The 72089-nt window shown below is 38.7% G+C and overlaps 1 pseudogene; it reads right to left on the reverse strand.

The window, feature by feature from the left end:
- Nucleotides 1-19248: 19248 nt before the first annotated feature.
- On the reverse strand, nucleotides 19249-56500 carry LOC18444842 (isoeugenol synthase 1-like; annotated as a pseudogene).
- Between the last annotated feature and the right edge of the window lie 15589 nt (nucleotides 56501-72089).

A 72089-nucleotide genomic window follows, 5' to 3' on the forward strand; every position in this document is an offset into this window, starting at 1 on the left:
AGATTTAATTGAATTAAAAGACATTCTAAAAATGGATGCAAAATGACTTTTTTGCCTCTACCTAACAATACATCAAATTTCAAAACAGTCCATGCTGCAGCCCTAGAACATGCATGATCTTCCATGGTTGATCCGGCGTTGCCCTAGTGCTCGTTTGATAAAAAGTTGTTTGCTTTCTTGTAGGGCTCATCATGGCGATCAATTTGATACCAACTTCGAGCCACGGATCGTTTTTAAGCCACGATCATGTGACTTGAAATTCGTACAAATCTTGAAAACTTCGGATCGATAATGTGCTCATATCTTGATTTTTCTTTGTGATATCTTCTCTGTATTGCACTGAGCATGCCTTCCCAATCGCGTGGCAACAAACACAATTCGATTTCGTGCCTAGACAAAGATTTTGCAGTCTTGGGTTTTTGGCCAGAATCTAAAATTCGACGGTCGAAATTTATAACAACTTTATCAGCTTTGCCCATAAAATCCGACCGTTCATCACACACGAAGTTTGGACCAATGGCATCTCTAGACCTTACGCAAGTGATGGAACTGGTCTCGTATCAATCCGATGAGCGAGTGCCGTGATATGGACTCTCGAGCGGGACGTGTCGCTGCTGAATCTCCTGCAAATTCCTTCACGAATCATCGACTTCTCTCTAGCTTTCGCCTACTCGGGCATCGTCACGGGGCATGCCATATATTAAAACTCTCGTCTTGATAAGACGAACATGCTCACAAAATTTGAGCATGATTTGACTCGGGTCGAGTGAGATATGGCTCTCGAAAATCACTGACAAAGACTATAAAAATAGTCACCATTAATGGTGATTTGGTCCAAGGAGGGCACATAGGAATAGTGTGCGGCTTACCCTCTTCGGTCTTTTATCCATAACTTTGTCTTGGAGCACCCGATTAAGTCAAAAGTTGATCTATAGGGGTTTTCGACCTTGCCAGATCCAATGACGGTGGTCCCATAACAATTTGCTAGTTACGGGATCCGTTTTAGGGTGCTAGAGACTAATTTTCCGAAATTGTTTCTTTATATGCACTATTTTAGACATGTTGGATTGCGACGAAACTTGGTAGGTGGCCTTTTGAAGTCTTTATGAACATTTCCACAAGCTTTATGACAATTTTGAGATTGTCGAGAATTCCACTGTAATTCAGGCTTTATTGACCGACTTCTCGTTTTATTTCACATCGGGGACCTAAAGTGCTGAAAAATGTCTTCAAACAGCTTGCCCCGCTAAATGTTATGCTTTGAGAGAAGCGAGAAGGACAACATTCGATAAATTTCCTTTGGCTTTATTACTTTTTTCTTCTTAGCCATAGGACCACGTGAACGCCGATAAGATCCACACAATGCTGTAACTAGGATGCTCAGACGTTTGATGCAATGTACAAGTCCATCAATGGAGACTTTAGGGGAAGAAGAGACTTTTTTGAGGGATCTTGTCGATGTCCTCACCCTCAAAGGACTATTTGTGATTCTGACTGTTGAGGATTTTGTATGGACATCTTTTGTCAGGATCAAACTCGTTTGGCGGTCGAATGCCATGCTGAAGGGCATTTTTCCCATTTGGTCCAGGTTTCTTTATTTTGTTATTTGTTCTGGATGGTAAGTTGAAGGGCCCTTGGTTGGCGTCCATCTGCGTAATGCATCAGATTGTCCTCGATGGGCAGGGTACCTTAGTTTATTGAGGTGACTGGCTTTGGGTATAACCCCTGCCTACTCTTAGCAGTTTCAACAATCAGAATACCTCTCTTCTTTGTCTAAGGCATCCCCTGAGGGCCCAATCATGTTGCTACATAACAAGTCCAAGGTCTGACTGACTTGGCTTTCATGGGGCGGCTTCAGCATCTTGAAGTGCGTTAGTGACCTCATGAGAATGGTGCTCTTCTTCATGAGACTTGTCTTGCCTTCTTGGCGAGTCTTCTATCCTTCGAGTCCCTTTTGTAAATGGACTCAAGCTGTCAGAATCATGCTTAATACTCATATTTTTGGGTCCTGGTATTGTGACACTAAGGATTTTTCTCTTTATAATGTGGGCTGAAGCCTCCTGTTGAGGCGAGTGCTGCATCAACCTGTTCATTGGTCTAAGCGCTCTTTGTGGGTTTTTACTTGGACTTGGGAAGCGGCGCCGTAGAGACGGTTTTCACCAACTTCCTTTTATTCGAGGCTCTTTCACCCATGACCTTTCAGCCATATCCACCCTTATTCTTCCATATTTACTCATAATGCCCTTTTCGGATTTTCACCGTGCTCGGGTTTTTATTTACGGAACTCTTTTACTCATGGTTTCATGACCATACCCGTCCGTCATTTTTACTCATGGAGTTCCTTTGTTCAGGTATACACCATGCTCGTTATTCTCTCTTTTTTTGTGAAGGCATGTTTAAGGTCATGCCTTCGGGACCTGTGCGAAGCTTTTTAACATCATGCGGCCAGGACATACATTATAGTTTTAAGGTCATACAATTAGACTCTGGTGGGGATAGATGGCAGTCTGTGGAGGCCACGGAGTGAGTATGGTGGTGGTTTGACTCACTTTGGGGAGATGGCATGAGTGCTGCCTACGAAAGATGGATGATGTATGGATGTAAGATGGAAAGTGGCGACCTACTAGCTGATGATGAGTATGGATGGTGGGATCTGAGACTCATTGGGGAGTGATGAATAGTAATGAAAAAAGATAGATTTTCTGAGGGGTGATGAAGGTGATGTGCGCACACGGACGGGTCGGTTAGAGAAGACGTGTGTGAAGGCACATGCAAAGGATGTGTGCCCGTGGACCGTGGTTAAGGTCATGCCTTCGGGACCTGTTCAAAGAAGTTTATCGTCATGCAGTCAGGACATGCACTATATTTTAGGGCCAGGTAGCTTGGACTGTGGTTATGCAGTTTAGAGTCATGCAGCTAGGGCCATACAGTTTAAGGTCGTGCAACTAGACCTTCACTACAGTTTAAAGTCCCATGGTATTAAGCCTTTTAATGTCATGCGACTAGGAAGTGCATTATAGTTTAAGGTCATACAGCTGGACCATGGCTGTGCAGTTTAGAGTCATGCAGCTAGGACCATGCAGTTTAAGGTCGTGCAACTAGACCTCCACTACAGTTTAAGGTCATATAGTTTGGACTATGCAGTTTAAGGTCGTGCATCTAGACCATTGTGTGGGTTGCCATATAGGTGAAGCTTCATGGTGAATAGAAGTATGGATGACAATCCGGCTCCCTGGGGATGCACAAGGAGAGGGCTTAGATGAAGATGGTGACCCAACGAGAGATGGAAAACAGAAGCAGACTTCACTAGGGATCAGAGGAGTGCATAAGGAGAGGGCTTAGATGAAGATGGTGACCCAACGAGGAATGGAAAAAAGAAGCAGAATTCACTGGGGATCAAGGGGGGTAGGTGTGACTCCCTGGGGATGAAGGGCAGTGGTATGCACATAACCCCACTGGGGATGACAGTCCGGAGCACAGGTGTAATCCCACTGAGGATAGTGGTAGAATACGCTCGGCGGTAATGGGGTCTAGCATAAGGGCACACATGACAAGAAGTGGGGTGGCAGTTAAGGCATGATGGAGACTTAAAAGAGCTACGAATGGTGTATTCCAGCTGAGGGAAATGGGAGCCAGATGGTGAAAGGCCCTATTACACCTCTTTAATAGATAGCTTTGTAGAGGTGGTCGCATGCCTTGACGGTTGCATGCTCTACTTCGAAGCCTTACAACTGGAATTGTAATACACCTCTTTAATAAATGGCTTTGTAGAGACGATCACATGCCTTTGATGGTTGCATGCTCTGCTTCGAAGCCTCACAGTCGGAACTATGGTACACCTCTTTATGATATAGCTTTGGTAGAGGCAGTCGCACGCTTTGGAATCTCACAGTTAGAACTGCGGTACGTCTCTTTATCGATGAGGCGGTTATATGCTTTTGCTTTGAAGCCTCACAGTCGGAACTGTGGTACACCTCTTTTGAATATGGCCTTATAGAGGTGGTAGCATGCCTTGATGGTTGCATGCTCTGCTTCGAAGCCTCACAGTTGGAACTGTGGTATACCTCTTTGATATATGGCTTTGTAGAGGTGGTTGCATGCTCTGCTTTGAAGCCTCAGAGCTAGAACTGTGGTACACCTCATTAAAATATGGCTTTGTAGAGGCGATCACATGCCTTGACGTTTGCATGCTCTGCTTCAAAGCCTCACAATAGGAACTGTATTACACCTCTTTATACTATGGCTTTGTAGAGGTGGTCGCATGCCTTGAAGGTTGCATGCTTTGCTTCGAAGCCTCGCAGATGGAACTGTGGTACACCTCTTTACACTATGGCTTTGTAGAGGTGATCGCATGCCTTGACAATTGCAGGCTCTGCTTCTAAGCCTTACAGTCGGAACTATGGTACAACCCTTTAATATATGGCTTTGTAGAGGTGGTCGCATGCCTTGACAGTTGCATGCTCTGCTTCGAAGCCTTACAGCTGGAACTGTGGTACACCTCTTTAATATATGGTTTTGTAGAGGTGGTCGCCTGCCTTGACAGTTGCATGCTCTACTTCGAAGCCTCACAGCTGTAACTGTGGTACACCTTTTTAATAGATGGCTTTGTAGAGGTGGTCGCATGGCTTCGAAGCCTCACAGTTGGAACTGTGGTACACCTCTTTAGGGAGTACACCTTGAAGGGGTGGTGTCCTTTCACCGAGGGGCTTGCGAAGAAGGATGTAGTAGAGGATGTGTAGGAGAGTGTCGTGCGGTAACCCCATGGAGACATTTAGGAACATGAAGCAGTTTATAGTTGTGCGAATGGACTATATGTCGTGCAGTTTAACGTCTTGCTACTTGGACGTTCGATATTTTTATTCGTGATGACCCGTTGGGGAGAATCAATAGGCCTGTCATTTGAGAGTGAGTGCCCCAAAGGGTTTCACCACACCGCCTTTATTTTGACAATCTTGTCCATAGTATCCTTGTGGGTTTTCACTATGCCTGACTCTTTTCTTTTTGACATATTTTGCCCATGGTGGCCTTTGGGGGTGCACACCATGTCCGTCATTCAATTTTTTTTTTTGTCATTTTTACCCATGACACCCTTGCGGGTTTTCGTCATGTCCGTCTTCTTCTCTTTTTTTTTCTTTTTGGAGTGTGTTTAAGGTCATGCCACTGTGACCATCAATTTGACGTGTTTTAAGGTCATCCATAAAAACCTGAGGGCATGCTTAAGGTCTTGCCATCATATAGCTTGGACCGTGTGTGGCACTGGATCACATGTAGAATCAGGTCGCAAGTTCAATTTTCCCATGTCTATGAAGTTCTTGATGATGTCCTTGGCGTCACAGCACTCCTCAGTGCTATGACCAAGTCTCCATGATATTGGCAGTAATTGGGCTTGCTTTCCCTTCCAAGTTCCCTCGATCTTTTCGGCACGGGTAGCTCGATCATCCCCTCTAATAGAAGAGTTTCAAGCAGCTTGAGGATCATACACTTGTCAAAGGAGTAATCCTCATACTGGCCTTGGCTTGAGGAGTGCAAGGTATTTGTTATGTCAGCTGATAATTGATCATCGTCTTTGACTGATGCGAAGGGTCCAGATCTACTTTCGTGGTGCTTGAGCAAACCTTCAATTTGAACTGCCTTGTCTACCATCTTGGCGAATGTAGTAGGCCATGATGAAGTGACATAATGAACCAATTCTGGGTGCATCCCGTCTATGTAGTACTCTATCTCTTGCGGCTCATCTATTGGTGTTGCGCCACCTTTCGATGTACTCGATCACTGGCTCGTGTGACTCTTGCTTCACCTCAAAGAGTTCAAAGAGTTGCACTTTCTTTTCTATGTCCCAGAAGTGCTTAAGGAACTCTTCCTCCATTTGTGCCCATGATGAGATTGACCTTGGTAGTAACCAAAAGTACCATTTGAATGCTGCTCCTATAAGGGTTCTCACAAATTGCCGAAGCAATAGGTGCTCATTGTTCGCTGTATTGCCACTGGCTGCAATGAAATGGGCTATGTGTTGTTGCGATGAGCCAGTACCATCAAACTTGGGGAAGTCGAGTCTTTGATAGCCCGGTGGAAATAGAGTTTGGTCAACATACATTGAGCAAGGCTTTTGATAGCAATTCCGCTCTTCCATCACTGGGATATTGTACTTTTTCAATGCTTCGGCTACCATGCCCTTCACTAGTTCTCCATTCCCAACCTGAGTCGGTGAGGAAGAGACTGGTAATGACAGAGGCAAGGGTGGGTGTGGCTTTTCTTTTGATGGTGCTGTTTCGATGATCAGGCAAGGTGCTTGAGAGACGGTAAAGAGGGCTTGGTGCCTCGAGGGGGTACGAGACACCAATACCTCTTGGCGCAAAGTTTCCATTGTTTCATCTTTTGACCTCATCTCAGCTTGTAATCGCCTTAATGTGGCCTTGAGTTGCGAAATCTCGTCTCCATAGGATTTTAGTTACTTCATCGATCACTATAGCTTCAACAGCTGCCATACTTGAGGACTCTTCTTCTATTTGCCCATTACATGCCTCAAAGCTACAATCTTGGATTTGACTGCTGCTGCTTCAACAACATCATTGGTGAGGGTCATTGGGCCTTCCCTCAGGCCTACTTCATTTTCCAAGGCTTGGGTACATCTAATGAGAATGTGAAACTCTCATAAGACGATGGGGTCACATCATCATCATTGAGGGAGCATTTTTCAAGATATCGGAAGAACATGAGATCGTCCTCATAAGGAGCCACGACACTTTCAAGACATGAAGCCCATATGTGGTCAGCCTCATAAAGAATCATGAAGTCTTCAGGAGCTAGTGGTGCTATTTCAATGGGGTGGTCAGCGAAGGGAATGTTGACCATATCATCCTCTATTAGGGAATGATTTTCCTTGAATGAGAGTGATGAGCTCCCGTCAGAGGTAGGAGTCATTGGGTGGATGAGGATGAGGGATGTCACCCCATCATAATTGTGCTCTTCATCACCTAACGGGAATGTAAAACCCTCATAGGATGAGGCCTTACTGTCATCGTCAAGGGCGCACATGCAGTACGCATGACATGGGGGAAGCATGCAGCTGGCGTTGTGGGGAATCATGGTGCCTTCAGGGCATGAAGGAGCCATTTCAGTGGGGTTACCAGCAGGGGGAGTACAACTCATCCCATCCAGTACTGGGTAGTAGCTTTCCTCAAATGAGAGTGACGAACTCTCATATAAGAATATCTGGATGAGAGAGGGTGAGGGAGGCCACATCATTAGAACCATCCAGAGGAGACGGGATTCCATCACTTCTCCGAGATTCTAAGGGGAATCCCGATGAAGGCCGGGAGGAGAACTATGGTAAAGTCCCATTCTTGTTTATAAGATAGATATCAACAATGAGCTTTTCAGCCCTTTGAAGCAGCTCAACAGTATCGGTTCTCTTTTCAGTTTCATCTCGGGGATATAGGATGTTGAGGCAGACTTTAGGAGGAGCTGGTGGACAATTTTCTTGCATCATGGGAGGAAGACCATTCCCTTCATAATTCGAACTTTCCACCACCAAGGGATCATGGGCAACGCCCTCGGTGGGTTCAGCTTCCGTCTCATTTAAGTCACCGGGACTACCCCGTAGCGGTGCCTTCCGTCTCATCAGGAGTCTAAGGGAAACTGATTCGGGTCGAGCTACCCCGAGTTTAGTTTGCTCGAAGAAGGCTTTGCTCTCTGTGGCCCGACTTGAGAGGGGCTCGGGAGTTTGATCAGGTGATGGCTCGACTAGCTTTGGATTGATGGGGTCACTAGGGTCAGATTGGCTCTTTGCCCTGTCTGGAGGCTTGCCTTCACCCAAAGTCAAGCTTGGATCTCCATAGATAACTGACTTCATCATGCCCCGATCAATCCTTTTAGTGTTCACCTCATGCCATGCTTTTCCAGCATCATCCGCATCAAGGGGGGAATGAGAAGGGTAAAAGGGCTCACATCTTTGAGAAAAATTCACTTTTTCTTCTTTACCCCCTGAGTTGGGCTTTCAGTGTCTTGGTCTCCTGGCCCCATTTTCGAGCTTGAACATGATTTCCCTTCTTCATGGTTAGGTAGAACTGTCGTCAGTGAAGTCGAACTATTCCTCCAATCCATGGGATTGCCCTTGGGACTGGGTGGAGTCCTAGATCAGTGCGTGTGTGTGCACAGTGCAAAGGTATGCTAAGGGCGGGTGGCGAGATTGGCGCGTGTGCACCCGTTGAAGGACTCAGGGTGACTTGGTGTCAACCCAAGGGCGAGTAGCGTGTTCGACCTTAAGAGGCCAAGTGTTGTGAGCATGTGTGTGTGATTGGATGGTCGTGTGACCATCCATCACATAGTGAGTGGACATGTGCTGGGAGGGGGTACTAGGATGTTCCCCCTCGTGTGCTCGGGTAGACATGGCAACAAGGCTACCCCGAGCGATGCAGTGCATATGCAAGGGGTGTGCAGGGCTGGGTCCAAGAAGAGTCGAACCCTGACAGTGTCCCGAGGTAACCTAATGGTTGCCCCAAGTCGTGCGATGTGCATGCGAAGGAGGCGCAGGGCTTGGTTCATGAAGATCCAAACCCTGACAATGTCTTGAGATAGCCTGAGGGTTGCCCCGAGTGGTAGTTAGAATGGATGGTCCACTAGCTTTGGTGATGAGGTGGTGGCTTCAGAGCCGCCTCCTCCTGGTGTCGAGCATCCTGTTACAAGGGCCCGCAGTGATAGAGAATGGGGGGTAGCTTCGCGGCGATCCGCAGGAGCAACGACAGTTGAACCGCCAATCACAGGAGAGGGAGGGGCGGCTTTTGAGCTGCCCCAAGCAATGGGACGGGCAAGTGACTCGCTGATAGCAGGGTGCATGTTGTATGTGGTGGCATGTGTGCCACCAATGCAGGGTGTGCTGGCAGAGGGTCCACCATTGCACGGAGTTAGGGTGCGAGGGACTTTTAGGTCCATCCTCACCTCTTTCCAGGTGATGACCTGGGAGCGCGACACAAGGTTGATGCTCAAGAGAAAGTTCGGGAACGAGGTTCGTGGAACCTGTTCTCAATGAAGACTCATGAGTGCGAGGATTATGAAACCCCCGACTAGTATGAAGGGGTTATGCAACCCCAAAGACAGGCGTGTGTATAGTGTGCAGGAATAAAAGGAAAGGAAGGTCAAACAAGAACAATCCAACGATGGGGTAGCATGTCCCCAGTAGAGTCGTCAAGCTGGTTAGGTGCCTTAATCTCGCCCTCTGGGTCGGGTTGACCTGGTGTCGTGGTTCCAAGTTCGAGATGGACCCAGGGTCTAAGATCGCTCTCTCGAGAACCACGTAAAGAATACGTGGGCAGGAGTACCAACCGGTGAAAGAGGAATTAGGGTCGTAAGGCGGAACTTACCTCACATGGGTCCGTGACACACTCGGCCTGCCTCGCATGGGCGCCTTCTTAGATCACGTTGGAAAGGCCCCCTGGCCTATGACCGGTTTGGAATTGCCTCCCTTGACCTGTTTCTCCTTTCATGCAAACACATATACACATTAAAAGTATATACGAGTGGCGCATAGGTCCCCACCTTGTTATAGGGCGAGCGCACATGTGTGAGTACTTAAGGAAGAAATGAAAAATAATACACTAGAATCCTTGTCAATTCGATAGCCTCATGGCATCTTCTTGATAAGGGACTCTCGATACATATTTTACCATAAAGAATGAGAGAATCAAAGAGATAAGAGAAGAAGTTTGACAGGGCGGTTAGGCTGGTACAGTGGCAAGACCAATATGGTGGCTAATTTTACGTGGTAACAAGACGGGCACGGTAACGCAGATCGACACGACAGCAATACTACTCGACGACAGAACCAACACCGACTAGCCAGGCACAATGGCTAGTCTAACGTAGCAGCAAGACGGGCACGGTAACTCAGACCGGCACGGCGGCAATACTGCTTGACGACATAACTGACATGATGACTAGTCTGGCACAACGACTAATCTGACGTGCCAGCAAGATGGGCATGGTAACTCAGACCGGCACGGCGGCAATACTGCTCGACGACAAGATTGGCACGACGGCTCAAGGCTCAGTCTGCCCTCTAGTCAAACAAGCGACGAAGACTAGCTCGACTCTCGCTAGGTCTTCCAAAAGAGACGAAAGTGAAAATAAAAGTGATGGTGAAATAAGGATGATAAAAATATAAAAAAATAAGAGAGATGAATTAAAATAAAATAAGATTAGAAGATGAAACGAAATAAAAATAAAATGAATAAATTAAGATAAAATGAAGTAAAGGAAAATAAAATTAAAGGGAAAAAAGAAAATGAAATAAAATGAGATGGGGTAAATAAAATAAAAGAGGTAAATGAAATAATGTAAAATAAATAATTAAAATAAAATAGGATGAGATAATGGGAGTAATATAAAAGGGGTAAATAAAATACAGGAGGTCATGGAAATAAAATAAAAGAAGTAATAAAAACAAAATAGAAAGAAATGAAATAAAATAAAGTCAAGGGAAAGATAGAACTAAATTAAAATGAGATAAATCAAAGGAGGTAAAAGGAATGAAATAGGGTAAAATAAACAGAAGTAAAATAATGAAGTAAAATAATAGAGTAAAAGAGGATGAAGGAAGATAGGGTAAAAGAAATTGGTTGAGGGACAGTGAGGGCTTGTTGTTGGGTTTAAATGGAAGAAGGTAAAGTGTTATTATATAAATAAATAAATAAAAAACAACTGGCGATTTGGTTAAGAGAGAAAATGAGTTGATTATTGGGGTTTTTGTTGAGGGGGTGGGGGGTTAAACGAAACATGAGGAAATATGGGATCCAGGGAATGAAACGAAAGAAGCGAAAGGAACTGAAATGGGACTAAAAGAAGATGAGACAGTGAAATGGGTGCGATGGCAGTGGGTGCAGTGGGTTCTAGAGAGAGAGAGAGGGATGTCGCAGTGAGAGAAGAACACGAGAGAGCAGAGGGCAGCAGCACGAAAGAAAGTGCTGGTCTTTGGTTTTTCATAGAGAGAGAAAGAGCAGTGAAAGGATAGAAGAGAAGAACAGTGAGGAGGTGGCGATGATGAGAGAGAAGTGGAGGCAAGGAAGGAAGAGGGTAAGGTTTTGGCTCGAGCTACCATCTGGCGGAGAGAGAAAAGACGTGAGAGGAGGATGGGAGCAAGAGTGGCGAAAATGGCAGCTGTGCTGTCGCCTGTTTTAGGTGAATGAAAAGGGAAAATAGGGGAGGTCAGATTGCAAGCGACGGAGCATGAGAGGCTTGATTACAAGCGGAGACTGAGACTGAGCGAGGAGAGCAGGTAGGTGGTTGTAGTTGGGACCTGGTTGTAGGTAGGAAAGAAAGAAGTGGTCGAGAATGGAGAAAAGGGGACAACAAGACGGCGGAAATGGAAGTGAAAGATGGTGGCGGAGGGTGGAGCAGCAAAGGTTGCGAAGGAGGAGTGGGCGAGAGAAGAGAGGGTGGCGTGTGAAGCTGAGGAAGGTTGATTGCAGGTGGGTGAAAGGAGAGAGTGGCCGTGGTTGGCGGGGAAAAAGAGAGGAACAGAGAAGGAAGGAGGTGCGATTGAGAAAGGCAGAGGTTGCTGAGGAGCAGGGATCGGGAAAAGGGGTGTTGGCTCAGGGCGCCACCTGGTTCTGATGGTAAGGGGAGTTGGTCGTTGGTTGCTGAGCGGAAGTGGGTTGAGGCTGGGTTGCAAATGGCGATGGGTAGAGGTTGGGTTGCAAACAACGATAGGTAGAGGTTGGGCTGCAAACCGCGGTGGGGAGAGGTTGGGTTTCACAGGCGGCAGTAATTTGGGAATTCACGCGCTTAGAGAGGAATCGTTAGGGAGGAAAGGTTTTGGGGAATGGTGGTCGCGCGGGATCACGGATCGTGACGGGGGAGGAAAAGGAGCGTGAGGGTGCACAAAGGGGGTGATGTGAAGGTATACAGAAAAAGAAGAGAAAGGGAGGTGGACATGAGGGAAGAGGAAGTGGACCTGAGGGATAGGTGGATTTGAGGGACCACTAGGAAACAAAAGAGAAAGGTGGTCATGAGGGACCACAAAGAGGGAAGGAGAGAAAAAGAGAGAGAAAGAGACAAATATGGACAACGGATGGGGTTCTGCCGTATATATGAAAGAGGAGAGAGAAAGAGAAAGCAAGAGAGAGGAGAGAGAAAGAGTAGAGAAGAGAGAGAAAGAGAGAGAAAGAGAAGAGAGAGAAAGAGAGAAAGAGAAGAGAGAGAGAGAGAAAGCGATTTACTTTAAGCCCAAGGGTACCGACTTTAATTTTTTTCTCTCATTCCTCTCTCTCTCAAAACGTGATGCAACAATGAAAAAAGGAGGAAATTTTATTAAGAAAGAGGAGGTCCTTTGTACAATGATATCACCTGATATATATAGACTTTTACTCAAACATGGGTGGATTGATCAAAATCTACCCTAATTACTGATAATTAAGACTTAATTGAAGTAAAAGAAATTCCAAAAATGGGTACAAAATGACTATTTTGCTCCTGCATAACAATACATGAAATTTCAAAACAGCCCATTCTGCTGCCCTAGAACATGCGTGATCTTCTATGGATGATTCAAGGTTACTCCGATGCTCGTTTGACAAAAAGATGATTGCTTTATTGTAGGACTCGTCATGACGATCGATTTGATACCAACTTCGAGCCACGTGCTTTTAAGCCACGATCATATGACTTGAAATTCGTGCGAATCTTCAAAACTTCAGATCGATAGTGTGCACATGTCTTGATGCTTCTTCCTGATTTCTTCATTGTATTGCACTGAACATGCCGTCACGATCACGTGGCAACAAACGCAGCTCGATTTTGTGCCCGAATGAAAATTTTGCAATCTTGGGTTTTTGGCAGGAATCTGAATTCTTGCAGCCGAAATTTATAGCAATTTTATTGGCTTCGCGCATGAAATCCGACCGTTCATCACATACGGGGTTAGGACCAATCGTAGCCCTGGACCTTATGCACGTGATGGAAATGGTCTCATGTCAATCCGATACGCGAGTGCGGTGATATGGCCCTGGAGCGGGATGTGTCGCTACTGGATTTCTTGTAATTTCCTTCACGAATCATGGACTTCTCTCTCCAACTTTTCTCTTTGCCCGAGCGTCGTCATGAGGCGTGCCACATATCAAAACGCTCGTCTTGACGAGACAAACATGCTCACAAAATTTGAGCGTGACCCAATTTGGGACGAGTGAGATATGACTCTCGAAAGTCACTGCCCGAGACAGTAAAACCAATCACCATTAATGGTGATTTGGTGCAGGGAGGGCGCACGGAAATAGTGTACGGCCTACCCCTTTTCGGTCTTTTACCCATAACTTTGTCCTGGAGCACTCGATTAAGCCGAAACGTGACCATTAGGTTTTCAACTGTACTGGATCCAATGACAATGGTCCTACAGCAATTTGACGCACCGAAAATAAAGTTCTAGTTATGAGGTCTATTTCAGGGTGCTAGAGACTGATTTTTCCGAAATTGTCTCTTTTGCACTACCTTAGACATGTCTGATTATGACGAAACTTGGTAGGTGACCTTTTGAAGTCCTTATGAAAATTTTCACTTGTTCTGGGGCAATTCTGAGACTGTCGAGAATGCCACTGTAATTCAGGCTTTATTGTCCAGCTTCTCTTTTTATTCCACATTGGGGACCCAAGGTGCTGAAAAATGTATTCAAACACCAAGATACATCACGATCTCATGAGAAAAGCAAGGAAATTAGTTATTTTGATCCGTCACGACCAGACTACAATACAACACTGACATGTCTGAGTATTTTCAACACTATTTCCTAATGATGAATCTTTTCACCATGAAATTTTTTGAATTGATAAAGGACTCATATACGAACACAATGGTTCAAATCTCACTCCAAATGGATCAGAGACGAGGGAGATAGGACCTGTCGAAGTGGACTGATTTATGTTGCAGATTGCAACAACATTTATCAAAATTGCAAGTGCAAACTCTATCACCACTGGGAATATAGACCTTAAGAGTATGATACTTTTGTAGAGGAGTCTAAGACACATTGCCATAAAATGGGGTTCAAGATTCTCTATTTATTGGGAGAAATTATGCAGCAGTAGCAAAGCCTTTGCAATATTTTTATGGATGTTGTTATGGAGCTTGCTACTCTCACATGATAGGTTCATAAAATGCAACATTTATATGACTAATAGGGAATTTAGATAGGAATCTAATGGTCTGGGTCCCATGAGAAAACTCATTATATATTGGGAGAAATCTCAAAATTAGTAACCAAAGATTCTACTTGTCTGGCAGATGGTGTATAAGGGGTATGGCTGCCCATGAATATGGATGAGGTGTTAAGCCATCTCCAAATGACCTAAAACTTTGGAATGATGGATATAATGCCTTGAATATAGTGTCTTAAGCGTTTTAGATCAATTTCCAAAATATGGCGTTTGGGGTCATCAATCAAATCATAGCGTGGCCGCCGACAGTGTTGTGCTAAATGATGTCTAATTTGTATGATTCTTGGATCGGAAGCATATGAAACCTCATTGAGCATATATGTATAAACACACCTCAATGCGATATCATTTGATGATGTTTCCTTATTATCATAATCTCAAACACCCATTCTTTGGTAGACAACGGATTTGACGGCGTATTGTATCATATCCAAACTCATCCAATATCTTGTGGAAAGGCATATTGAGGCCTTGAGGATACATGTCCCAGATTTTGTCTCAAATTGAGATGGCCAGACAGTCTTTTCTTACCAGTTGTCAGTCAAAATGCGTATGTTTGACTGACGATTGGTTCGAAGGCATATCATATTGTATCCAAACTCTTACAATATTATATAGAAAGGCATATTGGGGCCTCATGGATATATGACCCAGAGCTTGCCTCCAATTGAGATGGCTTGGTAGTATTTTCTATCATTTGGTCGTTAGCCAATGTATATAAATTGACCGATGGCAAAGGCTCCTAAGGCATATAAGGACCTTTATTCCTAGATTCACCAACACCAATTATTATGCTTGGAGCATGCCTTGCAAATATATTCCAAGAACCATATCCATTAGTCATATATTGCGCCTTAAGCCGAAAGGTATAAGCTTGACGTTCGTTAAATACTCATTTTCTTCATAGCGTATTCAAGTTTGTATTCAAGAAGCCCCTGGAATTCATTTGTAGATTTCTTTAGGTGTATTAAATTTTGTATTTTGACTAAAAACACACCCAACAGGCATATCTTCAAACCTACCTAATTAATGGCAGAGTCCCTAGAGGAGAGGATCAATGAGCCCTCAAATAGAGAAAACATACTTCTGATCCTTGTACGAGCAAAGCAAAGTAGACCCAAGATCCACCAAAAGATTCCCAGACCTCCTCGACATAGAACTTGCCAGCCTATTTAAATAGAATCCAAGCATCAATTTCTATCTTGGAGCTTCTTGCCAAATCTCCAATACATTAGCTTCAGATCGAGAGGATCCTTCCAAGAGTCATATCCCCTTGGACACCACTATGAAACAATTAAGAGGGATGATATGTTAGCTCACCGCACCAACTCTCAATACCTTTACTGATGATAAGCTACCTTCAAAGTACGATAGCTTCCACACTCAACCCCTCCATATCATCATCCATATGAATTGTTTTGAGATACATTGAGTTCTAATTGATAATGAGGCATCTCTTAGCATGTGTCCTTTAAATACTATAGAAAGGTTGCGAGTAAAACCCGAGGCTCTTGAACTCTCTCAAATCAATATAACTGCTTATGACGAAATAGAGTGCCAAGCCAAAGGGATTCTCCACCCGACTCTCCAAATAGGACCTTCATCCATGGTGGTGAGGTTTTATATTGCCGAAATCAATGCATCATTCAACATGCTTATAGGGAGGCCTCGCCTCCATGAAAATCTGGTGGTGGTATCGACTCTTAACCAATGCTTAAGTCTCAACAACATCAGGCACAATAAAGTTATGCGTTGATCACCCTCCTGGTACTGTTACGAGAAGTGCCACTCATGTCCTTTGACTAGGCTGAATGAACCATGTTACGCATTAGTGTTTGGGCTCCTTCTTTGGATGCTTTTGAAAACTCTACATTATTTGATACACTCGTTGAGTGTTGTCTGCAGTATAGGATTGGTTCCCCCACCGCATGGCACCAGCTCATCACTCGAGGCTTATGTCATGGAAAAGGCTTGGCCCAAAAAAAAACCAGTATCGCTTTGTGTTTAGAGGCATTCCAAACTTTGATTCCCTTGATGCCCTCCATCGTCTGAGCTACAAAGTGGTTTTAATAAAATTAAGATTTGGGAAACACATATTTATTTATTTGTTTGCCATGAGTTCTTGGTTTGGGATGAGATATAAATGTGAAAATATTGTTTCTATTCATTTACAAACTTGATTTACAGTGGTGAATTTATACATGAAAGTACAGTTAATGGTTTCTATAACTGTTCACAGTTTCTATAACTGTTCACAGTTTCTATAACTGTTCACACTGCAATAGGCACATATGGTAAGGAAATTGTGCTTGCGAGATAATCTTGTTGAAAATAGTGGCAATCAACTTCTATATGTTTCTTGCGCTCATGGAATTCTAGATTTTTAGAAATATGAATGACACTCTTATTATCACAATAAAGTGGAGTAGGAGTGGAGATAGGGATACCCATGTCTGTGAGCAGCCAACGTAGCCAAACAATCTCTGTGGTAATCTGTGTCATAGTCTGGTATTCAGCTTCCGTAGTTGATTGATCAATTCGTTTCTATTTCTTGCTTTTCTAAGAGATAAGAGAATCACCAAGAAAAATACAGAATCCTGTGGTAGATTTGTAATCACTTGGATTTCCTACAAAATTTGAGTATGTATATGCCCGAAACTCAAGTGAGGTATAAGAGGAGAAGAATAAGGCTTGGTGAATGATACGTAAAGCAGCAGTGAGATGTACAGAATGCGGAGCACTAAAAAACTGATTAACCATATGTACTGTATAAGTAATATCGGGGCATGAAATGGTTAGATATATCAGTTTCCCAACCAGTTCCCTATAAAAGGTTGGGTTAGGAAGAGCTTCACCATCGGTAGCTTGAAATTTGGCATTGACCTCAAGAGTGGTATCAACTTTTTTTGTATCATTCTGGAGTCGAGCTTGAGAAAAAATTTCTAAAGCATATTTTTGTTGTGACAACAAATAGCCATGAGGAGAATAAACAACTTCGAGTTCAAAGAAATACTGCAAGAAAACCAAATCTTTCATTTCAAAGGAGCTATTAAGCCTTAGCTTAATTTTATGAATTGTGACCATATCATTACCAGAGATAATCATGTTGTCGACATATAGTAACAAGGGAACCCGTCCTGCAGAAGTTTTAGACACAAAGAGTGTTGGATCACGATGACTTTGTCGAAATCCAATTGAAAGAACTTCATTACGAAATTTTTCAAACCAAGCACGAGGTGCTTGTTTGAGTCCATATAAAGCCCGTCGAAGTTTACACACCCGGTTGTGAGGATCCACAACGCCAGGAGGTAACTTCATATATACGTCTGTATCAAGACCACCATTGAAAAAAACATTTTTTACATCCAATTGATAGAGAGGCCATTGATGAACAAAAGCCACTGAGATCAATATACAAAATGTAGTAATATGAGCAACTGGAGCAAAATTTTATGCAAAGTCAATACCATATTGCTGATTGTAACATTTTGCCATTAGTAGGGCTTTGTAGCGTTCCAGACTGCCATCTGCATTGGTTTTAATTTTATACACCTATCAACAACCTACAAAAGTTTTTCTAGAGAGCTACAAGGTCCCCAGCATGCATACGCTCGAGAGCATTCAACTCATTAATCATTGCTTGTTGCCACTCAAGTTGACTTGCAGCTTCTTTATAAGTTCAAGGTTCTGAAAAAGAGTGAACAGAGGCAAGGAAAGCTTGGTGTTGAGGTAAGAAGGTTTCATAGTCAGCAAGGCGGGAAGGTGGAACAAATACCCGGGTGCTCCGTCTAAGAGTAAGGAGCGGCAAAGGATCAGTAGGTACAGAGGTTTGATCAGGACTGTTAGCATGAGATGGTTGAGTTTCTTCTTGGACTTCAGAAGGAGCAACACGAGTGGAATGACCAGAGGAATGAAAAACAGAATCAGAGACGGGGAACAATAAAATATTGTTTCTATTCATTTACAAATTTGATTTACAATGGTGAATTTATACATGAAACTACAGTTAATGGTTTCTATAGCTGTTCATAATAAATACTCATTTTTAAGGAAGTATCTCATAAGTCTTGAGACATATTTTTTGCACTCACAAACAAATGCACAAATATTTATGGGGAGTGACTAGTTACACAGTGTCATAAAGGAATCAGTTGCACATTCACATTGTTTGATACACACGAGTCCAATGCCATCAAAAAGGAGAAAACAAAAGCCAACAGAGTTCCTTACAAAGTGTTTGTGAGAATGCCATTCATCCAAGGGCCGCCCTTTTAATTTATAGAGGGCTAATAGCTAAAATGTCAATGAGATAGGCAATGGGAGAATAGTTGTCTCGACTCCAAGTCATCCTCTTCCATTTCCAAGTTGGACTGATCTATGACAAAGAATAGTGCAGGATGGCTGTCGCCACATTCTCAGGATGAGGAAGGGCTAAACCCATATACACTCTAATTAGTGAAGCATAGCAAAATAAAAAATAAAAATATATATATAAATAAATAAGAATGAATAAATCTAATATGCAAATATTGCAAAGAACCATCATGTAAACTGTACGTTATGCACGACAAATTTGTGCTAAAAAAATTTAAAATAAAGGATGAAAAAATGAGTTTATTTCCTCATCACAAGAAAGAAGATGTCTTTATACAACAGAGCAAAATAAAGCCCAACACTCGAGAAAGAAGATGTATTTATACAAGAGAGGAAAATAAAGCCCAACACTCAATTCTAGAAGAAACCCAGACCTCCACATATATACAGTTCCCTTTCCCTGTAACATTAAAACAATATAATTTAATAACAGGAAACTAAATCTCTCCAACTTTTCGAACTACTTGGGTTCCAAGTAATTAGTAATCCTTCCCAAATATATACCATGCTTAACCCCTCTGTAAATCATATCAGACTCCAACTATCCTACACTAAAATTAAGAATTGGGGATTGTTTGTTTGCATCGAAATACACTACTTACTTATTTGTTTGCCATGAGAAGTTGGTTTGGGATGAGATGTAAATGTTTTCCTTCTTTCTCCTTTTTTTTTTTTTTTTTTTGGGAGTAACTCATAAATCTCTTGAGATCCATTTTTCACAAACAAGCGAACAAATGTACAAATACATGTGGGAGTGACCAGTTACACATTCACAGTGTTGACTAGTTATGAAAAGTATCATGACGAACCAAGTTGCACATTCACATTGTTTGGTACACACAAGGACAATGGCATCAAACAGGAGAAATCAAAAGCCAACAAGAGTCCCTTACAAAGTTTTTATGAGAATGCCAATCATCCAAGGGCTGCCCTTTTAATTTTTTGTGGGTTAACAGCTAAGATATCAATAAGATAGGCAAAGGGAGTGTAGTTGTAGTCCGGGTAAAGACGTGACAGCTCCAAGTCATCCTCTTCCAATTCGAAGTTGGACTGACCTGCAACAAAGAAATAGTGCAGGATGGCCGGTGCCACATTCTCAGGATGGGGAAGAGCTGCACCATGTCAACTCTAACTTAAAAATCAAAATATTAATAAATAAATGAATAGAAACGAATATACGTATGTTGACAAGAGCCATCTTGTAAACTATATGTGATGCCGGATAAATTTCTGCTCAAAACTTTAAAATAAAGAAGGAGAAAAGGGAGCTTGTTTATTTCTTCATCACAAGAAAGAAAATCTCTTTATACAAGAGAGAGAATAAAACTCGAAAGGAAATAAAATAAAATAAATAAATAAAGAAACCTCTCACAAATCCTTCCTTAACAACCTAACCCCAAACTAAGCCCATGGGTGCAGCCCTTTCTTTTCCCAACCGATTCTCTTTCTGCATGTATCAGCATCAATTCCCCATCAATATGGTTTGTTCCAAACCTCAATATTAGAACTAATAGTAGAAGAGAGCACAAAGCATGTCACATTATATGATTTTCGTTTTGTTTTTAATGTTAACGCATGGCACATCGTATCATGGAAAGTATAGTCAGTGGATTGGAGATAGAGATCAAAGTTAAAACATGATGCCAAATGCATGATGCAGCTCATCTTCACATGCAAAATCATATGTGAACCTGTGGATCCAACCATTTCACATTGTGACTTGAATTTGCTCCACTAGTCCATTCAAAGAAATGTATGATGCAATGTATCATAGTTGGCATCCTATTTATCATTCTTCGTGTTTAAGATAATTATTTGGAGTATAATACATGGGATTGTCAGCAAAGAGCTGGCCTATTTATCTTTTCTACATGGAGGTTACAGTCATTTATGTCTCTTAAATTTCAAAAATGGGTGGTCATGAGAGTGTCATTGAATAGACACAAAGTTCTAAAAAAATAATTCTCGGACTTTCTAAAAACTAGTAGTAAAGGTTTTGGGCTTGCTTCAGATACTCTCAAAAAGTTTAATTATTTCCTCCTCTGAGATGTTGTTTTTCCTTAGGCTTTTTCCACATCTTTTCTCCCACAAAGAGATCAAATGAAGTTGAGAAACGATGTTCTTGGGTGGTTTGCAGATGACAAGGTCGTTGAGTGTGTGGATGTCATCAACTGCCCGTATTGTGAACGCGGCAATGTCTTCCTCAAATTTCAGCACAGCTGCAAGTGCGAGAAATATAAAACTAAAAATCAGGTCTTGTATAACCATTCTTTTATTAATTTTGACCTTGCAAAAGCTTCCATGAAAAGGTATGTGCGTCAAAAGAATGTATTTTTGTTATTTGCTTTAAGCCACTTAAGTGGCCCAAATTAGCAAATTTAGGAATTTTTAACAAACATTTTAGGTAAAGTAACAAAAACGCCCCTTGACACAACTTTTCTTACAATCTCCTCCAAATCAATTTTTTTATTGCAACTTTTATCCCAAAACTAACTTTTACAACAAATACCCCTAAAGTAAAAAAGTCAAAAACAATTGGACCAAAATGACGCCCTCCTTGGTCGTTGAATGCAGTCAATCCGCCACTTGTAAATGGAGTCCAGCAGATTGTTGTTGTAGTCCGGCAGATTGTTGTTGTGGTTTAGCAGATTGTTGCTGCAGTTCGACAGTTATGATGCCTCGGTCTGGCAATTGCAAATGCGGTCTGACAGATTGTTGCTGCTGCCAGCATAAGTTGCATGCAGTCTGGCATATTGTTACTACGGTCCAGCAATTAATGTAGCACGGGTTCTATTCCGGCAGTAATATTTTCCGGACCATCTTGGGTGATTGAGCATCTATGGAAATGTGGTACCTTCATGTACATGCAAGGGTATTTTCTTCCTCCAAACTATGACTCTTTTACTTGGGGGATATTTGCTATAAAAGATAGTTTTGGAGTAAAAGGTGCGATAAAGAAGTTGGTTGGGGGGAGGTTGTAAAGAAAGTTGAGTCAATGGGGTCTTTTGTAATTTCTCAACTTTTTAAGGAAGTACCTTTATGAAATGAAACTTAAAAAGTAAAGTAAAATGGTTTGATAGGGCTACAACCCTATCAAAACAAGTAAAGCCTCGCCTCATAACTCATAAAAACATTGCAATTCAAGCATTAAAAGACCTTTACATCAATCATCTTGGGTTGAACATTATGGTTGTGAAAAAAAAAAAGAATTTCAAGCTCTAAAAATAGTATATATTGTAACAACTTATCTAGATCGTACATTTCGCCCTAAAAATAAATCTTCATGTTTCCGTTGCCAAAGTTTCGAATTTCATTGTCGATGTTCAAAACCGATTTTAGAGCCATCATGGAGATTTCCATTGCCGAAGTGCTTTCCAGACAAGGATTTGAGGTGAGGCTTTATTTTATGGATGCATACAATGAGACCACTTACATTTTGTACAAGGTAGTTACAATTATCTTGACCAGTGAATGTGAAACTGGGTAGCTGCATTTATTCAATTGACCAAGCACAAAGTTCAAAAGCAATTTTCTCGAACTTTGTGTCATACCCAAGCCATCAAATTTCGTATCGGATGGTTATAAATAATTGTGACCTTCTTGTACAATAGGTAAACGACCTCATTGTATGCAATCTCTTATTTTATTTTTATAAAGCCTAGGCCTTATAGAAACTTAATCCAAACGTAAATTTTGCAACGTTAAATGTGATCTTTTGAGCACTTTAATGATTTGATACCATTAATGAAGTTTTTCCAAAACGTTGTTGGATTTAATGCTATCCAAAATCACCTACCTAAGAAAATATCATATTATGTGGGATGGAGATTGATATTGATAAGTTTTTTAAAGGAAATAAAAATCCAAAAAGATTAAGACTCTTGGATACATCTCTTAATTTTTTAGATATATGTAACATCTATAAAAAGTTTCTTATTTGGTGTTTAAGACTCTTGGATATATCTCTTGGTTTTTTAGATATATGTAATATCTATAGGAAGTTCCTTATTTTGTGTAGATTCCTAACCTTATATATATGGAATGAAAGGGGAAAAAATATATGTGCCCTATTTGGATCACCATAAGGGAAAGGTGGTTTCTTTTAAAGAGAGAGGCATGAGCCTCATGTGTATGAGAGGTAAGGCCTTCTTGAGCTTCCTATGAAGAGAAACATTACGATGATGTCTCTTGTAGACTCCTGTAGTTTGAGAGACTGGTTTCATATAGAGAAGCGGTTCTCATTGAGGGTTTGGGTGGTTTCCCTTTTTAGTTAAAGATAAAGTCAGTTTCTCGTTACTCTCACGTCTCTATCTGGTGTTATCGACAATGATTGTCAGAAGTAAAGAGAAGGAAGCACGACATGTGGGGTCGTTGGAAGAGTGTCTTAAAAGGGTTTGCTCGACTGGGTTTTGTCGAGGCTTAGAGAGGCAATTCTATGTCCCAAAATTTATAATATAACTGGTATAGTGGATTTCAGTTTGTCGTGCCAGTGGATGTAGCCCATTCTGGTGTGAAACACATAATTTGTATTCTTATGGTATGTGTTTCATGCTTTGTTTCATGCACGTTATTTGTTAAACTATCAGCCCATTGGGCTTAGAGATTTCATGCACAACAAGTAGTATTAGAGCCTGGTTTGGCGTTGTCGGTATAACGGTAAAAGGTTTCGAATTCAAGGTTTGAAGTGGAGAAATTTGATGAAAAATACCATTTTAAATAAGAATGATGAAAAAATTTATTTGACAAAAGATGATGAATTTGTAAAGCTCTCAAATAGATGTTGGCATGGTGAGTAGGTGATTTTAATATTAAGGTGGAGATTATTTGATTTAGTGCTATCCAAAATCACCCACATAAGCAAATCCCATATTATATAAGATTGAGATTGATATTGATAAGTTTTCTAAAGGAAATAGAAATATAAAAAGAATAGGACTCTTGGATATATTTTTTGGCTTTTTAGATATATGTAACATCTATAGGAAGTTTTCTATTTAGTGTGGATTCCTATCTTTATATATATGAAATGAATGAAGAAAGAATATATGTGCCTTATTTGGATCACCGTGTGGGAAGCATAGGGCTCCTGTGCATGGGAAGCAAGGCCTCCTTGAGCTTCTTATAGAGAGTAACATTGTGATGGTGCCTCTTCTACATCCATGCAGATGGAACGACTGGTTTCTTGTAAATAAGTGGTTCCCATTGAGATTTTGGGTGGTTTCCTTTTTTAGTTAGAGAGAAAGTCAGTTTCTCGTTACTCTCGTGTGTTTATGTGGTGTTGTTGGTAATGTTTGTCAGAAGTAAAGAGACAGAAGAACGACATGTGGTGTCAGTTGGGAGAGTGGCTTAAAAGTGTTTGCTCGACTGTGTTTTATCGAGGGTTAGAGAGGTAACTCTATTTGCCCAAATCTATGGTATAACTTTTATTGTTATATTGGTTTTCAGTTTGTCGTGCCCATAGATATTGCCTTTTGGTATGAGCTACGTAAATCTTTGTGTTCATGTGATATGTATTTCAGGTTTTATTTCTCGTACTTTATTTGAGACAAAATCAACCCGTTGCGTTTAGAGCTTCGACGCACAACAAACATTTCCTCGAGATATGAGCTTCTGAGCACTTCAACATTATCGAGCAAGTGTGTTTGAAACTATCAACAACTCTTAAGAACTAGGAATAAGGCGTGGATAAGAGGGAAAATAGCAAACGGTGGGGTAAAATTAACTTACACGCACAATTTAATTAGGGATACCGTATTTTCTGCCATTGTTGTATGCTATATATGTTGCCCGTGGCATATATAGCTCATTGTATTGTGCACCATTGTTGTATGGTATATGTTACCCTTTCGTGGTAAACATAGCTCATTCATCAGCTTATACCATAAACCAGTGGTGAATAATACTTTTCTCATTTATTTAGGCTCTATTTGCTTAGGGTTTAAAAGGGAACAACAAACAAATAGTTGTCAAATATCAGGGCCAAAAGTACCTCAACGTGATCGACCATCATCTCTTTACACAAAATCTAGAAAAAATGGGTGCATAACCTGTCTGTAGAAAATCTAGACCTTTATGTAGTAAATATAAACAGTCTTAATGCATATATTCTTTAAAAAAAAATCCACTAAAAAGAAATTATAAACTAATGCAATTTTGTATCCTAAAAATGAAGTCAAACACAAATAAGAAGCGGCTTAAAGCAATTAAGCTTGATGATTCCCAGTTCCTATATGTTGAATGAATCACACGAAAGGTAGGAAGGGCTTTCTCAAACTATGTCTGAAATTCACCATTAGCGTTTTTTTTGTTTTTTTTTGTTTTTGTGTTGTGTATAGCCCCCACTTTTGGTGGTGGGGGTTGGTTTGGAAGTGTTCTTTAAACATTAATCAGTTTTGCTATTGCCCTAGTGAATAGGATGGGCAATAGGAAGTGACCCTTCGCTTGGTCGTCCCCATAGATGGTAGTGTAATCCTTTTGTTGCCTAGGATTTAGCAAGTAATCTGCAAAGTATGCACCAAAGCCGTTCCCAGCCACAATTGTGTGTGAAATTCCAGCCTCTTTGATAACCCTTCTAATTTTCTTCTTGTTATCGATTATGTTTTGGAATGGAGGCAAACTATTTGCCCTGTCCGATTCAACGCCAAACTCAGAAGGGAAAAACCTCTGCACATTGTTTTCAAAATATATTTTAGAGTGCAAATAGATAAACAGTCCAAAGTATATTTGCAGTCTTGCATACACACACATATGGGAAAATTATCAAAATTCTCATGTGCGATTAACTTTTTAACATTCTACCCCTCTTCTCTAGTTTAATTTCAAAATACCCATAGAAAGAAACATGATCATAAGTTAGAATTGTGTCAAAAGTGTAAAATATTAAATAATACATCTTCCATGATGTGTATGTATTTGTGTGTGTGTGCGTGATGTATATATATCTGTGTATGTGAACACCACACACACTCGTGTATATATATAGAGAGAGAGCTCTTCACCAAAAAAAACTTTATTGGAGATTTTAGTTAGATGCTGCGACTTGTATTTTGGGTGGGAATAATATATATATATATATATATATATATATATATATATATATATATATATATATATATATATATATATATATATATATATATATATCGGAAAAAGTTTATATAAAGTTGCAACCTTAAAATGTAGAATTATAGATGCACCTTAAAAATCCATGGGAAAAAGTTGTTTTAATATTGAAGAACCCTCTAATTGATCATCTCAATATGGAAAAAAAAAAAAAAAAAAATTGGGTCCTAGAAATAGTGCATCACATTGTCAAGACCATCCATTTTCAAGATTTTCATATGTTTATAGATGTACTTGATTTTAACCATTTTTGCAGTTTAAAATTTTATAATTAGATATGACAATAGATTTTGAGATCATCCTAAGGAAGTTTTATCCCAAAATTACATGTTATGATAAAATTTCGAGGTGTGCCTTAATTGGATAGTTTAAGGTTACAACCTTATTGAAAACCACACTCATATATATATATATATATATATATATATATATATATATATATATATATATATATATATATATATATATATATATATATATATATATATATGGAAAAAGTTTATATTAGGATGTTACCTTATAATGTAGAACTATGGATGCCCCTCAAAAATCCATCAGAAAATGTAGTTTTAATGTTGAAATCACAGATAAGATAAGCTTGATGCACCAACAAAGTGGTTCACTTATGATACAGATAATATAAGCTTGATACATTAATAAAGATAAACTTGTTGCACTAACAAAGTGGTTCACTTATGATACAGATAAGATAAGCTTGATATACCAACAAAGTGGTTCACTTCTGCTCAAACCAATACACACCAATAGTCAATCAATCACTCCAGCTTATAAGCACTCAGGCTTACAAACACTCAAATATTCCGATTGTTTTCGGATGCTCTTCTCCCTTCTGCCCTTCTTCTTTATAGATGAGAAGTAATTGGATTTCAAAGCCTTTCAAATCCATACAGACATCTTTTGGAAAAGTAAGATTCCCTAAGTGGTGGAAAATGTGCCACGTATTTTGCGACAGTGAAAAGTTTTGTCGGTAGCAATAATTTGTCAGTGGCACATGTCCTGCGTAGGTTTGGAGTCGTACCGTCCTTGCTACACTCTGTTAGTTATTTTGAGGAAAATCAATTCCTGCACAGTCATCACCATTGAACGGACTATAATCCTCGGTTTCTTCTTCTTCTTTTGTTGATGTGGACATTTGATCAACAGTTCTTCTAGCCAATAGGACATTTGATCAACAGTTCTTCTAGCCAATATGAGCTTTCTTTTAAGCTCTTCCTTTGATAATTTAGGATTCTTTTGTTGTATTATTGCAACGTATTTTGTTATATCCATATTAGAATTTAGCAAGGAGGATGGTATCATTTTCATATAAATCTTTTCTGAATCCAAGGATTTATTTTTATAGTTGTCCTACCATTTTACGGATATTTATCGACGTAATTTTGGAATATAATCCCATATGTCTGTATTATCTTCTGAAAGCTGATATGTCCATTTAAGAATCCAAAGGACCTGATATAAGGCCATGAAGTATAAATGGTGGTCTCTTTTAGACAATGTTTATTGTAGTCGGAGAACTTTCTCTGTGATATCTGCATTTTTGAAGGAAGTATCTGGTTGCATGATCCCCATAAAAGGAACCAACTTTTTAACCAGTTAGGGAATTCAACTAGTTCAGTTATTTTAACCTGTATGTACCAACTATGTGAAGCTTTGGTATTTTGATATGCAAATACTTCATTCCATGCTTTTATAGATTCGAAATAATGATAGGCTTTAGTTTTAAATCCTCTGGTACTTAACATCCTTGGTTTTAAATGATCCAGTCCCAATCTCTATAGGAGATGACTTTATGAATTTGGAATTTTGAGTACGCAATTTCAGGGTCATTATTTCTATAGTGGTGTACTATAGTCACAAATCCAGTTTTCATGACTATAGTTTCATACCATTCTCTACATTTTTCTCTCAAATTGGGATGAAGGTGATTTCGTAGTATATTGCTGCTATCTCAGTAGGGTCTTTTGCCTTGTAATCCTTCTCAACAATTATAAGTGGTATATAAGTTGTTTCAAGGAAAGGGGATTGTTGGGGAGATATATCAATCTCTTGTACTTGCTTTTTTATTAAAGCATTTGGAGTTGATGGTGTAGCCAGGCCTTTTCCTGGACTGAGAACTATATTTATTGGATGATTTGGTGAAGTCAGGCCTTTACACAGACTAAAAACTATATCCATTGGGTGATTTTACCTTTTCCTGCCCTCTTTGTAAAAATTCTCGGGTCAGAAAGTCAAGAAGATGGTTATTTTAACCATTAATGTGTTCTATTGTAAATTCAAACGATGAAAGAATACCTTGTCATCGAGCAAATATATATTTTGAGATAAGATTTTTTACATCTTTTTCAACGATATCTCTGGCTGCCTTACAATCAGTATGAATAAGAAAGTTTTGATTTAGTAGGTCACTTTTAAATTTAATTATCCAATGAACAATGGCCAGAATTTCTTTTTTAATAGTAGAATAGTTTTGTTGAGTTGGGTTTCAGGTTTTGGAACTATAACGAACTAATTGTTCTTGCTCATGGAGTTTTTGTTTGAGTATGCCTCATAGTCCTTGTTTTGAGGCATCGGTTTCAATAATTTTAAACGCTGTAGGATTAGATAAAGCCAGACAAGGTTGTTCGTTTGCTTTCAATTTTAGTTTTCTGATTGCCTTGGTATTCTCATCCGTCCAATCAGGAGGGTTCTTTTTTAACCGTTGAAACAAAGGTGTAGCGTCTAAAGCAAGGTCTTTATAAAAATCAGAGATATAATTTATGCAGCCAAGAAACCGCTGAAGTTCGGTTTTGTCCTTAATGATATTTGGGAATTTTGACGCAAATTCAACTGCCCTATCACTAGGAATTATCCTCCCTTGATAAATATTATGTCCCTATCACTAGGAATTATCCTCCCTTGATAAATATTATGTCCAAGAAACCTTATTTTTGGTTGAAAAAGATATATCTTTTGGGCTGATACAACTAACCCAGCATTTTTAATAGCTTTAAAAAATGTGTTTAGATGTTTCCAATGTTGATCAATGGTTTCAGAAAAAACAAGAACGTCATCGATATATATAATTATGAATTTTGTATAAGGATTGAATATGTCGTTCATGATGTTTTGAAATTCAGAAGGTACATTTTTCAAACCAAAAGGCATAACGTTCCATTTATAATGCCCGAAGCGAACATTGAAGGTTGGTTTATACATGTCCTTTTTAATTATTAGGATTTGCCAATATCCAGATTTTAAGTCAAATTTTGAAAATATGCAGGCATTAACCAATCTATCTAAGTTGTCTCTTTTAATTGAAATTGGATATCGAATCCATCTTAGTGCTTTATTTAATGGTTTATAATTTATAACCAATCTAAAGGCTCCTCTTTCAATTTCAGAAGCCTTCTTAACATAAAAGGCTGAACAGCTCGAAGGTGATGAACTTTTTCTGATAAGTTTTTTATCAAGCAATTCTTATATTTCAGTTTTACAAATTTCAAGGATCGTACTGTTCATTTGAATATGCCTTGTTTTTGTAGGAATCTCTTGCTCCTCAAAACCTGGTTCATAAGGAAGTTCAACTATATGTTGTTTCGTATTCCAAAAAGCGTTAAGGACATCAGAGCATATTTCTTTTTCGAGAATAGTTTTGAAACTACTAATTTTATTTTGTATTTCAGGAGATAATAATTTTTCCTCGATGGTTTTATACTTGATTTCCTCTTTTAGATAAACAAGGAATTTTTGGTTGGTAGAGATTTTATTTTTAATTCTATTTATTTCATGAACTCTGGGCTTATCTATGAACGTAAATTTTATCTCATGTCCGTCAATGTTGACCTCATTACAAGTATCATCAATTTTGATAGGATAAAACATATTTAGGAAAAGAGTTCCAAGAATAACCGGTTGACTTAATCCTTTAACCATGATAAAAGTAAACTTGAAGCATTCTCCGTTATTACAAACTGCTGCATCAGATAGTTTATAGTTTATTAACATCTTACTTCCATCAGTGGTGTTTAAAACCTATGTAGTTTTTACTAAAGTATTTTGTAGGGACTAAGCCCTCATTTATACAGTTTAAGTCTGCTCCGGAATCAATAAGAGCAGTGGTTTGAAAATTATATTCTTTTTGAACTACTATTTTAATGATAGTAAACCATCGTTGAGTTATGACTTTGTCTAATAGGTTAACATATTTATATTTTTCAATTTTGATTTTCCCAACATATTACAATTGTTTGAAGTTTCAAAGTCATCATATTTTAGAACTTTAGGAAGAGTATCTTCTACCTCTGGTGGTAGAAGATCATAGTGATAATCATTCATTATGTTACTGAACACTTCTTCAGTATTTTCCTCATAAATACCTTCCTTTTTAAAAGTGGTAGTTCTCATTTCCAAGATTTGAACCCTAGTTTTCAAAGATATCAGTTTATTGCGAACTTCATTTATCTCATGCTTTAACTCAGGAATTGAAGATTCTCTAATAGTTTGAGTTTTGTTTTGAACTCTTTTAAGGATGTCGTGGAAACTGTATTCTTCTCTTGTTGGAACGAGAGAAGGTCTAAGAGTAGTGGGTCTAGAAGGATCTTTTGCCATATCGATGTATTGAATCAAGGCTTCTCTTTTAGCCTCTGGGTCACTAATTTTATCAATCAGGTCAATGATTAAATTTTCCTCTTTTGTAAGAGTATTTATGTTTAAACCATTCATATCAATGATAGCCTTGAAGAAATTACATTGGCAATCATTTTCAGGATTATCATCACAATCAGAATCAGAGTCAGAGTTAGTGAGGATCAAATCCTCATCATTTATTTATCCAATTATCATTTTTTCATTAGAGTTAGAATAACTATCATAAACATCTCTTTTTATTAATAGAATAACAAATAATTATTTTTTGATATTTGGGTCAATTTCGAGTGCATTGATTTTCTTTTTAACTCTCCATTTATTTCTATAAAGACTTACCTTTTCGCAATTATAGCAAATTGGTATCTTTCTTTTTCCACTTTGCTTGAAAGAGTGATCTTGTAAAAAAATTTTAGGAAATGTATTTTTTCTTTCATGCGAACGTTTAAATCTTGATTTTCGTAAATTCTTATATTTTTCTTTGTGAGTGGGTTTATAAGTGGGTGAAGTATTATACCCAAATTGTTCACAAAAGTCTCCTAGTTCTTTCTTCCCTATCATTCGCTATTTTTCTAATTGCCTTCGAAGTTTCAGATCTGTGCATAAAGCAAGACATTCAGTGCAGATTTCCGCTGATAATTCTCCAAGTGTATAAAGGAAGTAGAGAATAATTCCACCATGTTTATTTTTTAGTTGTGTTTTAACCTTTTCCGTAAAAAGATGTTGAAGTCCGGCTATAAATTTTTCCTTCCAAGGATCAGCCTTACTATCTTTTCTAGATAATAATCCAGAGTAGAAAGCATTTGTATACCATTTAAAGTGAGAGAGAGTTGGATAATGTAAATTTGAAAGCAGATCTTCAGATCTAGTATATAAGAGGGACGTACTTCCAACGAAGTGAAGGGTGATAGTGTAGATTAGTGTATTAACTGCTTCTCCTTTGTTAACTATATTTTCTTGAACCTGTTCAGGTCCAGTTTCAATTTTAATAAGCCATTGCTTAATAGCATTTAGGATTTGATCTTTTACAGTTTCATCCATATGAAAATCCTACCATCCTCTAAGCCATCCTGTAAAGTTGCATATGATAGCTTTGGCAATTTCATGATTTTTATTCCTACTTGCTTTACAAGCAGTGGCATACATTGTCATGTGTTTCATAAGGTCAAAGATCTTATTTTCAGACATGTCATCCATATTCCAATTTATAATTGACCTTCCTGAATAGGACACAAAAGTAGCATTAAGATCTTCTTCTATTTGGAGATCAATAGGAGTGGGTCTAAGATAATACATTCTAGTTTGTGCGACTGGCCTAGTCTTCCTCCCATAATCTATTTTGTTGAGATCTAAGCTTTCAGTCTTAAAAGCATTTTCTATTTCAGATATTTCTTGGTTTGTATAATTCTGATCTTTTTGGAGGACTTGTAGTTCACCGATCACTAATTTCCTCTTATCATTAATATTCAGTTTTGCAAGTCTTTTGACTAATACATCAACCAATTCTTTATTATCTTTTTTTTTCTTGATTCCTTGTATGCTGAAGTTTCCTGTATCAATACTTGGTGGTGGCATGAGTAAGATTGCCTCCTTAACCTTCTCTTCTTTCTTTACTTGCCGTATAGATTTCAAATTATTCAAGACACTTTCAATTCTAGTAGTTTTCTTTCCTATAGTTTGTAAGAAGAGATTCATATAATTATTCGGTTCTATAATGTGTGGTATTCTTTCTAATTTAGCCATTTGATTTTAAAACTCTTTAGGCCCCAACTTAAAAGGCGAAGCTTTTATTTCAAGTTTTTCTCCTCTAAATTGTAAACTCATTTCAGGGGGATAGATAGATTCTATTGTTTCACCTATGATTGTGTGAAAGGTTTGAAAAGAATTTTGAGTTATATTTATTTTAAACTCCGGAAGTTTAATTCCTTCTTTTCTACGGATTTACTTAAGCCATTTGAAGAATTTCACATTTTTTCTATATTGTATCATAAATTTATTAAAAAATTTATGAAAAACACCCCTTAATTCTTCTTTAAATTATTGGAAAATCCATTCCTTTATTTGTCTATTTTTGTCAGAGATGAACTCTATTTTAATCCATTCTTTATCAATGACAAACTCGTCTAGATTTTGGATTGTAAGAAAGTCAAAGTCCAATTCCAATAGGGTTGGCACTTCTGGTTCAGTTTGGGAAGAACTAGGAGTGTCAACTTTATATACTGGATGTTGGACTTGATTTGAAGCCTTTCTAAATCCTTCAAGGACTACTCTCTCATTATGAGCTTTCTCGTAACCAGATTGAGGAATAGAGGAGGTTGAGGTTCTAGATGGAATCCTAGGAAGTGTATTGGAAACACTCAACCTAGTTTTTCTTGATGAATGAAATTGTATTTCTATCTCTCCATCTGCATATTCAATTATTTGTTCAGGCTCTCTATTTTCAGGAATCTTAGTCTGAGTTTCAAGATGAAGGGACAATCTTTCTAGTAATTTAACCTATTTCCAAGATAGAGTCCTCGATATAACCAAATTAAATTTATCCATATTAGTCTGAAAGAAAATGGTCTGACCCTTAGCATCCATTTTCCTAGCGTCAGGACATAATGTTTATAACTTTATAACATATTCTATAAAGAAAAGCTAGGTTTTGATATATAGGATCTATATTAAAACCTTGAGTATTTAGATTCAGGGTTAAAACTTTTAATAGATTAGGATCAGATAAGGCCACTGAAAAGTTTGGAAAGCAATTAAAATATATAGGACCATTACCATGAGTTGATTCGACGATTCCTAATAAAGAATTGGTGAACCTTCTATGTCTGTTATCCCTTAAGCAAAGCAAAACAGATTTGTTTTACCCTGTCCTGATTAAAGGTTTAACAACTATTTGGATAAGACCAATATGCAGATAATTGAAATTTTTCTTTTTATGTTCTTCAACCATCCTTGAGGATAGGAGTTGGAAACTATCCTGAGTATCCATAACAAAAATAGTTTTCTCTATAGTTTTTATTGAGAAACTACTTTTAAATTCAAAAATTCCTTTCTATAAACATTTGTTTTGGGAAGTTTTGGGATGTTTCAATTTTGGATTTGTTTTTCGATATTATCGATAATGACATCTTCCTTATTTATTAACACAGAGTGTACTGGTAGAAGCGGTTCTAGTAAAATTCTTTTGCTATATATATATATATATATATATATATATCTGTGTGTGTATGTGTGTGTGTGTTTTAGCCCAACTAATATATGCCATCAATTTATATAAGAAGCTTAGATCGAGACCTTAGAAAAAATTATTTCCTTTCCAAAAATTTTAAATAGTTTTAATATCATAAGATTAACAATGCTAAAAAAGAAAAAAATGATTTTGAATTCATAAAGCCTAGATCTAGAAATTCACTAAATGGATAGTCGAGATTCATTAGTGGAGGTCATTCATTTTGGCCATATCTAGGGTACAAATTGAATTTTGCCTTTTTGGTATTGATTACTGGGACGAAAGGAGTGTGTGTGCAAAATTTGGGGTCGTACAAATACTTCAAATATGGGTTTCTAGAAGTATGGGTTATATATATATATATATATATATATAATAATGATCCTATGCGACCTTCCCACACCCATGTGTGTAGGACCCCATAGGATCATCATTAAATTTGGCACATATCTCTAAAAAAGTCAAGTCTCACACCCATGTGATAGCTTTTCTAGGGATCTGTGGCAAATTTAATGGTGATCCTTTGGGGTTTACACAGATGGGTGCGGGAGGGTATCCTAGGATTTGAGTCTACCTAAAAACTTTTACTCAAAGATGTCGTTTTGATGCTCAAATATCCTCAAATTCATCATCTCCACCTCAAGATTAATGGACACGAGAAAAAAATGGATTTCAACTTTTGGATTGTAACGCAGTTTTGGACTGTCAATTTTCAAGATTATGAAGTTTTCAAAGATCTCAAGATCTACACTATTTTTGAAACTTTAAACTTTATAAATAAAGATGAAAATATATTTTAAGGCTATAAAAAAGATTTTCAGTATTGAAACTACATTTCTCGGCACTATTTGAAGGTAGGCTCTAATTTGATTGTTTAGAGCCTAGGCTCTATACAAACCGCACCCATATATATATATATATATATATATATATATATATATATATATACATATATACATATATGTATATATGTATATATACATATATATATATATGTATATATGTATATATATATACATATATATATATATATATATATATATATATATATATACATATATACATATATATATATATATATATATACATATATACATATATATATATATATATATATATATATATATATATATATATATATTCTGTAAACCCATGGGCTGATTGCTATAGTGTTAGCCAATGATTCAGATTTAATATGAGCTGATCTGACGGTTACAATCTCATTTTGTATTTGAGTTTTCATTTATTTTTTACAAATCTAAATCACTTGAAATTTTATAAGTTCATTATTCTCATCAAGACGCACCTAATAAAAATATGAGAATTAAAATTCGTAAACTATAAATTGACCAAAATACCTCCGAAATGTTTCAGGGGTATTTTGATTTTTTTATATTTTGTGAATTATTTTTTTTATATTTTTAGCCATTTGATTTTAAAATTCTTTAGGCCCCAACTTAAAAGGCAAAGCTTTTATTTCAAGTTTTTCTCCTCTTAATTGTAAACTCGTTTCAGGGGGATGGATAGATTCTATTGTTTCACCTATGATTGTGTGAAAGGTTTGAAAGGAATTTTGAGTTATATTTATTTTAAACTCCGGAAGTTTAATTCCTTCTTTTCTACGGATTTACTTAAGCCATTTGAAGAAATTTCACATTTTTTCTATATTGTATCATAAATTTATTAAAAATTTTATGAAAAACACCACTTTAATTCTTCTTTAAATTATTGGAAACTCCATTCCCTTATTTGTCTATTTTCGTCAGAGATAAACTCTTTTTTAATCCATTCTTTATCAATGACAAACTCGTCTAGATTTTGGATTGTAAGAATCTCAAACTCCAATTCCAATAGGGTTGGCACTTCTGGTTCAGTTTGGGAAGAACTAGGAGTGTCAACTTTATATACTTGATGTTGAACTTGATTTGAAACCTTTCCAAGTCCTTTTAGGACTACTCTCTCATTATGAGCTTTCTCGTAATCAGATTGAGGAATAGAGGAGGTTGAGGTTCTAGGTGGATTCCTAGGAAGTGTATTGGAAACACTCAGCCTAGTTTTCCTTGATGAAGGAAATTGTATTTCTATCTCTGCACACAGATATTCAATTATATGTTAAGGTTCTCTATTTTCATGAATCTTAGTCTGCGTTTCAGGCTGAAGGGACTATCTTTTTAGTAATTTAACCCGTTTCCAAGATACAATCCTCGGTATAACCAAGATAGATTTATCCATATTAGTCTGAAAGAAAATGGTCTGACCATTAGTATCCATTTTTTTAGCGTCAGGACATAGAGTGGTTATAACTTTATAACATATTCTATAAACATCAGCTAGGTTTTGAGATATATGATCTATATCAAAACATTGAGTTTTTAGATTAAGGGTTAAAACTTTTAATAGATTAGGATCAGATAAGGCCACTGAAAAGTTTGGAAAGCAATTAAAATATATAGGACCGTTACAAAGAGTTGATTCGACAATTCCTAATATAGAATTGGTGAACCTTCTATGTCTGTTATCCCCTATGCAAAGCAAAACAGATTTGTTTTACCCTGTCCTGATTAAAGGTTTAACAACTATTTGGATAAGACTAATATGAAGATAAATGAAATGTTTCTTTTTATGTGCTTCAACCATCTTTGAGGAAAGGAGTTGGAAACTATCCTGAGTTTCCATAACAAAAATAGTTTTCTCAATAGTTTTTATTGAGAAACTACTTTTAAATTCAAAAGTTCCTTTTCTATAAACATCTGTTATGGGAACTTTTGGGATGTTTCAATTTTGGATTTGTTTTTCGATATTATCAATAATAACTTTCTCTTTATTTATTAACATAGAGCGTACTGGTAGAAGCGGTTCTACTCAAATTTTTTGTCTATATATATCTATATATATATATATTTATATGTGTGTGTGTGTGTGTGTGTGTGTGTGTTTGTGTGTGTGTGTGTGTATGTATGTGTGTGTTTTAGCCCAACTAATATATGCCATCAATTTAAATAAGATGTTTAGATCGAGGCTTTAGAAAAATTTATTTCCGTTCCAAAAATTTTAAATAGTTTTAATATCATGAGATTAACAATGCTAAAAAGAAAAAAATGATTTTGAATTCATAAAACCTAGATCTAGAAATTCACTAAATGGATAGTCGAGATTCATTATTGGAAGTCATTCATTAGGACCATATCTAGGGTACAAATTAAATTTTGCCTTTTTGGTATTGATTACTGGGACGAAAGGAGTGTGTGTGCAAAATTTGGGGTCGTACAAATACTTCAAATATGGTTTTCTAAAAGTATGGGTTATATATATATATATATATATATATATATATATATATATATATATATATATATATATATATATATATATATATATATATATATATATATATATATATATATATATATATATATATATATATATATATATATATATATATATATATATAGTAATGATCCTATGAGACCCTCTCACACCCATGTGTGTAGGACCCCATAGGATCACCATTAAATTTGGCACATATCTTTAAAAAAGTCAAGTCTCACACCCATGTGATAGCTTTTCTTGGGATCTGTGGCAAATTTAATGGTCATCCTTTGGGGTTTTACACAGATGAGTGTGGGAGGGTATCCTAGGATTCGAGTCTACCTAAAACCTTTCACTAGAAGATGTTGTTTTGATGCCCAAATATCCTCAAAGTCATCATCTCCACCTCAAGATTCATGGACACGAGAAAAAAATGGATTTCAACTTTTGGATTGTAATGCAGTTTTGGACTGTCAATTTTCAAGATTTTGAAGTTTTCAAAGATCTCTCGATCTACACAATTTTTGAAACTATAAATTTTATAAATAAAGATGAAAATATATTTTAAGGCTATAAAAAAGATTTCCAGTATTGAAACTACATTTCTCGGCACTATTTGAAGGTAGGCTCTAATTTGATTGTTTAGAGCCTAGGCTCTATACAAACCGCACCCATATATATATATATATATATATATATATATATATATATATATATATATATATATATATATATATATATATATATATATATATATTCTGTCAACCCATGGGCTGATTGCTATAGTGTTAGTCAATGACTCAGATTTATTCTGGGCTGATTTGACGGTTACAATCTCATTTTGTATTTGAGTTTTCATTTTTTTTTTACAAATCCAAATCACTTGAAATTTTGTAAGTTCATTATTCTCATCAAGACGCACCTAATAAAAATATGAGAATTAAAATTCGTAACATATAAATTGACCAAAATACCTCCGAAATGATTCAGGGGTATTTTGATCAATTTATATTTTGTGAATTTTTTTTTTAATATTTTTAGCCATTTGATTTTAAAATTCTTTAGACCCCAACTTAAAAAGCGAAGCTTTTATTTCAAGTTTTTCTCCTCCTAATTGTAAACTCGTTTCAGGGGGATGGATAGATTCTATTGTTTCACCTATGATTGTGTGAAAGGTTTGAAAGGAATTTTGAGTTATATTTATTTTAAACTCTGGAAGTTTAATTCCTTCTTTTCTATGGATTTACTTAAGCCATTTGAAGAATTTCACATTTTTCTATTTTGTATCATAAATTTATTAAAAATTTTATGAAAAACACCACTTTAATTCTTCTTTAAATTATCGAAAAATCCATTCCCTTATTTGTCTATTTTCGTCAGAGATGAACTCTTTTTTAATCCATTCTTTATCAATGACAAACTCGTCTAGATTTTGGATTGTAAGAATCTCAAAGTCCAATTCCAATAGGGTTGGCACTTCTGGTTCAGTTTTGGAAGAACTAGGAGTGTCAACTTTATATACTTGATGTTGAACTTGATTTGAAACCTTTCCAAGTCCTTTTAGGACTACTCTCTCATTATGAGCATTCTTGTAATCAGATTGAGGAATAGAGGAGGTTGAGGTTCTAGGTGGATTCCTAAGAAGTGTAATGGAAACACTCAGCCTAGTTTTTCTTGATGAAGGAAATTGTATTTCTATCTCTCCACACGGATATTCAATTATATGTTAAGGTTCTCTATTTTCATGAATCTTAGTCTGAGTTTCAGGCTGAAGGGACTATCTTTCTAGTAATATAACCCATTTCCAAGATACAATCCTCGGTATAACCAAATTAGATTTATCCATATTAGTCTGAAAGAAAATGGTCTGACCATTAGAATCCATTTTCCTAGTGTAAGAACATAGAGTGGTTATAACTTTATAACATATTCTATAAACATCAGCTAGGTTTTGAGATATAGGATCTATATCAAAACATTGAGATTTTAGATTCAGGGTTAAAACTTTTAATAGATTGGGATCAGATAAGGCCACTGAAAAGTTTGGAAAGCAATTAAAATATATAGGACCGTTACAAAGAGTTGATTCGACAATTCCTAATATAGAATTGGTGAACCTTCTATGTCTGTTATCCCCTAAGCAAAGCAAAACAGATTTGTTTTACCCTTTCCTGATTAAAGGTTTAACAACTATTTGGATAAGACCAATATGCAGATAATTGAAATTTTTCTTTTTATGTGCTTCAACCATTTATGAGGATAGGAGTATGAAACTATCCTGAGTTTCCATAACAAAAATAGTTTTCTCAATAGTTTTTATTGAGAAACTACTTTTAATTTCAAAAGTTCCTTATCTATAAACATCTGTTATGGGAACCTTTTGGATGTTTCAATTTTGGATTTGTTTTTCGATATTATCGATAATAACTTCATCTGTACTTATTAACACAGAGTGTACTGGTAGAAGCGGTTCTACTCAATTTTTTTTGCTATATATATATGTGTGTGTGTGTGTGTGTGTGTGTGTGTGGGGGGGTATGTGTGTGTTTTAGCCCAACTAATATATGCCATCAATTTAAAAAAGATGCTTAGATCGAGGCCTTAGAAAAATTTATTTCCTTTCCAAAAATTTTAAATAGTTTTAATATCATGAATTTAACGATGCTAAAAAAGAAAAAAATGATTTTGAATTCATAAAGCCTAGATCTAGAAATTCACTAAATGGATAGTCGAGATTTATTACTGGAAGTCATTTATTATGACCATATCTAGGATACAAATGGAATTTTGCCTTTTTGGTATTGATTACTGGGACGAAAGGAGTGTGTGTGCAAAATTTGGGGTCGTACAAATACTTCAAATATGGTTTTCTAGAAGTATGGGTTATATATATATATATATATATATATATATATATATAGTAATGATCCTATGATACCCTCCCACACCCATGGGTGTAAGACCCCATTGGATCACCATTAAATTTGGCACATATCTTTAAAAAAGACAAGTCTCACACCCATGTGATAGCTTTTCTTGGGATCTGTGGCAAATTTAATGGTGATCCTTTGGGGTTTTACACAGATGAGTGTGGGAGGGTATCCTAGGATTTGAGTCTACCTAAAACCTTTCACTAGAAGATGTTGTTTTGATGCCCAAATATCCTCAAAGTCATCATCTCAATCTCAAGATTCATGGACACGAGAAAAAAATGGATTTCAACTTTTGGATTGTAACGCAGTTTTAGACTGTCAATTTTCAAGATTTTGAAGTTTTCAAAGATCTCTCGATCTACACTATTTTTGAAACTTTAAACTTTATAAATAAAGATGAAAATATATTTTAAGGCTATAAAAAAGATTTCAAGTATTGAAACTACATTTCTCGACACTATTTGAAGGTAGGCTCTAATTTGATTGTTTAGAGCCTAGGCTCTATACAAACCGCACCCATATATATATATATATATATATATATATATATATATATATATATATATATATATATATATATATATATATATATATATATATATATATATATATATATATATATATATATGCACATATATATATATATTCTTTCAACCCATGGGCTAATTGCTACAGTGTTAGCCAATGACTCAGATTTAATGTGGGCTGATTTGACGATTACAGTCTCATTTTGTATTTGAATTTTCATTTTTTTTCTACAATTCTAAATCACTTGAAATTTTATAAGTTCATTATTCTCATCAAGACGCACCTAATAAAAATATAAGAATTAAAATTCGTAAATCATAAATTGACCAAAATACCTCTGAAATGCTTTAGGGGTATTTTGATCAATTTATATTTTGTGAATTATTTTATTATTATTTTTAGCCATTTTATTTTCAAATTCTTTAGGCCCCAACTGAAAAGGCGAAGCTTTTATTTTAAGTTTTTCTCCTCTTAATTGTAAACTCATTTCAGGGGGATGGATAGATTCTATTGTTTCACCTTTGATTGAGTGAAAGGTTTGAAAGGAATTTTGAGTCATTGATTTTAAACTCTAGAAGTTTAATTCTTTCTTTCTACGGATTTACTTAAGCCATTTGAAGAATTTCACATTTTTTCTACATTGTATCATAAATTTTTTAAAATTTTTATGAAAAACACCCCTTAATTCTTCTTTAAATTATTGGAAAATCAATTCCCTTATTTGTCTATTTTCGTCAGAGATGAACTCTTTTTGAATCCTTTCTTTATCAATGACAAACTCGTCTAGATTTTGGATTGTAAGAATCTCAAACTCCAATTCCAATAGGATTGGCACTACTGGTTCAGTTTGGGAAGAACTAGAAGTGTCAACTTTACATACTGGATGATGGACTTTATTTGAAGCCTTTCTAAGTCCTTCAAGGACTACTATGTCATTATGAACTTTCACGTAATCAAATTGAGGAATAGATGAAGTTGAGGTTCTAGGTGGATTCCTAGGAAGTGTATTGGAAACACTCAGCCCAGTTTTTCCTAATGAAGGAAATTGTATTTCTATCTCTCCATCCGAATATTCAATTATTTGTTCAGGTTCTCTATTTTCCGAAATCTTAGTCTGAGTTTCAGCCTGAAGGGACTATCTTTCTAGTAATTTAACCCGTTTCCAAGATACAATCCTCGGTATAACCAATATAGATTTATCCATATTAGTCTGAAAGAAAATGGTCTGACCATTAGTATCCATTTTTTTAGCGTTAGGACATAGAGTGGTTATAACTTTATAACATATTCTATAAACATCAGCTAGGTTTTGAGATATAGGATCTATATCAAAACATTGAGTTTTTAGATTAAGGGTTAAAACTTTTAATAGATTAGGATCAGATAAGGCCACTGAAAAGTTTGGAAAGCAATTAAAATATATAGGACCGTTACAAAGAGTTGATTCGACAATTCCTAACATAGAATTGGTGAACCTTCTATGTCTGTTATCCCCTATGCAAAGCAAAACAGATTTGTTTTACCCTGTCCTGATTAAAGGTTTAACAATTATTTGGATAAGACCAATATGCAGATAATTGAAATTTTTCTTTTTATGTTCTTCAACCATCCTTGAGGATAGGAGTTGGAAACTATCCTGAGTTTCCATAACAGAAATAGTTTTCTCAATAAATTTTATTGAGAAACTACTTTTAAATTCAAAAGTTCCTTTTCTATAAACATCTGTTATGGTAACTTTTGGGATGTTCCAATTTTGGATTTGTTTTTTGATATTATCGATAATAACTTCTTCGTTATTTATTAACACATAGTGTACTGATAAAAGCGGATCTTCTCAAATTCTTTTGCTATATATATATATATATATATATATATCTGTGTGTGTGTGTGTGTGTGTGTGTTTTAGCCCAACTAATATATGCCATCAATTTAAATAAGATGCTTAGATCAAGGCTTTAGAAGAATTTATTTCCTTTCCAAAAATTTTAAATAGTTTTAATATCATGAGATTAACAATGCTAAAAAAGAAAAAATTGATTTTAAATTCATAAAGCCTAGATCTAGAAATTCACTAAATGGATAGTCGAGATTCATTACTGGAGGTCATTCATTTTGGCCATATCTAGGGTACCAATTGAATTTTGCCTTTTTGGTATTGATTACTGGGACGAAGGGAGTGTGTGTGCAAAATTTGGGGTCGTACAAGTACTTCAAATATGGTTTTCTAGAAGTATGGGTTATACATATATATATATATATATATATATATATATATATATATATATATATATATATATATATATATATATAGTAATGATCCTATGAGACCCTCCCACACCCATGTGTGTAGGACCCCATTGGATCACCATTAATTTGGCACATATCTTTAAAAAAGACAAGTCTCACACCCATGTGATAGCTTTTCTTGGGATCTGTGGCAAATTTAACGGTGATCCTTTGGGGTTTTACACAGATGAGTGTGGGAGGGTATCCTAGGATTTGAGTCTACCTAAAACCTTTCACTAGAAGATGTTGATTTGATGCCCAAATATACTCAAAGTCATCATCTCCACCTCAAGATTCATGGACACGAGAAAAAAATGGATTTCAACTTTTGGATTGTAACGCAGTTTTGGACTGTCAATTTTCAAGATTTTGAAGTTTTTAAAGATCTCTCGATCTACACTATTTTTGAAACTTTAAACTTTATAAATAAAGATGAAAATATATTTTAAAGCTATAAAAAAGATTTCCAGTATTGCAACTTCATTTCTCAGCACTATTTGAATGTAGGCAGGAAGATACTACAAAATACTTATAGGCGAAAATGAACATTGATTTCCCTACCATCATCACCGTCCAAAGTTCATTGCACGGTCACGATTGTCCAGTAGTATTTCATTTTTTTTTTTACAAATCGAAATGACATAAAATTTGAAGTATGTGTTCATAAAAAATAAGTGAATCTATGAAAAAATATCAAAAACATATTTTATATGAAAACATTGATCAAAATACCCCCGAAACGTTTTGGGGGTATTTTGGTCCATTGTATTTTTGTGAATTATTTTTTATATATTTTTATTAGATTTTCCTCACTAAGATGTATACATGTTCCAAATTTCACATCATTTCAATTTGTAGAAAAAAAATGAAAAATGAAACACTACTGGCAATCATGATCATGCGATGAACGTTAGACGATGATGAGGGTAGGCGAAATCACTGTTAATTTTCGCCTAAAGGCTTTTGGAAGACTTTTCCATATATATATATATATATATATATATATATATATATATATATAGATGCAATGATTTCATACAACGGTTGTATAGTAATATAATGCATCAATCCTTAAAAACCATTTTTGGGCTATTTGTTTGATCCAAATTTTAAAATATACACTCTTTTCATTCTAATAAACATTCACAAAAATGAAAATTTTGAAAACGCAACCTCGAAAGTATTTTTTTATCCCAATTAACATAGGCCGTCTATTTTGCTAAGATGCTTAGATCTAGGCCTTAAAAGGATTTTTTTCTTTTCCAAATTTTTTAGATGGCTTTATTATCATTAAATAAATAGCAATAAAAAAATATATATGATTTTTAATTTGTAAAGGTTAAGATCTTGAAATTCACCAAATGAATGGTCCAGATTCGTTGTTGGAGGGGATTCATTTTGACCATATCTAGGATTCAAATAGATTTTTTTTTTCATATATATATATATATATATATATATGTGTGTGTGTGTGTGTGTGTGTGTGTGTGTGTGTGTGTGTGTGTGTGTGTATTTGTGTGTATGCGTGTATGTGTGTGTGTGTGTGTAAAGTCTAAATTACTTGAAATTTAGAGCGTCTCTTCATTAACAGGCAAATCTAATAAAAATATCAAAAAATAATTCACAAAAAATAAATAGACAAAAATACCATTGAAACTTTTAAGACTAGTTTGGTCAAAACAAATTTTCGAATGATTTTTCTCTTATATTTTTATTCGGTGCACCTTGATGAGAAGAGTGGACTTCTCAAATTTAATATGATTTGGATTAGTAGAAAAAAGATTAAAATTCAAATATAAAATGTAGTTGTGGCCATTAGATTGACTCAGATTCAATCTGGGTCATTGGACTTACCCTATTCCATCAGCCCGTGGAAAAAGATATTGCTAGCCCATTAGCTGACATCTACAGTGTAAGCCTAATGGCCCAGATTGAATCTGGACCAATACAATGGTCAAGATTGTATTTCATTTTTAAATTTTAGTTGTTTTTCTACAAAATAAATTATTTGAAATTTGGAGCATTTATTCTTTAAAAATATGAGAATCTAATAAAAATATCAAAACATAATTCGTAAAAATAAATTAATTAAAATAACTCTGAAATATTTCAGGGGTATTTGGTCAATTTATATTTTGTAAAATATTTTTGTAATATTTTTATTAGGTGCGCATGATGGGAAGAATGGATGTTTAAATTTTTAGGAGATTTGGATTTTTAGAAAAAATATTCCAATTATATTACAAAATAAGGTCATGATTGTTAGATTGGCCCATATGCAATCTGAGCCATTGGGCTTACACTTTAGCTGTCAGCTAGTGGGTTGACCTCAAATTCACTATATATATATATATATATATATATATATATATAAAGTATTTTCATCGCCTATAGGAGAAAATGAATAGTGATTGCGCTTACCTTCATTACCGTCCAAATTTCATCGTGTGGTCACGAATGTCCGGTAGTGTTTTATTTTTCATTTTTTTTCTACAAAGCAAAATAATTTGAAATTTGGAGAGTATGTACATCTTACTGAGACGCATCCAATAAAAATATAAAAAAGACTATCCGTAATAAATTGACCAAAATACCCCTAAATCCTTTCAAAGGTATTTTGGTCATTTTTTTCAAATAAAATATTTTTTTTATAATTTTTGAAGATTCCCCTATTCTTGATGAATACACGCTTCAAATTTCAGGTCATTCTGATTTGTAGAAAAACAATAAAAAATAAAACACTACTAGGTAGTCGTGACCGTGCGATGAACTTTGGACGGTAATGAGGGTAGGTGAAATCATTGTTCATTTTTGCCTATATATATAGGAAAAAATAAACAGTGATTTCTCCTACCCTCATCACTATCCAAACTACATCGCACAATCACAGTTGTCCGATAGTGTTTTAATATTCATTTTTATTTTACTAATCGAAATGATCAGAAATTTTGAGCTTTTGTACATCTTAGTGAGGTGCACTTAATAAAAATATGAAAAAAATAATTCGCAAAATATAAATTGATCAAAATACTCCCGTAAATTTTTGGAGGTACTTTGGTAAATTTATATTTTACGAATTATTGTTTTTTTATTTTTATTAGGTGCGCCTCACTAAGATGTACACACGCTCCAAATTTCAAGCAATTTAAATTTGTAGAAGAAAAAATGAAAATTGAAACGTTATCGGACAACTGCGACTGTGCAATAAAATTTAGATGGTGATGAAGGTAGACGAAATCACGGTTCATTATCGCTATAGGCATTGGGAAGAGTTTTCCATATATATGGAGAGAGAGAGATTGTCCCCTCATTGAAAACCTAAGTAGAGATTTTATCTGAATGTTCCACTGGTATCTTGGGTGGGAATAATAAAATGTTCATGTGAATAGCAAAATATTCAAAAGAAACTGCCAAGTTACCTTAGTATTGTAGTGCAAGGATTAAGTAAGACTATTGTTGCATATATGCTACAATCAAACTACTAAATTACCTTAATGTTACCCACTTCCTTGATGGCATCTATGAGTCCTAGTTGTTCCAAATGTTGGGGAATTGGCAGCAATGAGATCACAACATCAACTTGACGAAGCACCGACAACATCTTATTGTATTTATCCAAGTATCCCGGTTATGCCACATGTGGTTAGGAAATAATATTTCATAATTTTAGTAATTGTAATTAGTGAATAACAAAAACAATTACTTAGGAGGTCAAATTATCCAAACTTTTAAAAAGGGATGTAAATCTTGTCCTTGTTTTTGCCATTTTCCACCTTAAAAATATTGGTCGAGATAAAAACTGTCAATTGGGACGGACTGGACACAATGGTAAGGCAGCTTGATGAGACTTTCAAACAGGGCTGTGCCGGGGCCTAGTTTGGGCGCAGGCCTGGCCATGCTTAGTCAGGCTTATTAGCAACCTCAAGGGATGCCCAAATGACGCTTAGGCCTACATGCTAGGTCGTGTTTCCAGTGAGGTTTGAGTAGTTAGATTAGATTAAGTTATTTGGCCTAGACTAGGTTGTTAATCAGTTAATAAGATTGGCATATCACCCCTTCTTCTACCAAAAAATTAACTTGTATTATATTTGGCATGTGTGTTTTTTTCTTTTTTTGGGCAGTTCAGTGGGGAACAGATCCCTTACTCATGACACGAAAGGAACTCAAGACATATGTTGTGGCACCACTTTTCCTTAGGCCTATTCCCAGTATGTATGTATTGATACTTGAAATAAGACCTCCCTCTTGTTCGACTTGATCTTCGATCTAAATTTTCACTAAGGTGATCAACCCCATCCACCAATTAATGTTAGTCAAAACCAACGAGGCCAACCTATCAAAACCAGTCAAATATTAGTTTTCATTAGTTTGTTTTTATCAAACCATGTTTTTGCTTTAGACCAAACTAGTCAAAGGATCAGTAAGCAGTCTAACCAATCAGACCAACTAGTATGGATAACAATAGGTAGTATATATCACATTTATAATTCTTTCTATAATAGTCAAATCAAACTTTAAAAAAGAAATTTTAAGATAACATCTGGATTGTTAGACCTATCCCAATATATACTACTTTCCGCTTATAAGTTGATTCTAAAATCGGGGAAACAAAGTAATAACAAATATTTAAAATATTTGGAAATTACTAAATGTGAACAAATTGTTTATTTTGGAAATGGTTTTAGTGACTGAACTTCATGTTTAAGTGCAATCTCCTGCCAAAATAGATCATTGAGATGAAATTTGGAGCTTAAACTTCATTGGCCGATACCACCATGATCATGAATATGAAAAAAAATTGAATCTTTAAATAATAATTTTAAAAGAATTACAAAATTGATCCCCAAATATACAAAAATAAACTTGAAAATCATCTAGTTTTATGATTTAATTTTCTTTTTTTTTTTTCAAGTTCATGATTATAGTGGTCGATATTACTAGCCTTAAGTTTTAGATCTAAACCCCATTACTAAGTGGATTTTACAAGGGGACAACACCTAAAAGCCTGATAAGTTTTAGATCAAAATTCCATGATAAAGTGGATTTTAGGAGCCATCACTTAAATAGGGTTAATTGCTCGAGCCATAAAACCCCATTATTTTAATTTTACGTAGAATATAGCATGTATTCGAAATTGTATTTCTATCTATTCGGGGCCTTAAGCCGCCATGGAAGATGTATTACAGAGCTTATGGAAGATGTGAACAAGAGCCCCATTTATAGGGTTACAAAGCTTTGTACTAGTAAAGAAAGTAACATATGCAAGGCACCACCTTCTTAATAGAAGCACATACAAAACGAAGGAAAATATCATACCAAAAAATAAGTGCAGGTTTCTATAATTTCCACTCCCCCTCAAATTCAAGATGAGTTAAGAGAGCGAAAAAATAAAACAGGAACAGAAGAAGCCTGAGCAACTACAAATTAACGATCCTCAGAAACCGACGCATTGTACAGTAGAGCAGTCTCGCATAACAACAAATCAACAAGCCTTCGGAATATATAGGATCGAGTAATGAAAAAAACCCGATCATCACATGGGATGGAGTTACAAAAAACTCCATCGTCCAATAGGATTGAGTAGCAGAAAACTCAATTATTAAACATCATTGGATAACAAAAAACTCTATCATCAAATAAGAACAAGTAACATAAAACTTGATCATCAACCAAGATTGAGAAATTCGATTATCAAACAGGTGGCACTTGAAAGAGCTAAAAGAAATAAGTGGTGTATCAATAAGCACAGTTGGGCCCTAGATTCAAATTTGAGAGCAATAAGGTTCAAAACAAATCAGAGAGTCGAAACACAAACTCAGCAGATAAATAGATCAGAGAGTCGAAACACGACTCGATAGCTGTTCTGTAGATGGTGCAGATCAGCTGTTTTCAGAAGTCATTTTCAGAGGTAGATTTAGAGGCAGGTTTCAGATCCGATTTACCAATGGTCTGACATCAGAGGGGAGCACGACAACAATGGTTTACTTGGGTTTTGATGCCAGATGATAAGAGAGACACAATTAGATTGAGGGCTTCACCGATCAGAAAAAATGGAAACAGACGTTCGATGCATGAGAGATGAAATACCAAATCGTAACCCGACAACTTTACAATATTACCTGTTCTTCTAATCTGAAGGCCAGGGTGGTGCTTGATGTGTGCCACTACCAGCTTGTTAGCTTCTTATTCCACGACGAATAATCGATCGATAGCAACTTGATCACTGCCAAACAAGTGTGGAGTGCCTAAGCCTTAACCTTAACATCAGTTAGTATAAACACCCCATCTTCCAAAAACTCATTGACATAATAAATAGTAATTAGCCTGGAACGCACTAGGAACCAGAATAATCGGCACCCCTTCACCCACTTTGCTCCCTTTCGATGGCGTCAAAACACTGATATATTTCGAGTCTCTTGGCCCAAAATCTTCTAAGTAGTTTCAATCATCTCCTCTACTCTTGACCAAAACCCCATCTTTTCGGACTTTCTCTTCCTCTCTCTAACTACAATTTAACAAAATGGTGTGAAAGTCTCTGTGTCTACACTCTTAACAGAGTTTTCCTATCCTTCAATGGCCTCTCCATTGTCGCAATCAAATTGATATATCCTGCCCCTGTTCATCCAAAAGCCTAGGTTTCTTCTTGTTTCCTTCTTCGCCCACCAGACCGTAGGCACTTGCAGGCTCATCGACAGTAATATTAGGGTCAAAACTGTAATTAGGGGACCAGGATCATTACCATAATTTAGTCCAGGAAAACAAGGGTTTAGTGAGATGGGTGCTTCAGCAATAGAATTGATATTCAGATATGGGGTAAAATTCGAATTTAGGGTCTTTTCAAGAGCAGACGGATCATAGCCCCAAGGGTTGACCAGATACACTTGCAAAACTAGGGTTTGCAAAATCAAGGTTTGGGAAATTAAGGTTTATGGAGACCGGTTCAATTGAGTCGTGAGATGAAATCCTTCCTTGAAGGTAATCAAGTAGGGGTTTCATATCCATATAGTGTCTGGTTGGAGCTTCAACATATGGGCAGTTTGCATGTAATCTGTGTGTTTAAGGTGGGCATTGTTAACGAGTGAACCAAAGAGTCTAGGGTATAGATGCGGGAGAATTGCAAAGAAAAGAGTATTTTTTTTTTTTTGGAGGTCTCTTCAGCTCGTGTAGCCACATGGAGGAGAGCGAGGGTCCATGGTTATAGAGTAAGAGAGTTGCTGCAAGAAAGAACGCCATAAGGAAACAGTTGGTGGATTGCAGTAGGTTCGATTGGTTTTGGCCCTTCTATGTGAACCGGCCCTCGATGCCTTTCAGGACTGTGGGGCTTAGGTAAAAAGATGGTAGAGGTGTCTCAACAGTAGGATTCAAAAAAAAAAAAATAGTATGGCTTTGATACTTGTTAGAAACTGTATTTATGTATATTTGGAGTTTTAAACCTCATGGATGATGTATTATAGAGCTCATGAAAGATGTGAACAAGAGCCCTACTTATAGGTTAAATCTGTGTATTACTAAAGAAAGTAACATATGTAAGAAACCACTTTCTTAATATAGGTACATATGAAAGGAAAGAAAATATTATACCAAAAAATAAATGTAAGTTTCCATAATTTCCATACTCTATATGGTACTCAATTGTTTGCTCAAATATGCATGATTTGGATTTATATCTGGTGATGTTTTAACTTGAGCAAATATGGTGTTCTCTTGTTGGAGCATATTATACATCTTCTCCCTCAGCTTAAGGATTTGATTAAGAACGATTTTTTTTTATGTGAAATTTTGGAATCAATCATTAGACGTGACCTATATGGTTTTCGAAGTCTTAAGAGTCTTAAACCCCATGGATGATGTACTACAGAGCTTATAAAAGATGTGAGCAAGAGCCTTATTCATAGGTTAAAGCTGTGTATTACTAAAGAAAGTAATATATGCAATAAAACACCTTCTTGATATGGGTACACATAAAAAGAAAGAAAACATTATACCAAACAAATAAGTGCAAGTTTCTATGATTTCCACAACATGGTCTATATGGCACTCAATGCTCAAGTATGCATAATTTGGATTTATATCCGGCGATGTTTTAACTTGAGCAAATGTGGTGTTCTTTTGTTAGGGCATATTATTCATCTTCTCCCTCATTTTAAGGATCTGATTAAAAAAAGATTTTTTTTTTATCTGAAATTTCGGAATCAATCATTAGACGTGGCCCATCCAGTTTTTGAAGTCTTAGAAGTTTAAAACTCAGGTGTCCCTATCCGGAGTTGGGCACTGCGGATCGGCATCGACTGGACCGTTTCTACGCAACGCGAAGGTTCGATTCTTTTCATATACACTATCTTAATTGATGTTAAACCAAGACTTATATTTTTAATTACCCAAAAAAAAAACATTAGCGTCTCTCTCTCCCCCAAACTTTAGGATCTCTCTCCCTCCAACTTTGGCATCTCTCTCTGGTCTCTACTAACAACTCCCCTCTCTCTCACTAACCTTGGAGTCTCTCTCCCCAACCTAGGCATCTCTCAAATTTTAGTACATAACATTATTAGTTAGATTGTGATAATTTGGATGAGTAAAGCGAATTAAAAAATGTTTGGCAATTGATGTGACACTAATTTCACTTTTTATAATAATTTAATATTTTAATCTTTTAATATAGAAGTGCTTTCTAATATTTTTAAATTATTTAGATGTAATTTTATATTATTATATTACAATTAATAATTATACAAACATCCATATAGAAAAACAACGTCTCAATATTTACCTATTTTTACAAAGTAATAAAAATACATTAGACACCATTATTAATTTCTTTTAGAAACAAAAGAACACTATTTTTAAAGATTTATAGTGATTTTTGAAAAATTTTATGGGATAAAATTGTCGATTCAGCCGATTCTCTGATACGATCAACCGATCCAACATGGGTATAGATGAGACCGATTCGAAGCACCGATCCATTTTTTGAAATATTGGATTTGACAACCTTTGCTCAGCCTTGGGATGTTATTCTATTCCAACATATATAATATAGGAAGAGGTTTATACGAAGTTTGCAACCTTGAAATGTAGGACTAAGGTGCTCCTCAAAAATCTATAATAAAAGATTGTTTGACATTAGAACAAAAAAGACTTCGAGTCCTAAAAATAGATTATCTTGCAACAAATTATTTGGACAGTCCATTTTCAAGATTTTCATGTGTTTATAGTTTATAGATCTAATTGATTTAAATCATTTTTGAAGTTTAAAAGTTTATAATTAAATATAAAAATAGATTCTCAACCATTCTAAGAATTTTTTACATCAAAATTACATTTATAATAAAATTTAGAGGTGCAACTTAATTTAATTATTTAAGATTGTTACCTTATGCAAGCCACGCCTTATAATATATCCTGTTTTTTTTTTTTGGATACAGTTTTTATGCCGCCAACCCGCATATTTTTGAAATGCGGGCTTGGCAATAAATATATTTTTTAGATATAATTTGATCTTAATTTTTAGAAAATATATAATTTTTAACGCAGAGATCATGAATATGAAATAAAAATAAAAATTTGAAAACTAGAAATAATAATTATATTAAAAAAAAATTTCCCGACAGCATAGAAGTTTTATCATCCCCCCTATCCAACTGTCCATTCTGGATGGAGGGCTAAGATTTCTCCAATCACAATGTCACGTCTTTACACTATTTTATTTTTAATTGTTTTTCTACAAACTATTTTGACACCAAATTTTGGATGTCCATTCCTCTATTAATCCTGCACTAGTAAAATTATAAAACAAATATTTTTAATAAAATAAAATGACCAAAATACCCCTGAAAGATTCAAGGGATATTTTGGTCATTATATTTTATCGAAATTTTAATATTTTTTATAGGTGCATCCTAATGAGAAGATGACACGTATCAAATTTCACATTCATACAATTTGTATAAAAAAACTAAAAATAAAATAGTTTGAGACGTTGGATCTAAGATCAAATAGTAAATGACTCTCTCGAATCAAAATTAGACAGTTGGATGGTAAGGGGAGGATAGAACTTCTATGCTATAAGAAAGCATAGAAACCTTTCCCTTTGGACTATTAGTTAGAATAGTTTTTAGATGGACCACCTATTTACATCCATCTTTAAGATGGATGCTCATAGTTCTGGACTCATATCAGAAATGCGATCCAGATCGCAGGAAACAACTTTCTTTTTCCTTTTTTTTTTCTCACGGCTAATCCCCTAGGTTAAGGTTGCATCCTTAAATTTCAGAGTTTCAACATACTGATTCTTGTGCAGCATAAATTGATGCTGTTACTCATTGGCCTCAAAATTGAAGCGAAGGGCAGGGGGGTCTCAGACATTTCAAGTAGCTATGGACGAAGTCATGCTTTATAAATTGTTAAGTAGCCATGAACTAACTCTCTTCTCTACCCAAACCAAATGAACTATACTAGTTGCTATAAAAAATAGAACGACTAAGCTGAGGGCTTTTCTTGTTTCCATCTATCAACGACATTACTTGAAAAGTTTATTTGATATATGTTTTATATACAAGAATAAGGTGAAACAAGTAGTTCTTCAAGAAGACATTGTTTATAAAAAGAGCATTTATCTTTTGTACATGGAGGTCATAGTCATTCTTACTCATTAGATGATAAATTGGATGGCTTGAAGTGATTCATGAACTCCAGATTTTTTTTTGAAACTATGTCTATTCAATGACACTCTTACAACTACCAATTTTGAAATTTAAGGGACAATAATAATTGTGAACCCCATGTAAAAAAGATAAATGGTCTTTTTGTAGACAATAATAAAATCTTCAAAACAAGTGTGTAGTGATGGCTACTCTCTTCATGTATCTCTCATTCTATTTTTTAAAAAATTATATTTTTATTTAGGTAAAAAATATCTATTTATTTAATTTATTAGACTTAATCTTATTAGTTATTTTATTAGATGGTATTCTCTAAAATTCTGTGCAATACTACTGTTTACCAATTATAACTTAGGGAAACAGCAGATAACCCCAACTTGGACTTTCTAGACAGCCTCCCCCCCCCCCCCAACAAATGCTTTTTCGCAACTTTTATTCTAAAACATATTTTTCTAGCAAATACCCACCAAGTAAAATAAAAATAGAAAAAGGGACAAAAATGTCCTCCCCTTAGTTCACCCACAATCTAATTTTTTTAAAGGCAATCCGTCACTTTGGAAAGGCAGTCCGGGACTAATTTTTTTGGGAAAAATAAGGGGTCCTACAGTTTATAGAGGTTGTTTGGCAATGGGGTACTGAAAAAAAAAATGGGGTCCGACACTTTATAAATAAGGGGTCTGGCATTTTTGACCACGAGATCCGGCAAAATGTTCATGTTGTTTGGTATAACCATATCCCGGTCAGGCAATATTAGACTAAGACCGTCGTCATAATTTCTCGGTTTGGCACTTTGTTCGTGAGTTCATATCATGTCTGGCTCAACATAATTTTTTATATATGAGAAAGGGCATTTTGTTAAAAAAATATAGCTTTTTGATTTAGGGGTATTTGCAATAAATTTATTTCGAGGTAAAAATTGTAAAAAGAAACTTGATAGGGGAAGGTTATCAAGAAAGTGTACCTTTTAGAGGCTTTTGTAATTTTTCCAAATAATTCACTAGGGAAAGATGGTGTTTCCTGGTGCTTTTTATAGACTACGGAGATTGTAAATTATGAAGTTATAAATTGTCAAAGCGCTCAGTATACCACTAATATAATCAAAAGAAATTTGATAAATTTGTAATATCCAAAGGAACAAACTTCAAGATTTGTTATTCAAATTGATAAAAATTGTAGATAAACCAACAACAACAACAAAAAAAAAAAAAACTTGAAAGTTTACGTCAAAAAAGAGCAAACTGCAATATTTCTTATTGAAATTGGTGAAAATTGCAGATAAAAACAAAAGGACTCGGTTTCCATACGGCCAAGCCTATAGAAATACGGGCCTATTAATAGATCTATTTGTTAAATGGATTTGTGGACTTAATAAGGACATGAAACATTTAGTAAAAAAACATTTAGACTGTTAATTTTTATAGGTTTTAGATAGAACACCTACTTGCATCCATCTTTAAGATGGGTGCTTTACACCTTTTGGACTGTATATATAGTAATGCGGTCCAGCCTGTACGAGACAATTTTCCAAGACAAAATACCTAGAAGTTTATGTCATTCATATAGAAGATAATGGTTATTCTATAGGATACATCGGCTATGCGAGTAGCCAGTTTCCTTTTTTTTTAACATTACCAACTTTCATTAAAAGAAAACCAAATTACAGACAAATTCACTGGATGGAAGTAATCAACAAAAGATTGCTGTACTCCTTCTTTTGGAAGATAATCTGCTTTGACATTAGACTCCCTATAATAATGGAAAATTTCTACTGATATAGTTTTGAAAATATCTCATATCTAATGAAAAATTATAGTTAACCTCCATGATATAGTAGCTTCGCCTTCATTCCAACCAACTCCAGCCAATTTCATATTTTATGACCAGACATTAAACATCTCTATTTTTTAAAGTGTAACGGCCAATATATGATGTAGGCTATGATATCTAGGACTCTAAATTAAAAAGGCTCGGCCCTAAAAGGATAGGCCCTAGGCCATAAGATGTGGAGGGCGGGCCGAGCCAGGCCAACCCATCACATCCTGAGGATCAGGTTGGGGAGGGATAGGTAGGGTTGAGAATTTATCAAATCAGGATCCGCATCTAAAATTCGGATCCTATCCGTATTTAGATCGAAATTTGGATCCCGATCTAGAACTTACATCGGATCTTGGTATATGTAGATCCAATTAAAATCAGACCAATTTTTTAAAAATAATGTATATTATTATATACATATATATGTTATAATTTATATATTTATTAATGGGAATTGTTGCTTTGAGGTCCACTTTTAAAAATAGTTGATTCCAAGTTAGCTTTAGTTTGGAGCCCCAGATATCAATTGCCCACTAACATGAATAGTGGATAGTGACAGTAGAGTCGAAGCATTTTGTGTGCCCACAAATCCATGAAAAAAATTGCGGTCTGTGAGAGAATATTCAGGAAATCATTGTAGTCTCCCACACTCCCAAAATATGGTTTATACAGTGGATGGACTATCAAATTTTGGTGACCCGGCCTGAACACCCTATCAATTCTACAGTAAAAAAATTATGCACAAAGCCTCATATCGTGGATGTTTCACACATTTCGTACAATTTTTCCTTAAATTGCATTGTGATTTCTGGGTTTTGGTCGATAGTTCTCTTAAACTCGTGAATTGAGCTTCCTATTCAAATCCATGCTCCATGCTTTTGAAAAAATGGGGGAACCAGACTGGAACCAGCCGGTTCAGATTAGAAATTGATAGGGCTGGTCCAGTTCTACCAAAAGAGCACCAGTCCCACTTTATTAATCTTTTTTTTTTTCTCTAGTTTTTAAATTTTTTACTGGCCGGTTTACTTGTCTAGATCACTTGTCAATACAGGTTTTCTTGTCAAGCAATCTCTGTCACTAATCTGCATTTTTAAACATTGAAAAAGAGCATCAAACCTCAATGATGTGAACGCCTATGGATTGGAAATCGCAGATGACTTGAAACTTGGAAAAAGAAGAGTGGTCGGCCTCAATAGACATAGGTTGGGTGCCCCACTGAAACACTGGCCTTTACCATGAACTTACCAACATGACCGGTTCCGCCAATTATGAAAATCTTGCTTTTACTATCCATTCCTCACTTCCCTCTCTTCTCCCACTTTCAGAAATAATACTGTATGGGACTGAGAACTCAAATAGGCCTCCAATGAGTGAGGGCCTCAGGGTTCCTATCCTTTGGAAAGGCACTAGGCCTCTACCTCTACGGATTACTGCTATTAAACTTTGGCCTGGAAAAGCACTTGTTGTTTGTCCTTAACTCTCATGTCACTATCCCATCTAAAGTTCAAATTTTCGTCATATAACATTATTTTTGCCGGTTGTGCGGTCTGAACTTTATATTATGTATAATAAATGGGTGCGGTTTGTATAGAGTCTAGGTCTAAACAATCAAATTAGAGCCTACCTTCAAATAGTATTGAGAAATGTGGTTTTAATATTGAAAATCTTTGTAATAGCCTCCAAATATATTTTCATATTTATTTATAAAGTTTAAAGTTTAAAAAATAGTGTAGATCGACATATCTATGAAAACTTGAAAATTTTGAAAATTGACAGTCCAAAAATGCCTTTCAAAATACACTATTTTCAAAACTTGCAATCCCTTTTTTTCTCATGTTCATACATCTTGATGTCGAAATGATCAATTTGAAGATATTTGAGCATCAAAACAACCTCTTCTAATGAAATTTTTAAGGTAGGCTCAAATTTGATTGTTTAAAGCCTCGACTCTATATAAACTTTTCCCCATAATAAATAGGCTAATATTACCAGCATTATATATAGCATTATAAGGGTGAGGTCGACCAAAAGAAGCTCTTCTTTTTATAATATTAGTTGGAGTAAGTGCGCATGTAGGGCAATTGAAATTTTATAAAATAATAGAAAAAAATGTATAAATTTATAATTAAATAAAACATAAATTAAATTGTTCCCTCCACCAAATTTTTTTTATGAAATTTAGAGGTTCATCCAAGAGTTACATTGTTCTATCTTACTTGTAGCAGATTAATTAAATATTCATTGATCAAAGAAATTTATTATTAAAAAATTTGATAAATCACAAACTCTTAGATAATAAGAAATTTTTAAATGCTTATCATTTTTATGAAAATAAATTGTACTAAAACTTTGGTTTCCTAAAATTGAAGATAATAGATTCTTTCTTTCTCTATTCTTCATAAGCTTCCATAAAAATCTCTCATCTCTCCTAAAATATCTATTTCTCTATCTCTTGTACATACTCTCTCTCAAATTTTCCATCAATGTTGAGATATCACTCCTATGTACACTCATATTCCCTCTCCCTCTCTCTCTAATTAAAATATAAAAATAATATGGAGATATGGAACAATATTGAGATCACTTCTCAAATTCAGTTATCTTGAAACAAGTGCTTATTCTCTCTTCTCTAAAGTTAGGAATGTGTCATACAATTTCTATAAAATTGGGGTCCTTTCGTATTTTCACGACATGTGTCCACCCCACAACTTTGTCGAGCGGGCATGTCAAGAAGGAAACTGTAATCGATGTCAATCCTAGGGAAGATTTACCGGAGCTTGCAACTTAAGCAAGCGAGGGGATGGAAGTGCCACTCCTCTAACAAAATGTAGAGTCTTCTATCTCAGAAGACCTACAAAAACAAAACTGGTTCCACCCGTTACAAGACACGGAGGAACCCGAAACAAACGACATTGTTCACTGCAATGTCTTTGAAATATAGGAAGGTTAACCCACTTCACCCGACCCGCGGCCCCAAGGCTGTTAAGAGCCAATAGATGAGATATGACCCCAAGGCTATCTTGCACCCATCCAAGTCAAACCATGTCCCCAAGGCCTTCCAACAACAAGCTCGACAGCAGTCGAGGGTATGCTAAACAACATCTTGGATAGGCTCAAGGGACTTGAAGACGCTCGGTCTGTGGTGTCCTTTCACCAAGAGGCAAACTCCCCTCTTGAGCCACAACACTGAGAGGAAGAAAGACCTCGGCCTCCCCCTACGGCTAAAATTCTGAGGCCTCTAAACCCTCCTGTCTCACTTGAGGACCAGCCCAACGTAGCTTCCCAAGCTATGGTATCGATGTTCATGTAGGAAGACGTCCATCGGATGATCAATAAAAGCATCCAAGACTTGCAGGCGTAAAAAACACAAGAAAGTGCTTTATACCTGAAGCTTTATCTTCCTTTTAATGATCAAATCCCCTTCCCTATCGGGTAGCAAAAAGGGATATTCCAGTCTTTGATGGCATGGGCTCACCCCAGCAGCACGTGGCCCATTTCATGTCTGTATGCCAAGAGTCGGCTTCAAACCCCAGACTGCTGCTTAGGCAGTTTGTAGAAACCCTTGTTGGGTCCTCTTTCAAGTGGTACGCCCGCCTCCCACCAAACTCAATCCACTCATAGCAAGAAATGGAGCAACTGTTCTATAAACACTTCTACTAAGCAGAGCTGGATGTCCAAGCCATAAAGCTCCTCAAAATGGCTCAAGATGCGGATAAGTAGTGGGCGAATACATCTAGAGGTGGAGAGATCTTGCCATGTGTCAGAGCAACCCCATGGGCGAGATTGAGGCTATGAAAACATGTATAGGGAATATGAAGAGAGAAATTTCCTTATATGTTGAAGCCTTGAACCCCACTACTTTCTCCGACATGATCACAAAAGTAGCTAAGATTGAAAGCTTGTCAAGGTATCATGGAGGAAATCAAGCCCAAACCCCAGGGATGGTAAAGCTCGTAACAACAGGTCTAACCCTTGTGCTAACCAACAAAAGAATCTAATCAGCGCGACGGTCACGACCACCTCTAAATATGTAGCTAATGTTGCTCCTTTGCCAACATTAGATACCTCTCGTGGGCTAACGTCCAAAAATTAAGGAGGGACACAACAACTGTTGCCTCAAAAACAAAATTATACTAAAGTGCCCCTGCCACAAAGCTATTATCAAAACGAAGAGTTCGAACAGAGACTGATGTTGTATGTCATTTTTGACATACTTCTGAAGTCCACACAAATAAGGAGAGAGCCAACGGCAGCTTGGTCACGTGGGTCCACCAGACACCCGCTGACTAATGTTGTGCTGAAAGCCAAAAAATAAAGCCTGGGGCCGTGTGACGTGGGTACGGTGCCATCGCACCAAAGAAGGACCCTTCAAGTGTAGCCCCATGCTAACGGTTGTAGAATTGTACCAGACCGCCACATTGCACTCAGAATGTTAGAAAACCCCCCGAGGACCAAATTTAGGCTCAATCGGACCTCTTCGAGGGGGTCTACCCCCATGCAGCCTCGTAACTGGCGGGTTTCACACAAACAAGGTGCGGCTTCACCAAACTAGTCCCTGAAAATGGGGACTGCGACAACGCCTTCCAGCAGCAGCTTTGTGACCCCACGGTGCCTTCCTCTGAAGTTGAAGAGAGATCAAAAGCTGATATGTTATAGATCACGGCAACCCTGTCATTTGGACCTACGGCACACACTATGGCGTGATCGGGAACTACATTGCCTCGAGGAAGAAGGTGCCCGCAAAACCAGAGGAAGAACCAGGGTTCAAAGGGAAGAAGCTTTGGATTTCATGAAGCATAGCTCGACATCCAAGCCTTGGATCACCGCGAAGGGAAGTTCAATGCCGCGAAGAGCTACACATTGGTACAAACCTTGCATTCAATCCAAGGTCCGATGAATGCAAGTCCCCAAGTCACTGGAGAAGTAAATCCCTTCGGTTACCGAAATCCCTCTTTTCGGTAACCTCCCAAATTAGGCAAATGCTCAAACTAAGACTAAATCAGCCCAAACTTGGTGCAAAATGACTGCGACAAGCTCCTCTCTGACTCACAAGAAGAGCAAGGAGCCAAAACAACACAGCTCGAAGAAGCATTGGCAAACAAGGTTCACAAATCTGGTCAAACTTTCTCCCAATGGAAAAAGGTCACCACATCACGATTAAAGGGCACCAAAATGCTCACAATCGAGAGAACATTGAATATATGCTTCTGAAACAGCTGAACCATTGCCACAAGTTGCAGAGCAAGCTTCCAAGGTCTCGCCATGGCGAAGAAACCCGCACGTAGGGACGGTCTCGTCATTTGGGCAAAAGATCTCAAGGATATTTTAATCATTTTCTCCTAATTTGAAGACTTATTTCTAATTTCTTAAATTGTAATTAAGCTTGGATTTTGAGCATTCACCCCTCTTTAGTGAATCCTCTATACAAGCAAGCTGAACTCACTTGTAGAGATGCCCCTTTTTCAAGCTCCAATACCACTAAAGGCTGGGAAGAATTAAGGCTAGATTGTGCTTATCTCATCAGCTTCTTTTCCCCTTGAGAGCCCTTATTCCTTGTGGGAGAGGAGAGAGAGAGAAGATACCCCTGAGTGAACGGTCACGCGAACACCCTAGTCGAGCGGGTCATCTTTCCCCTGTCCTAGGCCGAGTCACCCCTCTCACTCTTTCTCTCACTCTCCCCTTCGCACGCAACCTCACCCACGTGATAGCCCACATCTGCCCGTTAGCCCACGGACATGAATAAACCCATGGGCCTCAACCGGCATGTTTCCCCACACCCCCTTTAGTGGTCGGTCAGACCCCTCGCCCCACCGGGGGGTGACCAAGGAGGAGGGACATTCGGATCCCATTCCAATAGCGTTGAGAAAGAGAGAGGAGAGAGATTTTAAGCATGAAGAGTGATCCCATCCAAACTGTAATGATAAGCAGCTAGAAAGCTTCGTAATTGTTCTAAGAGGGCTATCTGCCCGGGCGAGTCTTGAAACCCTTAAGCGGCATCAAGAGCATCCGCGCTCTAGTCGCAAAATCTCTCTCACCATCGGCACCTATCCGTAAGCAAGAGGTCCTGCACGTGCTGACACGTCGGACCTCCACGGTTGTTCGAGAGAGGGTTTCCGCCTCCTGACCCGAGTGAACCAGGACCCCACAGACATAGCCTAGCTACTCCACTGGAGAATCGTCACCCTACCATTGGCTTGAGTCATTTTCTAGTACGAACCTCTCTTTCTCCTCTCTATACTGTTACTACGGGATCCCTTTGTTCCTCCTTTATCCTGGTTGGCGATTTTTACATCCCCATACCCACGCCCTCACTGAGGGTGAGCGGACCATTAGGTCCTATCTCCCCCGCATGTTCCTTAGCGGCCTCGCTGGCCCTGCTATCTTGGTCTCACTCGAGAAAATTCGGGGCACGGGCCCTCAAGCTACTCTCCCCTACTCCTTCGGTGTTAAGGGCAAACCCCTTAACACTCACTGCATGGGTGGTCCTACGGCCATCCCATCACAAAAGCACCCCATCACTGGTGGGTACCCCCCCACGCACACACCACCCGTTGGTGGCTTTTATGCCTGCCCACATGGTTATTCAACCGCATGCACCTACACCTATAATATTCCTGGTGGTTCAGCCACCCTAATTTTGACTCGAGGCAGGTCGCAGCCTGCCCCGATCTTCCAAGCCTCCTCGGGTCGCTTCCTACCCGGGCATAACGCTGGTGACTCCAATGCCACCCGTGCCATGCATGTCAATCCTGAGCCCCGAGAAAGCCCAAGGGCTAGTCCCCGACAGGCACATGACTCTCGAGATAATCGAGAGCCTTATAAACAATTGCACTTGTATGCAATGGGCCCAACAGCCTCGTTAACTAAATGGGTGGGTACCACCCGTACTTCGCCCATCACCTCACAGGGGGTTGGCCTCACGGCCACCCCAAACACCACTCTTGATCATACACATACATGCAGGTCCAAGAATACTGTCGGCCATGAAGAAGCACGGACGTTTGTTAGTCCATCAACTGCTTCCATGCCACTAACCACGTGGTACTCGAATAAGTTCCCTTCGAGCACCATTCTCCCCGCTTCTCGCTCCGTATACTTACCAGCCAGTCCTCGGCACAAAATCTAAGTGGAGAGGACGCCACCAGCGACTACCGATTATGGGGGAAGGGGATTGGACCTACTTCTGATTATGGGGGAAGGTCTACTGAAACCTGCGGCTCAAGCAGGCAAGGGGAATGGAGGTTCCCCTCCTTCAACGAAAAGTGACGTCTTTTGTCACATAATACCGGCATGACCAAAATCAGTTCCACCCCCTATAAGACATCGACGAGCCCGAAGACGACAATGTCGTCTACTCCAATGTCGTTGAGATGTAGGAGGGCGACCCTGCTTCACCCAACCCTCAACCCCAAGGCCGTTAAGAGCTGACAGACGAGATTGAACCTCAAGGCCTTCAAGCGCCAAGCCCGACAACGACCTGACCACATGGTCCAATGGAGCCCGTGCTCACCCGATCCTTGAAACAAGCCCGAGCTTAGATGGGGCAAGTTCAGCCCCTACTCTCTGGGGTGATCGGAGCACAAAAAGTACCACAGTCACCCCTCACATTGAGTTGCCCTACTCGGACTGACTCTTTGAGGTCATGGCAGTAAGCTAGGATGGAGGGGAGCCCGAAAACCCTACGGCCCACTTTAGGAGTGTCATCAACAACATCCTAGATAGACTCAAAGGTCTCCTCCCATCAAGAGACCAACTCTACCCCCTAACAGCCAGTTGGGGAGGAGGAAAGACCTTAGCCTCCCCCTCCGGCTCCAGCGCCGAGATCTCCGGATCCTCTTCCCGCTTTTACAGTCTAGCCCGACATAGCCCCTCAAGTGTCGCCGTCGATGTTGATACAAGAGGACGTGCATGATATCGATGGGGTCTTGATTTCCCTCTGGGAGGGGAGGTGAAAACCCTCTCTCAAACAACCGCGGAGGTCTGGCGCATGACGCACGCGTAGGCCCTCTTGCGAGTAGATAGGAGGCCGACAGTGAGAGAGAATTTTATGACTAGAGCGTGAATACTCTTACGCTGCTTTGAGGGTTCGGGGACATGCCCGGGCGAATGGCCCTCTTAGAGAAATTATGAAGCCCTCAAGCTGTTCGTCAGCACGGTTTGGACAGGAGCCCTCTTCGAGCTCACAACCTCTCTCCTCTCACTCTCTATGCTTTTGGGGTGGGATCCGAATGTCCCCCCCTCTTTGGTCACCCTTTCGGAGGGGATTTGTTGCATGCTAAAGGGGTTATAGAGAAACGAGACCTGCGGGTTTGCTCGTGTCTGCGAGTCAGTGGATGGGCATAGACTGTCGCACGGGTGGGGGTCACGTGTGTGGAGGTGAGAGAGAGAGAGACAAAAGAAACAACTAGGCTTAAGAGAGGTGGGGTGACCCACGTGACCGGAGTGCCCGTGGGACCGCGCACTCAGGGGTATCCCCTTTCTCTCAAACATTTCTCTCTCTCCCTCTCCTCTCCTTCAAGGGCTCACAAAGAAAAACAAACTAACAAACAGAATAGCCTTGATTCCTCCTAGCCTTTGGAGCTTCCAACATCCCCAAAAGGTTTTTTTTACAAGTGAGTTGAGCTTGCTTATATAGAGGATTCACCAAACAAGGGTGGATGCTCAAAATTCAAGCTTAAATATAATTAAATAAATTCAAACAAATCAAAAAATTGGGTGCAAACGACCAAAATTCCTTTGCGATCTTTTGCTCGAATGATGAGACTGTCCCTGCATGTATGTTGCTCACCAGGAGACCTTAGAAGTTGGTCCTGCAACTTGCGGCACCTGTTCAACTATTTCAACAAATATCTTCGTTCTTCTCTTGATTGTGAACACTTTGATGCCCTTTACTCGTGCTATGGTGGCCTTTTTCCTTAGGGTGAAAGTCCGACCAGTTTTGTGAACTTTGTTGGACGATGCATCTTCTAGCTGCATCAGTTTAGCTTCTAGATCTGCTTGCAAGTCAGAGAGGAGGCTGTTGCAGTCATTTTGCACCAAGTTTTGGCTGATTTTGTGTCGATTTGTAGATTTGCCTAATTTGGAAGGTTGCTGGAGAAAGGGATTTCGGCAACTGGCTAGATTTGCTTCTTTGGCAACTTGGGGGGTTGCATTCATTGAACCATGGATTGCATGCAAGAGTTGTACTAGAATGTAGCTCTTTGCGAAGGGATTCTATTGAACTCCTCCCATCGTTAATCTAAGGCTTAGACATTGAGCTATGCTTCGCCAAATCAAGAGATTGTTGAACCCTTTTTTTTCTTCGGTTTCTGTAGTCACTTTCCTCTTCAGAGCAATGGGGGTTCTCGATCATGCCACAGTGTGCCCCGTAGGTCAAAATGACGGCGCTTACATGATCCAAAACATGTCAATGTTTGAGCTCCGTCTGATTTAAAAGGAAAGCACCATGGGTTGGCGAAGTTGCTGCGGGAAAACATTGTTGTAGCCCCATTTCCATGACTGATCTAGTGAAGCCGCACCGCGCTATGGTAAAACCCATGAGTTGCGAGGCTGCATGAGCATAAACCCCTCTAGGGAGGTCCGATTAGGCCCAAGGTTTTTAGACATTCTGAGCACAATGGCGGTGATTTGGTACCTTGATATAGGGCTACAGTGAAGGGTCCTTCATTGGTGTGAGAGCACCATACCCAGGTCACTAGGCTGGAGGCTTTATTTTTGGTATAATCTTGGTCTACGGGTGCTTTGTGAACCCACGAGACCATACTGCCACAGGCTCTCTCCTTATTTGTACCGGCTTATGGAGGTACATAAAAAATGATGTCCAACAACTTTCCCCATCGGATGTTGCACTTCAAGAGAAGCGATAAGTGCAACATTCGAAAAAATTTAACATCGTAGCTCTTCTGATGAATCCTCACCAAGACACATTTATTGTCACTCGATCAATATTTTTTTTCTTGATCACTGGCACAGTGCAATCCTTGAGGGGTAGACATTGCTGAGCTTTTCCCTCGACCGGGGGGGGGGGGGCAACAAAAGTGGGTTCCAATGGTCCGGTGCCTTTCTCGGGGTTCTCCAGAATCCATTTTTTTTGTTGGGGAGATCACGTTGATATTTTTCATTCGTCGGGCTTACGACTTCTCAATGTGAACTCTTGATGTTCCAACCAGTGGGGGCCCTTCTTGTGAGCTTTATCCCATTCTGGCTTGGGAGGCCCTGACATTGGAGTTGGCAGGAACCCTTCTTGTGAGCTTTATCCCATTCTGGCTTGGGAGGCCCTGACATTGGAGTTGGCAAGGACCCTTCTTGTGAGCTTTATCCCTATCCAAACAACAACACCAGGAGCAAACAAGGTACCTCTTGACTTACGTCCTACTGGTCCAGTTGGGGGACTTCTGAATTACCCAGAATTGATAGGAGAATGGCCTTGGAGGTGGTCCCATTTTAGGGGACTTCACCTTGGATGCTTGAAACTTGATGGTGGAAGAAACGGCAGGCAAGGTACCTCTCCATCTTACGTCCTACTGATCTAGTTGGGGGACTCCTGAATTATCGAGGCTTGACAGGAGGATGGCCTCTGAGGTGGTCCTATTTTTGGGGACTTCACCCTGGATGCTTGAAACTTGATAGTGGAAGAAAAGGCAGGCAAGGTACCTCTTCGGCTTACATCTTACTAGTCCAATTGGGGACTCCCGAATTACCTAGACTTGATAGGAGAATGGCCTTTGAGGCTGTCCCATTTTAGGAGACTTCACCTTAGATGTTGGAGTTTGATAGAAGAGAAGAGAAGGAGAGGATTTTTTTTTTTTTTGATGTGGCGGCACTAAGGCCCCGGATAAAAGGGTGGCACCGAGGCACTAAGGCTCTGGTGCCGAAACTAAGAAAGTGGAATAAAGGCCCATGAAAAACAGTTGCACCGAGGCACTAAGGCTCCGGTGCCAAAAATAAGGAGGCGGCACAAAGGCCTGGGATAAAAGGGTGGCACAGGGCACTAAGGCTCTGGTGTATAAAATAAGGATGCGACACAAAGGTCCGTGATAAAAGGTTGGCACCGGGGCACTAAGGTTCTAGTGTCGAAAATAAGACGGCAGCGCAAAGGCCCAAGATAAATTTTTGAAGGCATTGGGCCCGTAATTGTTTTTTGAAAGCATTGGGCCCGGGATTTTTTTTTTTAAGGCACTGGCACTAGAAGTTTTTTGGAGACACTGGGGCAGGGGGGTTTTGGAAGGCATTGGGGCCGGAATTTTTTTTGGAGGCACTGGGGCCGGGATTTTTTTTTTTTTTTGAAGGGATTGGGGTCGAAAGTTCTTTCTTTTTTTTGGAAGGCACTGGGGCTGGGATTTTATTTTGAAGGCACTGAGGCTGGAATTTTTTGTAGGCACTAGGGCTGGGATTTTTTTTGAAGGCACTGGGGCTGGGATTTTTTTGAAGGCACTAGGGCCAGAATTTCTTTGGAAGGCATTGGGGTCGAAATGTTTTTTGAAGGCACTAGGGCTGAAATTTTTTTTGATGGCACTGGGGCCGAGAGTTTTTTTTTTGAAGGCATTGGGGCCAGAAATATTTTTGGAAGGCTCTAGGGCTGGAAGATGAGAAGGTTTGACCTAAAGGCCAGAAGGAGGAGGCTCAGTTCAGGCATCCTTCGCGGGTTTTTTCCATGAATTGAGTGGGAATAGTACCAGCAGAGTGGTTTTCACCATATCCTTTGTTGGGGCGCTTTTACCCATGACTTCGAGGCCACGTCCACCCTTTGATTTCTACGTTTACTCATGGCACCCTTTCCGGTTTTCACCATGATCAGATTTTTTTTTCCTTCAGGAATCTTTTACTCATGGCTTTGTGGCCATGCTCGCCTTTTATTTTTACTCATGGTGCCCTTTGAGAGTTTTCACTATGTCCCTATTTTTTTTGTTTGGGTGATTTTACCCATAACCCCTTTTTTGGTGGCTATGTCTGCCTGAAGATCTTTTACTTTTACTCACGATGATTGCCATCATGTCCGACTTCTTTCTTTCTTCTCCTTTTTTTTTTTGAGGGGGATGAAGGGTCACTAGTGTAGTGAACCTCGACAGAGGAGTCTTGAGGGTGTGGCCCTGCCTCGGGCTAATTGCGGTGGCTGGTGGCCGAGGCAGAGTGTCTTTTCGCCTTCTTAGGTGCTGCCCTGAATAGTAGCTTTATTGTGACCGAGGCGATTTGTGTCCATGCAGGGTCAGTGGTGGTGGTACCCGTGGGAGGTGTCAGACGGCGCCCGCGGGGGGTGAAGTGAATATGGCACCTATGGGGGGTGAGATGGAGTGGAACCCGTGGGTGTGGTGGGGTGTTAGATGGCGCCCGCGGTGGTGGCATGCTAGAGGTACCCGCGGGGGGTGGAATGAAGTGGAACCCACGGGGGGTAAGATGGAGTGGAACCCGCAGGGGGTGGAATAAAGATGGTACCCGTGGGGGGTGGAATGGAGTGGTACCCACGAGGGATGGAATGAAGATGGTACCCATGGGGGGGTGGAATGAAGATGGTACCCATGGGGGATGGAATGGAGTGGTACCCATGAGGGTTGGAATGAAGATGGTATTTGCTGGGCAGGGAGGGGGGATTGTGGGTGTGGGGGTGAAATGAAGATGGTACCCGTAGGTGGTGGAATGGAGTGGTACCCACGGGGGGTGGAATGGAGTGGTACCTGCAGGGGGTGAAATGAAGATGGTACCCACGAGGGGGTGGAATGAAGATGGCACCCACGAGGGGGTGAAATGAAGATGGTACCCACGAGGGGTGAATGGAAGGCAACGCTCGGTTGACAAGGCGTCGTCGTGGTGGCATGTGGTCAGATGGAGAGTGCCACATGGGTGGCGCTGCCTTGTGCGTGATCTTTTTGAGTGATCTTCTAATGGAGCCAGGTTGATAGTAGGGTGGCATGAGATTTAATCGTGACACTTCGTGAGAAATGCCTAGCAAGTGAGGAATGCGAAGGTTTAACTGTCGTGGTCAACAAAGTGCGGTTGTGGTGACATGTGGCCGAGCAGCCGGGCGACATGGTGATTAGGAAGCAACAAGCTTTGATGAGCTTAAGTCCTTTAAAAAGGGACTAGGCACGAGAGCGTGGGGGAAGCTTTTCTCCCCTTTTTGTGATGAAGTTCCTTTTCTTAATGCTCCTTCGTGTGAAGGCAGCACAGAGACTTCATTTTCTTTGATGAACTTGGCCTGTGAGCAATGCCCGTTGCGCGAGCTGACTGCTTGATACCGGCCCTTAGGGGGTGGACGGGCGTTGGGCATCCTTACGAAGGTATTCGCTAGTGTGAAGGTGATGATTGACACGTGATAGAGGGAAAACTTGTCGCTCTAGAGCCTCTCTATTTGTGCGGAACCCATGGCGGGACACCTACGACTGTGTATAAGGCGTTGAGGGCCAGTCATCCTCATTGGAGGATGAGTTGAAGGAGCAGGTGCTCCCCATGTTCTTCAAGTCCTACTTGAAGAAATGGATCCAACCTCTTGACAGTCACCACCGTTATGAGAAAGTGGTGGACCCTTGAATGGGAGAGGGTTTATTCTGGAACTGATGTGTTTCCTTGTAGTTATCGGTTTGTTGTAACCACAATTTTGTAATCTTTTTGTTCACATAATAAAAACCCTCCATTGTGCTAATATCTCCTTCTTTGCCTTATGCCGATGTGTGTTGCTCTCCTTTTTTTTGGTGGGCCGGTGCAGTCCTTATTCCTGTTGATGATGGGGATAAGGAATGACTGATGAAGAGCACATTTTGCACGTGGGCAGGTTGCCTCTTGCTACATGATGGTTGGAATGCCCTTGTACGTTTTCATCCCAACCCTTGGGGAATGGGTCATTGTTGATTTTTGCAATCCCTGTTATTATTTTATTTTTTTTTTGGGCTGCAGAGGCTCCCCCATGTGGGCAAGACAAGGAACGAGGTTCGCTTGCCCACGAAGGAGAGAGGTGCAGGGGCATGCCCTGGGCGTGCTGAGTGGGCCCGTGTGGTAGGTAAGCCAACTGGGGTTGGTTTGCATGCGTGAGTGGCGCTTGGACGACGACAGGTATGCCATTTTTGATGGGCCGTTTCATGCATGTAGAGCAGTTAATGCTGAGCGAGAGAGGTGGCGTCAATGTTGTGTGACGATTCGATTACATGCCCTTAGTGTCTCCTCAGGACTGAGCGTAATCTTTCGCACGTGTGGCACGTCACTTCGCATGTTGTTCATACGACCGTACCTTCGAGGGGCGTGACGCTTACTTGTGCAATGCTTCGATTCATACATCGGCGGAGCTTTGGTGCCCATCCTCCGATGCTTCGCTTCACGTGCCATCGGCATTCCTCTACGATCGGGGGGCAGGTCGCTCGTCGATTAGTGCTTTCGCAGCCGGACTTTATAAAAGGAGGGGTGTTTGCCTTTTTGCTCTTACCCAGGGTCTGCATTCCCAGTAAGAGAAAACACCCTTTGTGCCTTTTGTTTAGGTTTCCTTTTCGGCGTTCGCCTCTTTCCGAAGCAGCATTTTCTAGCAGGGACCATGGCCGGCAAGAGTCCTCCTCCTCCTTCACATAATGTTGCTTACTTGGGGCCGGGTACGCGGCTGGTGCACCATTTTCTTTTGGCTTGAGCCCCCCCCTTTGTGGCTTCTTCTTTTGTGCAACGAAGCGTGTGAAGGCGGAGGTTCTTTACTTGACATCGTAGCCGTTCGACATCGACAGTCAGTACGAGGTCGGTGAGCCCTCATCTGTGCCTCCCGAGTCTTTACCTGCTAGGGGTGGGAGGGGAGATCCCAACACACCTCCTTCGGTTTCCCAGAGTTCCTCGGTTTCATCTTTGTCGGGGTCAGGTTCTAGGGTACTGACCATAAGGCGCATGCTCTAGGCAGGGCTCCAATGGCTGAAGGAATTCCTGCTCTCCGACCTTCAGGAGGGGATAGAGAGCGTTGAGGCATGTTCAGCCATTTTGCTGGTCGTGGACCCTGATGTGGTGGCCCTCAGCCATTTAAGAAGGCTTATGCCAAACCTCACGGATTGGGGAGCTGATGCCCAATTGTGTGAGACCTCAGTGCGGGAGGCTAATGAGGCATGCATGACCTCCATGAGAGCGAGACTAGCTACCCAGGAAGCCCTTCCTGAGGGGCATGAGGAAAAGAAGGAGCAGATCGCCTCCCATCATGCCTAGCTCATGAGTCAAGAGGCAAAGGTGTGTCGCAAAATCCGAGATTCATAAGACGAATTCGGCTGGCACCAGACCAGCTTAGCTAACCTGGTTCAGCACCGCCAATGCTACCGGGAGGCGATGGCTGTGCACTCTCGTTGTTTGGAGGAGCTGAAGTCGGAGGCAATGACGGTTGCTTCTAACTCCAATTCGATTGCCTTGGATATTGCTTGCAGCGAGGAGGAGGTGCGAATCATCCTGGGGGAGGTAGAAGAGCTGAAGACGATGATGCAGGAGGCGCTCAACCACTTTTGATTGTTATCTTCTCTCCCCTTTTTTTGGTAGGGCCGACGACCCATTCAGACTTTGTAACCTAATTTGTACATGAATAAGAAAACCATTTTTCTCCTATTCCTTTGCGTTTGATGTATTTGAGGAATTTTCTTTTTGTGTCTTTTGTTTTGAATTCGGCATTCGCCCCTTTTTTGGGAAAGGGGCAGTGATTGACAAGAATTCAGACGCTCATCGGGAGGGTATTTGCATCCCTCCTCGAGGTGCCACGGATTCCTGTCGGTGCGCGGTCGTGTTTGTAGGAGGTAGTTTTAGAGTCCTATCCCCACGACTGCAGTAAGGCCTGCTTAAAGTCCCACCCTAGGGACTGACAGTAGCGCATGCCTTTAGGTCCTCACGCCCACGTAGGGAGAACCCTGAGGGGTTCTTGTGGTGGAGTGCTGACTTTCCTCGGTGAAATGGACCTGCGTTGGGATGAAGTCGTGCACGGTATGACGAGGGGTTAAAAGTTCCTCCTCATCTAAGTATGGGGTGGCTTAGGCATCTTGAGTCAGCACGACTGGGCTTTCCCAATTGTATCCTCCTGCGCTGAGTAGATGGGGCTCTTGTGCATGGGGCACGGGTGTCGTGTCCATGCAGTGAACCTCGTTAGTGTCAATGCTTTTCGACCTTCGACGACCACTATACACCGAAACCCTGGAGGTGGAGGGCTCGAAAGTGTTGGTAATAGGGTTTTACTGTCGCTCTGCTTCTGGATGGGGGTAGAAACATTAGTGATAAGTCCTGCCCGGACACAGAGCTTGCCCATCCATCAAGGCTATCCATCCATCTTGGATGTATCCTTGAAGGATGTTCAGGAATCCACGACAATAGCATAGGTCGTGGCCACCTAGCTGGCAGTAGCGGGACCACGAGCCTTGGTTTTCGATGGCGGCTAGTCTCTGCTTCTTGGGGGAGCATGGTGAAACCATCTCATGCTGCACCATTATGTCGAAAAGGGTAGGGAGCCAGCATGGTTGTGGCTCGGCTTCAAGGAGTTAAGCAAGGGAAAGACTTAAAAGAACCCCTGCACCCGTCCAACCCTGGTGATGATGTAAAAAGCTACCCAGATCGGTTTGATGAGGGGAACGAACTTAAAATTCCACCACCTTCTAACCCTTCTCCTCCTTTTGCTCCTATTATTCATTCTCTCTCTTCTACGTCCCCTGCAGGTACAACCTTGATATGTCCGAACTACGAGGCTCTCGACCGAGAATTCAAAGGAGTCAAAACAAGAAGGATGCAACGGAAACGATTGAGAAAGACCCTCGCACAGGTAGCAAGACTCCTAATAGTTGCTGATGCCCTGGCAGCTAAAGCCATGGCAAAGACACCTTCTTCAAAGAAGCAAGAAGTTGAAGCCAAGGAAACCCTTGTCGAAAGCCAAAGCAGTTTTACCTCTCGAAATACAAATCCCTTCACTGCGAGTCGCTATTCACCACGGAATAACTGAAGATGAGAGAGTCAAGCTCCAATATCAAGAATTGGATGCACTCGACGGAAAGAGGTTAAAGGCTCAGCAGAGCCTTGA

The sequence above is a fragment of the Amborella trichopoda genome, chromosome 11 (genome assembly GCF_054954075.1).
Source record: "Amborella trichopoda isolate Santa Cruz 75 chromosome 11, AtrichopodaSantaCruz75HAP2 v2.0, whole genome shotgun sequence".
Lineage (NCBI taxonomy): Eukaryota > Viridiplantae > Streptophyta > Magnoliopsida > Amborellales > Amborellaceae > Amborella > Amborella trichopoda.